This window comes from Macaca nemestrina, chromosome 7 (genome assembly GCF_043159975.1).
Source record: "Macaca nemestrina isolate mMacNem1 chromosome 7, mMacNem.hap1, whole genome shotgun sequence".
In the NCBI taxonomy this organism is placed as follows: Eukaryota; Metazoa; Chordata; class Mammalia; order Primates; family Cercopithecidae; genus Macaca; species Macaca nemestrina.
In genome coordinates, this window is record NC_092131.1 from 69,835,021 (window position 1) to 69,907,109 (window position 72,089).

The 72,089-nt window shown below is 37.1% G+C and overlaps 1 protein-coding gene and 1 long non-coding RNA gene across 5 annotated transcripts; one reads left to right on the forward strand and one right to left on the reverse strand.

Annotated features, from left to right (window-relative positions):
* Nucleotides 1-10,515: 10,515 nt before the first annotated feature.
* Nucleotides 10,516-45,093, reverse strand: LOC139364309 (uncharacterized). Of its 4 annotated transcripts, none has more exons than XR_011625922.1 (6): nucleotides 44,949-45,093; nucleotides 38,543-38,732; nucleotides 30,962-31,066; nucleotides 29,981-30,142; nucleotides 23,951-24,047; nucleotides 10,516-10,746 (listed from the first exon to the last, which is right to left on the reverse strand). It is a non-coding gene; the product is annotated as an uncharacterized lncRNA (long non-coding RNA). The 4 variants fall into 4 exon arrangements; XR_011625921.1 differs by having other exon boundaries at nucleotides 10,517-10,746; nucleotides 29,981-30,145; XR_011625924.1 differs by lacking the exons at nucleotides 30,962-31,066; nucleotides 38,543-38,732 and having other exon boundaries at nucleotides 10,529-10,746.
* A 16,217-nt stretch (nucleotides 45,094-61,310) lies between these two features.
* LOC105478012 (C-type lectin domain containing 14A) lies at nucleotides 61,311-67,732 on the forward strand. The gene has a single exon (XM_071100274.1). The coding sequence runs from the start codon at nucleotides 61,393-61,395 to the stop codon at nucleotides 62,866-62,868; it is 1,476 nt and encodes a 491-aa protein (XP_070956375.1). The 5' UTR covers nucleotides 61,311-61,392; the 3' UTR covers nucleotides 62,869-67,732.
* Nucleotides 67,733-72,089: the final 4,357 nt, after the last annotated feature.

The window sequence follows — 72,089 nt, forward strand, 5'->3', positions numbered from 1 at the left end:
AACTGTGCAAAACTACAGAAGTGGAACTGCCCAAGGCCTTGGGAGCTCACCCCTGACACCAGGGTGCCCTGGATGTGAGACATGGAATCAAGGAAAATTATTTTGGAGCTTCAAGATTTAATGACTTCCCTGCTGGGTTTCAGACTTGCATGGGGCCTGTAGCCCCTTCCTTTTGGCCAAAATTTCTTTCTTTTGGAATGGGAGTATTTACCCAATGCTTATGCTCCATTGTATCTTGGAAGTAACTCACTTGTTTTTGATTTTATAGGCTCATAGACAGGAAGGGACTAGCCTTGTCTTAGATGACACTTTGGACTTTGAACCTTTGAGTTAATGCTGGAATGAATTAAGATTTTGGTGGGGGGGTATTGGGAAGTCATGATTGTATTTTGCAATGTGTGAAGGACATGAGATTTGGAGGGGCCAGGGCTGGAATGATATAGTTTGGATATGTGTCCCCAACCAAATCTCATGTTGAATTGTAATCCCAATATTGGGGGTGGGGACTAATGGAAGCTGATTGAATCATGGAGGTGGATTTCCCCCTTGGTGCTGTTTTCATGATAGTGAATCTGATGAGATCTGGTTGTTTAAAAGTATGTGGCACTTTCCCCTACCTTCCTCCTGCTCTGGCCATGTGAAGTGCTGGCTCCTCCTTTGCCTTCTGTTATGATTGGAAAGTTTCTAGGACCTTCCCAAAAGCAGAATCTACTATGTTTCCTGTGAAGCCTGAGGAGCCATGAGCCAATTAAACCTCTTTTCTTTATAAATTATCTAGCCTTGGGTATTCTTTATAGCACTGTGAGCGCAGACGAATACAAACTGTTTACCATAGGTGGGGGTACAGGGAGAGAAAAAAAATGGCATAAAATAGGAGGTACATAGGATGAACAAGTTTAGAGATCTATTGTACAACATGAGGACTAAAGTTAATACAATTTTTTTGTAATAGGGATTTTTAAAATAAGACTTTAGCTGCTTTTGCACACAAAAAGTAACTGAGATAATAAATTCGTTAATTTGCTTCACTTTAATAATATTTTACTACTATATGTATCCCATGACATCATGTTATAAACCTCAAATATACACACAAGTTTTATTTTTTAGAAAAGAAATAACTCATTCTTTATTCTGAAGTCTTCTATTAGTCACTGCGACTTCTGAGCATACTCTTTGGACTATGTAGAGCTAAATATATAGTCTAGTTTCTAGTATGTAATATTGTACTTTTATGTCTAATTATTTGATGCCCAACCTATAGGATTACACAGCAACATATGTGGTCATGTGATACACTGACATCTGGTTGAGTCATGTAACTATTTGCACAATGGACTGTAAGCAGAAACGCAACACACTGTGTCAAGGCAGAACCATAAGAGCCATAGTAGGCTTCAGCCACTTCTCCCTTCCTCTGCCATGAAAATGGCTTGTCACTTGGGTCCCAGAATGAGAAGAGAGAGCAGAACAGGAGCTATCTACAGGCTACTTATAACATGGACAAGACATACATCTTATTGTTGCAAGCCAGTGAGATTTTGGAAGTGTTCCTTAAAGCAAACAATCTAGCAAAAGTTGCTACTATACAATTGTTGCCACACTGTCACAGATTGAAAACAAAGATCATTTTAGTGCTAATACATAGAAGCAGTTATTCAGCTAGAAATTTACATAAAAGCTTGATCTTTACATTTGGACATTGCCATTGGATTTTCAATCTCAATTACAGTATTGTCCAGGTACTTGAATAAAAGATGTGTGTCCCTTTTCAGAAAAAAAAAAAAAAAAGGTTAAGCTTCAATTTAGTACTCAACTGTAAAAAAGGCAGATCAAGTTCAGTAGACTGTTGGCACTTATGGATTTAAAGTTGACCACTTACAAGTGATTGTTAAATCTGTGATGTGGTGGTTTGTAAGTTTGCTGAGGCATTGATTTAAATAGTATTCACAGTGAACCTGTGGTAAAAGTATGCCTCTGTACATGACACTGGGCTTTGGGAAGTCCTAGTCCAATGCTTCTCAAAGGGTAGCCCATGAGCTGGTAGCATCAGTATCACTTGGGAACTTGTTACAAATGCAGACTCTTGGGGGTCACTCCAAACTGGCTTAATCAGAAACTACTGTGTTGGGGCCCCACTGTCTGCATTGTAACCAGCCCTTTTGGTGATTCTGGTGCTTGCTAGAATTTGTGAACCACTGACTTTGTCATTTTCCATGAAGCCATTTGTTGTTGTTCTCTATACATGTGGTAGACAAAATATGGAAATCCGCTCTTTAAAAAGCTTTCTTGTTATTCCTAATGCAGGCAGTTCATTTTCACTGGTTTACATTTTAAAAGATTATTCAATAGTGTTATTCAGGATGTAACTTTCACAACATAAAAGTAGACATTCAGAAAGAGCTTGGTATACAGCATTGTCAAGGGTCTCCTATACATATAATTTAAGGTGATAAATGAATGTTCATACACTTATGCTCGTAATACATATTGGATTTTATAAAAGAGCAAAACTACAAATGTGGTCCCACAGACTCTCCTGGCATTCACAGCAAGGAACAAGTCCACAGTAAAGAACGCAAAGCATGAATTTCCAGTCCCTGTTTTTTACAATTGAACATTTTACCTGCCTACTCATCCTATGTTCTGGTGTCCTTGAGACAAAGGAACTAGGAAGTCAGGAGACTGGGAACCAGAAATTTAGAAAACAGCTTTCCAGGGGCATATGCTTCAAATTAAAACATTAAGATGAAAGTCAAGGTCAAGTCAGGAAGAACAGATCCGAATAGAGTGTGGGTTGGGAGAAAGAGGAATCTGCTTCTGAGCCTAAAATAGATAATAATAAGAGAAAAAGAGGACTATCATAAATGACATGAATCAATTTTTAAAAAGACAAAAAATAACAAATGCTGGCAAAAATCTCGAGAAAGGGAACACATACACAGTTGGTGGGAATGTAAATTAGTACAGCCATTATGGACAACAGTATTGAGGTTCCTCAAAAAATAAAAAATAGAACTGCCATATGATCCAGCAATCCCACTACTTGGTATAGAGCCAAAGGAAATGAAATAAGCATGGCAAAGAGATGTCTGCATTCCCATGTTTATTACAGCACTATTGACAATAGTCAAAATACAGAATCAACCTAGGTGTACATCAATGGATGAATGGATTAAAAATATGGGGTGTGTGTGTGTATATATATATATACACACACACACACACACACACAATGAAATACTATTTAGTCATAGAAAAGAATGAAATCCTGCCATTTGCAGCAACATGAATTGAGCTGGAGGTCACTATGTTAAGTGAAATAAACTAAGCACAGAAGGACAAATATTGCATAATGCCACTCATATGTGCACTTTATAACAGTTGATCTCAGAAGCAGAGAGTACAGTGGCAGTGACCAGATGCTGAGGAGAGTAAGAGTGTGGGATACGGAGTGGTTCGCCAATTGGTACAAAGTTATGGTTAGATGGAGGAATAAGTCCTGATGTTCTATTGTACAGTAGGATGACTATAGTTAGCAATAATTTATTGTACATTTCCAAATAGCTAGGAGGGGATTTTGCATGCTATCACCACAAAGAAATGGTAAATGTTTGAGGTAGTGGATATGCTAACTCCCCTGATTTGATCATTATAGAATGTGTTTGTATATGGAAACATCACACTGTACCCCATAAATATGTACCATTATTATATGTTTATTAAATAAATAAAACATAAAAAGAAGGAAGAAAGGAAGAAAATGAGTTGTCAATCAGTTTGTTTTAATGTCTAACTTCCCATATTTGTGCCAGTGTTATGCTCATATTAAATCAGCATCATGGACCGTGACCCAACGCTAGTCTTAATGCAGTAGAATTATTTCTTATGGTTAGAACTCAAGTGCCATGGGAACAGGAGCCTTGCCAGACTTGTTACCACTCTACTCCAAACACCTGATCAACCAGTGAAGCACAGTGGCAGCTTTACTGTGAAGCTAAGCCTAAGCTCCTTCCTTGCATGGACTAGTTTCAATATGCATAATTACTTCATAATTTGGTATTATTTTTCTGAAATAGGATTCCTCAAATGTTATCAGCTTCAAGTTTCATTAAACATGGATCTATCTATGGTAAGAGGCAATAAACTGAGGTGCAATATGCTTGGATGAAGGTACTACAAGGAGAATGAAAGGAAATGATTAAATAAACATGTTTAGAAGAAAATCAGCTGTACTTAGTGATTGAATTGTGGAAGGAGGGGGATAAAGAAATAAAAAGTGAACAATTATTTTTCTTCAATGGCATTATTAATTTCAAAGATAAGTCATGTGTAACAGCAGGATATCTGGATATCAACTGGCATATGAAAAGCATACCAATGATACATTGCTTGCCAAAGTGGAGGAATAGCTAAATGCTACTCTAATTAACTGGATTATGAATTGGGTAAATGACTGTACAAATGACACTGATTGAAGAGTTAACATGAATCTGTAAGTTTCTATGGGTGTCTTTATACCTCTTTTTTTAAACATGTTTGCTAATGATTTGGACCAAATTATAAGCATGTGCTCAATACATTTACATAGGTGATGTGATTTTGAGAAATCCAGAGGATAAATTAAAAACTTATTAATAAAAGGAGGCCGAAGTAGATTCTAAAGTAGTTTATTGAGATACATGACTTCGCAGCAGCATTGTTAAAACTGATTTCAGGTTACAGTTGCCCCTGAGTTCACTTTGTGTCAACCCTGTGATGTTCATCCACAAAAGCTAATGTCATCCTAAGCCTACATTAATAGAAATAGTTTCTAGATTCTGCAATGAAAGGAGTGTGATAGCCTCCTTTGGCTCCACAATGCTCATTGCTCTCTTCAATGTGCTGTTGACATGCTCTGTGTGATGAGAATGGTTCAATTTAACCCGCCAAGGATAAAGCTAGGATGAATATCAATAGATTTAATTTTATTAAAATGACTTTTTAATAGAAATATAAAAGAGAAGTGTAGCAGTGAGTTGCTTGCTGTACGTGTTCAATCATAGGCTGGACAGCCAACTTAGCTGGTATTTTGTTATAAAAATTAAAGCATTAGGCAATTGGTTATTTCAGGGACTTTAAGTTACCTTTTTAAACTCAGAGTTGTCAAGATCCTATTACTCTATGACTCCTTGATAATTTCTGTTTCAGTTTCAGGTGTTGGTCCAGCTTCTTCTGAGTAGTTCTTTCAACTCCCAGTTGAACTGGCAGCAATTCATAGAATGTTCTTTTCTGTGCTTCCGGTCTCGTTTCACAAATACAAAAGATAAATTCTTACTGAAAACTCATATGCTGTTTATTCTTTTGTTCAAGGAGAATTCCGTTTATTTATCTACAGTAAAGCTTTTAAAAAGTGTAGTTTCTGGGTTTGGGCGTGGTGGCTCACACCTGTAATCACAGGACTTTGGGAGGCTGAGGTGAGCGGATCCCGTGAGCTCAGGAGTTCGACACCATCCTGGGCAACACAGTGAAACCCTGTCTCCACTAAAAATACAAAAAATTAGCTGGGTGTGGTGGCGTATGCCTGTAACCCCAGCTACTCAGGAGACTGAGGCAGGAGAATCTCTTGAACATAGGAGGTGGAGGTTGCAGTGAGCCAAGATTGTGCCACTGCGTTCCAGCCTGGGAGACAGCGATACTCCAGCTCAAAAAAAAAAAAAAAAAGGTGTAGTTTCTGGCATAATTAAAAGGGCTTAAAGAGATTTTCTTCAAAAAATAAGGACAATGTGAAGACATCCACAGTGAAAGGCTCATTCAGCTTATAAGCAGGAATCTGATGATTCTAGATTTTTCTGCTCCAGTTTTCTTGACAAAGATTGTACATTCATGCTCACTAAGGTTCTCAGCCAGTTAACTATTAAATTGGCATTAATAAATTATAACATCAGCTACCTTTGCCCAAAGAGTTATGTTAGAAAATATTCTCCTAAGGATTGCTTTTCTATCTGATATATAAGCCAAATTTTCACAGTAAAAAGAAAAAAAAAAGTTCTTATATTACTGGCACTAGTAGGATCTAGTTAATTTTCTTAAAGAGCAATAAATAGAAGGGATATTTATTAACAAAAAAGATAGTAGAATTAACTTTAATGAGCAGTATTATCCAAACATTCCTTTATAAAATAACAAAGAATAGATAATCAAATTTAGGTTTAATATTACTGTTTCTATTAAAGGGACAACTTAATTCTTCAAAGTAATCACCATAATTAAAGGGAAAAACTTTTACTGATTAAAATGTTACAGACAGTCATGTAAAAAGGTAAAGCAAAAAGTCAATATGAGGAATCAATCATCATGCTCAGAAAATAAAGTCAAGGTAATAAATAATCAAGTAAATGTAACTTGAATACCATCATTATGAGAGGTAAAAGATAAAAATATTGTCACCATGTTTGCAATATATTTATCTTTTTTCCTCTCACCTCTTTGTAAACTAAGATTTTCCCCATTACCTCACTGAAGCTTCAGAGGAAATTCATAAATATGAGAACAGTTGACATCTAGATTACTCCCAGAAGTTTATTCCTTGCAGCCAAAACTGTCATTACCCTATACAGGAACACCTGTAATCTAAATGCTACTTTCAAAGGAATCAGTAGAGAAAGATAAATTTATTAAAAAGCAATAAGGTTGTACTAAAATGACTCAACTTTAACATTTTCTACTACATCTATCACAGGCAATGAGCAATGGTCTACTTTGTTTTGTAATAACCAACATGTTACAAACTCTGAGGAAATCAATATTTACTTTTATAGAAACAATAACAAGAAAATATGTAGAGCTTTAGGGCCTATTAAAATAACTAAAACAAGAACAAATTGTACACATAGATTTTAAAACTTTATTTTAAGGGTGACTTTTATTATATATCACTGTCATAATCATCATATACTTTTATATTAATAATTATTATGGAACCTAATGTTGCTTTCTCAATTCACCTGTAGTGCTGCAAACCTGATAGGGTCTCAGTAATAGAAAGTCTTTTTGGTAAGCAGTCTGATAGACTCATAAAGATAGAGGGTTTATGTTCACTGTTCAGTTGAAACTACAGAGTACAGGGGCCATTAGCAGGACTCAAGAACATCAGCTAACAAATGAGAACTGTAGGATTTAGTGAGTCATTCCAGAAGGAGCCACTGATCAATTGAAGTATAAACTGGCATCACTGTGCAAATGCCACCTTCTTCAAAAAGCCAAATAGATAACCTACAGAACGACACAAATATTCAAAAAACTAGGCATCTGATAAAAGTATAATATCCAGAATCTATAAGTAACTTAAATCAACAAGCACAAAACAACCCTATTTAAAAATGGGGGCTAAGGACATGAATAGATATATCAAAAGAAGACATACGAGCAGCCAAAAAAAAAAACCATGAAAAAATACTCATCATCACTAATCATCAGAGAATGCAAGTCAAAGCTACAATGAGATAACCATCTTATATAAGTCAGAAAATAACAGATGCTGGCGAAGTTGTGGAGAAAAAGGAATACTTCATTGTTCTTGTGATAGTTTGCTAAGAATGATGGTTTCCAGCTGCATCCATGTCCCTACAAAGGACACAAACTCATCCTTTTTTATGGCTGCATAGTATTCCATGGTGTATATGTGCCACATTTGCTTAATCCAGTCTGTCACTGATGGACATTTGGGTTGATTCCAAGTCTTTGCTATTGTGAATAGTGCCGCAATAAGCATACGTGTGCATGTGTCTTTATAGCAGCATGATTTATAATCCTTTGGGTATATACCCAGTAATGGGATGGCTGGGTCATATGGTACATCTAGTTCTAGATCCTTGAGGAATCGCCATACTGTTTTCCATAATGGTTGAACTAGTTTACAATCCCACCAACAGTGTAAAAGTGTTCCTATTTCTCCACATCCTCTCCAGCACCTGTTGTTTCCTGACTTTTTAATGATCGCCATTCTAACTGGTGTGAGATGGTATCTCATTGTGGTTTTGATTTGCATTTCTCTGATGGCCAGTGATGATGAGCATTTTTTCACGTGTCTGTTGGCTGTATGAATGTCTTCTTTTGAGAAATGTCTGTTCATATCCTTTGCCCACTTTTTGATGGGGTTGTTTGTTTTTTTCTTGTAAATTTGTTTGAGTTCTTTGTAGGTTCTGGATATTAGCCCTTTGTCAGATGAGTAGATTGCAAAAATTTTCTCCCATTCTGTAGGTTGCCTGTTCACTCTGATGGTAGTTTCTTTTGCTGTGCAGAAGCTCTTTAGTTTAATGAGATCCCATTTGTCAATTTTGGCTTTTGCTGCCGTTGCTTTTGGTGTTTTAGACATGAAGTCTTTGCCCATGTCTATGTCCTGAATGGTACTACCTAGGTTTTCCTCTAGGATTTTTATTGTATTAGGTCTAACATTTAAGTCTCTAATCCATCTTGAATTAATTTTCGTATAAGGAGTAAGGAAAGGATCCAGTTTCAGCTTTCTACTTATGGCTAGCCAATTTTCCCAGCACCATTTATTAAATAGGGAATCCTTTCCCCATTTCTTGTTTCTCTCAGGTTTGTCAAAGATCAGATGGCTGTAGATGTGTGGTATTATTTCTGAGATCACTTGGACTCAGGAAGGGGAACATCACACACTGGGGCGTATCATGGGGAGGGGGGCGGGGGGAGGGATTGCATTGGGAGTTATACCTGATGTAAATGACGAGTTGATGGGTGCTGACGAGTTGATGGCTGCAGCACACCAACATGGCACAAGTATACATATGTAACAAACCTGCACGTTATGCACATGTACCCTAGAACTCAAAGTATAATTAAAAAAAAAGAAGAAAGAAAGAAATACCTTCTCAACCTTAAAAAAAAAATACTGATTGTATATATATAATAAGTATTAAAATCAATGCCATTTCTAAAATAAAAAAAAAGGAATACTTATACACTGTTGGTGGAAATGTAATTTAGTTCAGCCACTGTGGAAAGCAGTTTGGAGATTTCTCAAAAAACGAGCTACCATTCGACCCAGCAATCCATTACTGGGTATATAGACAAAGGAAAATAAATCATTCTACCAAAAAGACACATGTTAATTGCTGTACTATTCACTGTAACAAAGACATGGAATCAGACGTGGAATTAAGTGGTGAATTGGATGAAAAAATGTGGTATATATATAACATGATATACTATACAACCATAAAAAAGAATGAAATCATGTCTTTTGCAGCAACATGGATGGAGCTAGAGGTCATAATCCTTATTAATTATAAGTGGCAAGGCAGGCAGATCGCTTGTCAGGAGTCAAGACCAGTCTGGCCAACATGGTAAAACCCTGTCTCTACTTAAAAAAAAATACAAAAATTATCCAGGCATGGTGATGGGTGCCTATAATCCTAGCTACTTGGGAGGCTGAGGCATGAGAACGGCTGGAACCCGAGAGGTGGAGGTTGCAGTGAGCCAAGATCGTGCCACTGCACTCCACCCTGGGCGACATAGTGAGACTCTGCCTCAAATTAAAAATATATATATATATATTAAGTGGGAGCTAAACATTGAGCACCCATCAGTACAAAGATGGGAAGAATAGACACTGGAGACTGCTAGAGTGGGGAGAAAGGGAGGCGGTCCTGGATTGAAGACTACCTTTTGAGGATTATGCTCCCTACCTGAGTACAATATGCCCATGTAACAAACCTATACATATGCTCCCTGTATTTAGAAAAAAAAAAAAAGCCTTTTTTCACCACCCCATCTAAAATAGCCCTTTTGTAGTCATTATCTAGCTCCTTATCCTATTTTGTTTTTTTTCACAGCATTCATCATTGCTGATACTGCGTAGCATATTAGTTGTTTATCATCTATCTCTCCTTCTAGAATGTAAGCTCCCTGAGGATTGGAATATTGTTTAATTTGCTCACGGTCCCACAAGCTGAAACAATAACCGAAAAATTGGTAACTTTCAATAAGTATTTGTTAAATGGTTGAAATCCAAGGGAGGTAGACTGTCTGCCAATGGATGAAAAAATGAAATCCTCAGTATAAAATGAAATCAAAAGCCTTTCCTCGAAGACATTTGTGATACTGAATACCATTTACTCACATATTGCTAAACGCATGTGAAAAATAATAAAATTTCCCTGAACTCCATTTTCTCTATGTGAAGTAGGTACAAAAAAACCTATAAAGCTTTCTTATGAAACACAATTGTACTTCAAATTATGTACATACAGAGTCCAGATTTTTTTTTGTCTCCTTCTTCTGAACTGATTATAAAAAGACCGCAATCATCAAGGTTGAAAGAACTAAAAACACACAATCAGAGATATATAAGCAGAATATTCTGAGCAATTAAAATGTAGTTATAGTCCATTGCTCCAAAAAGTGAATTAAAAAACAAATTCAGAAATATTCTGGGGATAATTAGCATCAGGGAAATTGAGCTGAATGTAGAAATAAAACATTTATAATGCATGAGATTATTTTAATATGTTCATGAAATTTTCTGCATTTATGATTGTGTTAGTGTTATTTATTTTGGCAAAAGAAAGAATTTGCATACTGAAGCAGTAAAATCAGGAAGCCACAGGAAGCTGTTTACTCCATTACTTAAGTTTTCAGTGGGTTTACACAGTGCTTGGGAGACGAGCAAGCTTCAGAGGTTTATTTCATGGGGTCTGGAATTGCTGAGAGAACCCACTAAGGAGAACAGTTGACTCTCACATCCTGTGTGGGAGGGAAAAAAGGCATTTACTGAAAGTAGGCATTGCACCAAATGCTGAAAGATTATCTGATAGCAACTGAGGCAAACAAAAGAAGGTATTCTTGCATTGAAGCAGTTATGGTTTTGAGAGCAATTTGAATTAAAAAAAATGTCTATGTTTTCTTTCTGCGAAGTACCACTAGTGATTTTTTTTTTTTTTTTTTGAGACGGAGTCTCACTCTGTGCCCAGGCTGGAGTGCAGTGGCCGGATCTCAGCTCACTGCAAGCTCCGCCTCCCGGGTCCACGCCATTCTCCTGCCTCAGCCTCCCGAGTAGCTGGGACTACAGGCGCCCGCCACCTCGCCCGGCTAGTTTTTTGTATTTTTTAGTAGAGACGGGGTTTCACTGTGTTAGCCGGGATGGTCTCGATCTCCTGACCTCGTGATCCGCCCGTCTCGGTCTCCCAAAGTGCTGGGATTACAGGCTTGAGCCACCGCGCCCGGCCTTGTTTTTCTTTCCTATTAGTTGAGCAGTCCTAAAGCACTAGTTGTTAGGGAGAACTTCGTAATAATTCTATTCCCTCAATTTTTATTTAAAATGGCAAATCATTTGTAATATATCATTTTAAAAACAACTATGATACACCTTTTAAAGTATAAGATGACCTCAGTTCCTGAGAAAAGGAATGTTTTCTCATCAGTATTCAAATATCCGTAATGGCATAAATTGCAGGCTCTGACATGATGACCCATTTTTAAATTGAATATAAATGACAAGCTAGTGTAAGGAATGTAAATTCCCATCGAATCAGCATTACTCTGTTCTGTTTACTTATGCCTTTTAGCTTTATGCTTTTAAAACACTGATATCTTCATCTTTTCTTAGTTCCCTTTAATTTATTCAGCAATGTGCCCTTTTGTTATGTGTAAGAAATCCTCATTTATTCTTATCCTATTTGCTTTGCTGTCTTATTCAGTGTTCATGAAACAGCCTTGTTTGTAAAGGAGGTAACCCAAATTGATGTTTGACATGCAGTAGGCAGTTTCTGAGTTCAAATGTTCAACACTTGCTTCTGACATTTTTTCCTTAATAATATCCCCAATTGTATACCAAAATGAGCCTTATATTTAATGTCTAATGGAAATGGGAAAGCCATACTGTGGTATAGCAATATTATGACAATACATTATTATTAAAAGGCGTTATTCTTAGAGTTTTACTAGAGAGCACTAAGATCTGCCCATTTTCATACCCAGTGCTCGAGAAGCACTTTGCATTCTTAAAGAACAAAGCAATGAAACTCTTGCTTTGATTTTGCTCCATGTCTAATGTTTCAGCCCATTCTAGCTGATTTTAGCATATTTTGTTTTGTATTTCAGAAGAGTTATTGTTAGTTCTATCTTCCATTTGACTTCATACATCATTCTTTTCTTCTCTTTTCATTTCCCTGATTTGAAACTTGATATATTCAAAGCAGGAAATGAAGAAGAATGGTCTTCCAGGTTATTTCCTGAAGATAAAATTCAACTTCAATTCAAGGAAAGTAAAACTGAGTTTTAATACCCAGTTCAGGATTTTGAACAACACAGCAACTTGAGAACTTGCTTTTATCAAGCCGTTTTACAATGCCTTATTATTCTTCAAGACTTATATCTGGCTACTTGCTAATGCTCTGTGGTCTTTGGATCACTGAATGACTTTTGCGTTTTATCATCTGAAGGCTTTGAGAATTATGATTTTTCTACATCACTAACACTTCACATTAAGAGAAACAGCACTATTTTATTTATTTATTTTTTTTTTGCCGCTAGGTTTCAAAAAGTATATTTCTTGCATTTTAACCAGGCTAGACACACTTCAAGATGCTAGGCAGCTAAGCCCAGGATAGCAGGGCACTGCTCATTTTCTTTCTTTCCCCTGCTCCTCAGCTCTCCCTCATTCCCCACCCTGCCTCTCATTTCCTCAGCCACCTCCTCCGCATACTCACAAAGCAGAGATTAGATAAATAGGACTGCGGTATTGCTGTGATATTGGTTAGAGATCATAACTTCTTGCTGTTGACAACCACATTGTTTAACCCGCCCACACGATGACACTGGCTTCCTAACCTCTTGACTCTGTGGGGTGGGAGAGAGTGTAGGTTTTTTTTTTGTTTGTTTGGTTTGTTTTGTCATCCAGGCTGGTGTGAAGGGTTTCGCTCTGTCATCCAGGGTTTCTCTCTGTCATCCAGGCTGACGTGAAGTGGAATACAACCTTGGCTTCCTGGGCTCAAGCGATCCTCCCACCTTTGCCTTCTGAGTAGCTGGGACCACAGGCAGACCCCACCAGGCCTGGCTTACTTTTTTTCTTGTTAGAGATGGGTTCTCACTATGTTGCCTAGGCTGGTCTCAAACTTCTGGGCTCAAGCAGTCTACTGGCCTCGGTCCCCCAAAGTGCTGTGATTACAGGCGTGAGCCACTGCACCCAAGAAGGGTAGGTTCTTAAGGAAAAATATTTCCTCCACGTAGGGCAGAAAGTATTCTAGTAAGAGAAGCAGCAGGGAGGGCTATGAGGCAACAGATGAAACACAAAATTAAATGCGTGGAAGGATGGAGGAGATGCAGAATGCGGAAAGAAACATGCTGGGGAGCTCATCGATCTTACGTGGTTCAGAAACATATTTGTCTCCTATCCTTCCCCCAAATCGACAACTCTTGGTCAAAAGAGGGTCAATGAAGATAAGTTTTTAAAATAAAATTTCCTTTTCTCACCTTGGGAACTATTTTCAACATGATTTCAGGGTCAAAATATTAAAATTATTGAAGATTTTAAGCAAATGGTTTATTTTTGTTTTATTATAAAAATATTGGGCTAAAGCAAGTTAGAAATGTTTGAACATTACTAAAGCATGAAATTATACTTCAATATGTCTTAGACATTTTGAAATTGGTGCTTTTGAAGTTTAATCTAGAGACTGAGCTCCCATTAGGCAAAATAAAAGTCTTGCAAGTGTAAAATTGTTGCACAATTGAAAAAGGATTGGGCTATATTTCCTCTTCTTACTAAAAAGACACAAGTCAAATTACTATATCAGATCCTGAAAAATAGAATTTGTGTTTTATTTTCCTCTCTTGCTAGGGGCTGGAAAAAATAATTCCTTGCCCCAGTTATTGCTGTTCGATAATGTTTACTGAGTGAATGACAAAATATGTAAATGATTAATTTAACACCTGAAACATTCTGCCCCTTGCCTCATAGAAAATAATCTTCTTAATAATTTTTTAATTTATTAATTTTTAGTTTATTAATATTTTAATTTATTAATAAATTTAAAAGAATTCGATTTTATAAAAATTGGCTAGCTGATTCTAAAATATATAATACAAATGAAGTAGAATAACTATAATAGTCTTAAGGAGTAACAATATTGGATACTTATAGTACCAGATATTGCACAAGGTGCCATAAAGCTATAGTAAGCAGGACAGAATGTAGGTGTAACAGTAGACAGATGGGTCCATGGAACAGAATAGAGAGTCCAGAAACAGATCCAAACATATAGAACCTTTCGATTTACGACAAAGACAACAGCAAAATTCACTGGAGGAAATAATAGTCTTTTCAGTAAATATACTGAATAAATTAGAACATCTGTATAGAGAAAACTAACCTTGAACCCTACCTTAGCATACTAAATTGCTTTGAAATGTATCATATACTTAGATATAAAAGGTAACATAACACAGCCTCTCTTTTTCTTAGTTTGGTTAGAGGCTTATTAATTTTATTTATCTTTCCCAAAGTCAGCTTTTAGTTTTGTTGATTTGGTCTATTGATTTACTGTTTTCAATTTCATTGATTTCTGCTCTATGTTTTAATCACATGTTTTCTTCTGTTTACATTTGTGTAATTTGTTTTTCATTTCTAGCTTCCTAAGGCAGAAGCTTATATTATTATCATTAGCTTCTTCTCCTTTTGTAATATCTGCACTCAATGCTATAAATTTTCCTCTATGCAATACTTTTACTACATTCCACAAATTTTGATAAATTGTATTTTCATTTCAATTTAGTTAAAAGTATTTTTAAATGTCTATTCTTCTTTGGTCTATGTGTTATTTAGGAGTGTTTTGTTTAACTTCCAAATACTTTGCAATTTTCCCTATCTTTCTGTTATTGATTTCTAGTACATATTTTACTATAGTCTGAGATAATACATTACATAATTTCTATTCTTTTAAATGTCTTAAGGTATTGTTTCATGACCCAGAATATGAACTATCTTGGTGGATGTTCCTTGTAAGCTTGAGAAGAATATGTACTCTGCTGTTGATGTATGAAGGAGTTTATAGATGTCCAGCAGATTCATGGTGCTGTTGATTTCAACTATGTCCTTAGGAATGTTCTGCCTGCTGGATCTGTCCATTTCTGATAGAGGAGTGTTAGAATTTCTAACTATAGGAGTGCATTCATCTCTTTTTTCCTGCAATTCTATCAGTTTTTGCCGCTCATATTTTGACAGTCTGTTGTTAGGTACATACACTTTAAGAAGTGTTGTCTTCTTGGAAAACTGACCACTTATTATTATGTAATGCCCTTTTTTATCTCTGATAATTTCCTTGCTCATAAGTCATCTCTTCTGAACATAATACAACTATCCTGTTTTCTTTTTTTTGGTTAGTGTTAGTATGATATATCTTTATTCATTTACTTTTAATCCATATATGTCTTTATATTTAAAGTGGATTTCTTGTAAACAACATAAAGTTGAGTCTTGTTTTTTGATCCACCCTGACAATCTTGCCTTTTTTAAATAAATTTTATTTTGAGTTCAGGGGTACATGTGCAGGTTTGTTATATAGGTAAATTGCATTTTGCAGTGGTTTCATGTGTATATTGTTTCATCATCAAGGTAATAAGCATAGTACCCAATTCATAGTTTTTCAATCCTTACCCTCCTCACTCACTTCACCCTGAAGTAGGCCCCAATGTCTATTGTTCCCTTCTTTGTGTCCATGTATACACAATGTTTAGCTCCCACTTATAAGTGAGAACAGGCACTATTTCATTTTCTGTTCCTGTGTTAGTATGCTTAGGATAACAGCCTCCAGCTTCATTCATGTTGCTGCAAAGGACATGATCTCATTTTTTAAATGACTGCATAGCATTCCATGGTGTATGTGTACCATGTTTTCTTTATCCAGTCTACAATTTGGTGGGAATTTAGGTTGATTCCATATCTTTGCTATTGTGAATAGTGCTGCAATAAACATATGTGTGCATGTGTCTTTATGGGAGAATGATTTATATTCCTTTGGGTATACACCCAGTAATGGGATTGCTGGATTGAATGGTAGTTGTAAGTTCTTTGAGAAATCTCCAAACTGCTTTCCACAGTGGATGAACTAATTTACATTCCCACCAGGAGTGTGTAAGTGTTCCCTTTTCTCTTCAACCTTGCCAGCATCTGTTTTCTTTTGACTTGTAATAATAACCATTCTGACTGGTGTGAGATGCTCATTGTGGTTTTGATTTTCATTTCTCTAACGATTAGTGATGTTGAGCATTTTTTCGTAAGCTTGTGGACCATATATATGTCTTCTTTTGAGAAGTGTCTGTTCATGTCCTTTGTCTACTTTTTAATGTGGTTGTTTTTTCTTTGATTATTAATTTGTTTAAGTTTCTTATAAATCTGGATATTAAACCTTTGTCAGATGCATAGTTTGCAAATATTTCCTCCCTTTCTGTGGGTTGTCTGTTTACTCTGTTGATATTTTCTTTTGCTATGCAGAAGCTCTTTAGCTTAGCTAGATCCCATTTGTAAATTTTTGTTTTTGTTTCAATGCTTTTGGCGTCTTTGTCATGAAACCTTAGCCAGTGCCTATATCCAGAATAGTGTTCCTTAGGTTTTCTTCAAGGGTTTCTATAGTTGTAGGTGTTACATTTTTAGTCTTTAATCCATCTTTAGTTGATTTTTTTAGTATGGTAAAAGGAAGGAGTCCAGTTGTAATCTTCCATATGTCACTATGTTCCAGTTATTCCAGCACCATTTACTAAATAGGGAGTCCTTTCCCCATTGCTTGCTTTGTCAACTTTGTTGAAGATCAGATGGTTCTAGGTGTGGGTCTTTATTTCTGGGCTCTCTGTTCTATTCCATTGGTGTATATGTCTGTTTATCATACCTGTGCCATGCTGTTTTGGTTACAGTAGCCTTGTAGTATAGTTTGAAGCTGGGTAATGTGGTGCCTTAAGCTTTGTTATTTTTGCTTAGCATCGATTTAGCTATTCAGGATCTTTTTTGGTTCCATGTGAATTTTATAATACTTTTTTTCTATTTCTGTGAAGGATGTCATTAGAAGTTTGATAGGAATAGCATTGAATCTATAAATTGCTTTGGGCAGTATGGCCATTTTAACAACATCTTGCTTCCTGTCCATGAGTGTGGAATGTTTTTCCATTTGTTTGTATCATGTCTGATTTCATTCAGCAGTGTTTTGTAATTCTCATTGTAAAGATCGTTCTACTCCCTGGTTAGATATATTCTAAGGTATTTACTTTTATGGCTATTGTGAATGGAATTGCATTCTTGATCTGACACTCAGCTTGGATGTTCTTGGTCTACAGAAATGCTACTGAGGTTTGTACATTGATTTTGTATGCTGAAACTTTACTGAAGTTGTGTATCAGCTCTGGAAGCTTTTGAGCAGAGCGTATAGGGTTTTCTAGATAAAAAATCATACAGTCTGCAAACCGAGAGAGTTAAGACTTCCTCTCTTCCTATTTGGATGCCTTTTATTTCTTTCTCTTGGCTGATTGTTCTGGCTAGAACTTCCGGTGTTATGTTAAATAGGAGTGGTGAGAGTGGGCATCCTTGTCTTGTTCTGGTTATCAAGGGAAATGCTTTGAGCTTTTTCCCATTCAGTATGATGTTGGCTGTAGATTTGTTATAGATGGCTCTTATTTTGAGCTATATTCTTTCAGTTCTAGCATGTTGAGGGTTTTTAACATGAAGAGATGTTAAATTTTATTAAAAGACTTTTCTTCATCAATTGAGATGATCATATGGTTTTTGCTTTTAGTTCTGTTTATGTGATGAATCACAGTTATTGATTTTCATATTGAGGATTTTTGCATCTATGTTTATTAGCGATATTGGCTTGAAGATTTCTTTCTTTGTTGTCTCTCTGCCACTAATTGGGTGTCAGAATGATGCTGGCCTCATAGGATGAGTTGAGAAGGAGGCTCTCTTCCTCAATTTTTGGAAATAGTTTCAGCAGGAACTGTGGCAGCTCTTCTTTATATGTCTGTTAGAGTTTGGCTGAAAACTGTCAGATCCTGGGCTTTTTCTGGTTGGTAGGATTTTTATTACTGATTCAATCTTGGAACTCACTATTGTGTTCAGGTTTCAATTTCTTCTTGGTTCAATCTTGGAAGATTGTATATTTCTAGGAATTTATCAATTTCTTGTAGGTTTTCTAGTTTCTGTGTATAGAGGTGTTTGTAACGGCTTCTGAAGTTTCTTGTATTTTTGTGGGATCAGTGGTAATGTCACCTTTTTCAATTCTGATTGCATTTATTTGGGTATTCTCTCTTTTTTCTTTTTAGTCTAGCTAGCAGTCTGTAAATGTAATTTTTTCTTTCAATAACCAACTTATGGTTTCATTGATCTTTTGTATGGTTTTTCACATCTCAATTTCATTTAGTTAAGTTCTGATTTTGGTTCTTTTTTGTCTTATGCTAGCTTTGGGGTTAGTTTACTCTTGTTTTTCTTGATTTCTTCAATGATCTATGTACTTAAGTGTGTTTTTGTGGTTGCTAGTGATGGTTTTTTGTATCATATTTAGCACTCCCTTAAAGAACTCTTGTAAGGCAGATCCTCAAGGTGTGATGTTAGGCTGTTAATTTGAGATCTTTCTACTTTTTTAATGTGGGCATTTAATGCTATAAACTTTCCTCTTAACACTACTTTAGCTGTGTCCCACAGATGCTGGTATGTTGTATCTTTGTTCTCATTAGTTTCAAAGAATTTCTTGATTTCTGCCTTAATTTCGTTATTTACCCAGAAGTCATTCAGGAACAGGTTGTTTAACTTCCATGTTATTGTATGGTTTTGAGTGATATTCTTAGTATTGGTTTCTATTTTTATTACACTGTGGTCTAAGAGTGTTTTTGGTATAATTTCTTTTTTTTTTGAATTTGCTGAAAATAGTTTTATGGCCAAATGTGTGGTTGATTTTACAGTATGTGCCATGTGCAGATGAGAATGATATATATTCTGTTGGTTTTGGTTGGAGAATTCTGTAGATGTCTGTTAGGTCCATTTGGTCAAGTGTCAAGTTTAGGTCCCAAATGTCTTCGTTGTTTCTCTGCCTCGATGATCTAATACTGCCACTGGGGTGTTGAAGTCTCACAGTATTACTGTGTAGTTATCTAAGGCTCTTTTAGATCTCTAAGAACTTGTTTTATAAATCTGGATGCTCCTGTGTTGGGTGTATATATATTTAGGATAGTTAGACTTCCTGTTGAGTTGAACCCTTTGCCATTCTGTAATGCTCTTCTTTACCTTTTTGATCATTGTTGGTTTAAAGTCTTGTTTTGGCTGAAATTAGAATAGCAACCCCTGATTTTTCATGTTGTCTGTTTGCTCGGTAGATTTTTTTCTCCATTTATTTACTTTAACCCTATGAGTGTCATTGAATGTGAGATTAATCTCTTGAAGACAGCATACAGTTGGGTCTTGCTTCTTTATCGAAATTGTCACTCTGTGCCTTTTAATTAGGACACTTAGCCCATTTACATTGAAGGCTAATATTGATACATGTGGATTTGATCCTGTCATTGTGTTGTCAGCTGGTTATGATGCAGACTTAATTGTGTAGTTGCTTTATATTGTCAATGATCTATGTATTTAAGTGTGTTTTTGTGGTTGCTAGTGACGGTTTTTTGTTTCCATATTTAGCACTCCCTTAATGATCTCTTGTAAGGCAGATCTTGTGGTAACACATTATTCTAGCAGTTGCTTGCCTGAAAAGGATCTTATTTCTCCTTTGCTTGTGAAGCTTAATTTTGCCAGATATGAAATTCTTCATTGGAGTTTGTTTTCTTTAAGAGTGCTGAATATGGGCCACTAATCTCTTCTCACTTGTAAGTTTTCTGCTGGAAGGTCTGCTGTTAGCCTGATGGAGTTCCCTGTGTAGGTGACTTGCCCTTTCTCTCTAGTTGTCTTTAATATTTATTCTTTCATATGAACATTGGAGAATCTGATGGCTTTGTTTCTTGGGGATGGTCACCTTGTAAGTATCTTGCAGAGGTTCTCTGCATTTGCTGAATTTGAACGTTGGCTGCTCTCATGAGGTTGGGGAAATTTTGTGGACAGTATCTTCAACTATTGTTTTATTGTATTCCTTAGATTTCTTGGATTCAGTTTCAACTTTCTCCTGAATCTTGATGGTCTTTGTTTCTATCCATATTCTAAATTCCATGTCTATCATTTTAGAACAGTTAAGAACTATTGCTGGGGATCTAGTGAAATCATTTGGAATTAAGAAAACACCCTAGCTTTTTGAGTTACCAGAGTTCTTGTGCTGGCCTTTCTGATCTGTGTGGGCTGATGGTCCTTTTATCTTTGAAGGTGCTGTCCTTTGGATTTTTAAAAAACTTTTATTTTCTTTAGTGCCCTTGAGAGTCTGATTGTGCTATCAGGTGGGTTCAGTAGACTCTCTTCAATTCTGGAAGATTTCAGGGGACCACGGCTCGACTCAGCACTCTTCAGCTGTGTGCTCTAACTCTGGGGCACTGGCAGGGGGTAGAGTGTCAGTTGGGCAGGGTACCAGCAGGGGTGAGTTTCCTGCCGCCCCTGTGCAAGCACTTCCTCCAGCAGCAGCAGTGGCAGCAGTGCAGTGGGTTGCCCACACCTCAGTAGGGGTGGACCACCAGCAAGAGTGGGTGGGGTGGCAGGATAAACTTGCTCTGACAGTTGGTGAAGTGGTGAGGTGTGCACACATATGCATACCATTGGGGGTGTGGTGGTGAGGTTTGGGTTAGGTTACGTGAATGCACTTGCAAAGCAGTGGGAGAGGACCATGGGTGAGTGCATGTGGCAAAGACTCAAGGGGAGGCTGTAGTGGGGGCAGGATGTGTATGAGTCAGAGAAGCTGGAGCTCTCCAGTGGTCAGGGATGGTACCAGCAAAGGAGCTATGATGAGGGCCCCTGAGAATCACCCTGGTTGTGCATCCAAGGCTGTGCTGCAATTGGGGGTGGGTAGGCTGGTTCTCCAGCAGAGGCTAGGAGACAGGGAACCCCATTTCATAGACAAGATGTTTTTGCTCTGTCCAGGTTCAACAGTTGCTCAAAGGCTAAGACCACGTAGAGGAGCTTAGAGAGCCTTGGGGGATGAGCATGCCTGCCCATGCTCCATTGCAGACCTTCCTGCACCAAACCCTATAGGTTCCCACACAGGCTGGAGTCCTGCCCTTGCCATCTCTCTAAACAGCTCTCCCTGCCAGCTCCAGTGTCCATGCGGGTGGTGGGCTTTCCTGCAGCTAGGATTCCAGAGGTCTGTGGTGAGAGTGAGCCATTCCTCACCTGTTCAACTCACTCCTTCCCCAGGAGTCACTGGAGGCCAGCAGTGGTTCCCAGTGCTTGGCAGCCCCAGGGTTCCCAGCTTCCTCTCCCATCAGTCTAGTGTCTGTATCCTCCCTCGGTCCACTCTCAGTGTTTTCCCTCTGAAGATCTGCTCAAAGTGTGCCAGTCATCCTGATGTCCTGGTCTTTTGGTGAGAGTTGTTCCTTCTAACTGTGTCTAGTCAGCCATCTTGGCTCTCTCTCCTGTCTTGATTAGTGTATTTAGACTACTTTTATTGATATAGCTGGATTAATATCTACCATATTTGTTATCATTTTCTAGTTATTGTCTTTGTCCTTTCCCCCCATTTTTTTTTTGTGTTCCACTCTTCTGCCTTTTGTGGTTTAAACTGAACATTTTATATGATTCCATTTTCTCTTTCTTAGTACATCAATAATATTTCTTTTGTTATACTTTTTAGTGGTTGTCCTAGAGTTTGCCACAGAACTTTACAACTAACAAATGCTTTCAAATAACACTATACCACTTCACAGGCAGTGCAAGTTATTAAAATAAAATATCCCTAATTCCTCCTCCTGTCTTTTACATCATTGATGTCATTCATTTCACTTATATGTACAATATAATTATCAAAGGCATTATTGCTATTATTTAGAACAAACTGTTATCCATTACATCAATTAAGAATGAGAAAAGTAAAAGTTTTACTTTTGCCTCTACTTATTCATTGTCTGATATTTTTCCTTTCTTTATACAGATCTAAGTTTTTGAACAATATCAGTTTCCTCCTTTTAGAAAAACTTATTTTAAGATTTCTTGCAAGACAGCTTTACTGGCAACAAATTCCTTCTGTCTGAGGTGGTCTTTTTTCTTTACTTTTGAAGAATAATTTTGCGAACTCCAGAATTCTAGGTTGGAGCTTCTTTTCTCTCAAAATCTTAAATAGTTTACTCTACTTTCTTCCTATTTGCATGGTTTTTAAGGAGAAGTCAGATATAATTCTCATCTTTGCTCTTGTATCATTAAGGTTTTATTTTCTTCTAACTTTTCTCAGGATTTTTTCACTATTTTTTCTAGTTTGAATATAATATTCCTATGTGTAGTATTTTGGGCATTTATCCTGCCTGATGTTCTCTGAGCTTCCTAAATCTGTAGTTTGGTGTCAGCTGGGTGGGGGGACAATTCTCAGTCATTATGCTTCAAATATTGCTGCTGTTTCCTTTTATTTCTTTTCCTTCTGGTTTTCCCATTACATAGATATTACATCTTTTATAGTTGTCCTGCAGTTCTCGGATATATGTTCTACTTTTTTTCAATATTTTTTCTTTTTGATTTTCGGTTTTAGAAGTTTCTATCATCATATCCTCAAGCTCAGAGATTCTTTTCTTAGCCAATCTACTAATAAGCCCATCAAAGGACTCTTTATTTCAGTTACAGCATTTTTGATCTCTAGCATTTATTTTTACTTCTATCTAAGAAGTTCTATTTTTCTATTTATATTATTCATCTGTTCTTGCATGTTGTCTACTTTTCTCATTAGAGCCCTTAGCTTATTAATCATAATTATTTTTAAAATTTATGCTTTGATGATTCCAACATCCCTGCTGCATCTGGGTCTCGTTCTGATGCTTGCAGTGACTGTTCTAATTGTGCTTTTTGCCTTTTAGTGTACCTTGCAGTCTTTTTGTTGCTGTTGAAAGGTGGACAAGATGTACTGTGTAAAAGGAACTCTGGTAAACAGACTTTTAGTAATGTGGTGGTGAGATGTAGAAGGAGGAGAAGTGTTGTATGGTTATATGATTAGGTTTCAGTTATTTACAGAGCTTGTGCTACTGAACTGTGAGCTTCACAAGCACTTCTCAGGGTTGTTTTTTTTTTTTTTCTTCAGCCCCTTAGGTGGTTCAGGATAGGATTTGGCTATATTTCTTCCCCCAAGTCAGTTATGATGTAAAAAAACAAAAACAAAAACAAAAAACAAAAAAAAACCCATCATCTTGAGGTCAGGTCTTGTTAAGAACAGAATGTTCTGGTATATTTGAAAATGGTCACTTTCCCCACATTCCCTATCTATCCTCTCCTGGAAGCAGGAGGGAATTTTTCTCTGATATGCATTTTTAGAACCTGGTATAGCCCCTGGAGATAAAGTTCACAAAAGTATGAGTCTCCTCCACCTCAAGCTGGGTTCCCCTGGAGTTTTCATCTCTTGTCTTGTCCACACTGAACATACAGCCATCAGCAAGTCATCAATTACCATTTGGGTTTGCCTCCGCTGGCACTAGTTCCCACAGAGGATTTTGCTTGTGGATTTCTGCTCCCATAAGTTGTGAGTCTCAGTATTCACCTGTCTGTCTCTTCAATTTTGCGTTGCAGTGGTTTGCCCTGTGACCTCACTTCTCTGATGAATCTAAGAAGAGTTGCTGATTTTTCAGTTTGCTCAGCTTTTTACTTACTGTTAGGATGTAGTGAAGACTTTTAAGTTTCTTACATGAGGGATCAGGCACCAAAAAATCTCTTCACTTTTTCGTTTTATTTCTAGGACTCTGCACTAGAAACTCCTTAGATTTCTCTTACCTCAGCCTCCAAAACTTCCCTAAAGTTGTAATTTTAGCTTTTGTCTCGCACAAACCACTTCCCCATCCCCCAGCAGAAATCTCTTTTACTCACATCAAGTCAGATGATGCTGCCATATGAATGCAACCTCAATTTTTCTTTCTAGCCTAAGTCTCAGACTCACATTCTTCCAGTGTTGCATTCTAACTACCTGTGAGGGAATAAACAATGAATAAATACAAAAGTACAAAAATAATATGGCTGCTCAAAACCTCACCTTGATGTCTTCTTAGGGTTATGTTTGATATGCCTCCAAACAAATTCTTGTTCTTCTACCAAAACTAAATATTCTGTAATGTTCTTCTACTATGTCATTTGAATTGCTACCCCAGTGTCTCAGTTCAGAAAATCTCAGCTATAACTCTGTTGTCATCCTCTTCCTCATTATTCCATGTTTCATCAGATAATATTTTTGTTTCTTTTTTCCAGTTGTCTCACTGACATCTTGTCTTTTCCTTTCTTGTTGCTAACAACAACCTCACTTAAATCCTAAACACTTAAAATCTTTGCCTTAGTTGTTGACGTCCTGATAAGTATTTTGGAAAAGGAAAATTGTCTGATTGCTTTGACTCCCCTTATCCTTTTATGTAAGGGTTGTGCTAGTTCAAGTCATAACCTGCTTTTCTTTTTAATTTGCATGCTCCTTCTGGGGAAATCTCACTCCCTCCTAAAGCAGCATCTAATACCAGTTCTCCAAGTTCTCTTTCTTCAGCCCAGATTCGCTCCAATTCCAACATTTTTAAACATTTCCACTTAACTGTCTCACATACAAACCCAAATGGTTGGCTGCCTAGAAATCTCCCTGGGTGAAATTTGGTGAATGTATCATGATGTGGGACCAGGCCTCAGCTTTTTACACTCATGAACCTGATCTTGTCTAGTGCTCCAAAGTCAAGTATATACAGGGAAACCTAATGACCCTAATATGTTTACAAGAGACATTAATTAAATTGCCAGTTTTCTATTTTACAAAAAATATACAAAATTTTTACACAGATCAATATGTCTGCAAACACAATTGTCTCTGTGTCTCTGCACCCACCCCTGAAGCAATCGATAAGAGAAGCTATATGATAAGCAGGGGTAGAACAAAGTGGTAGCTATTCAAGCAGGGCTCTGACCTTACAGAAATATTATACCCAGACCAAGGAGAAACCATAAACATCTTCCCCCATTTGAGGGGCTTCTTCCTTATTAACATACTAATTGCTGTTGACATATTTTATCTCTTTTATCAATGAAAAGTACTGAATGCATGCTACAACCTCTACTTTCTGACAAGTTATCATCTAATTTTGTCATGTTTCAGATAGAAACAATGAGATACTAGACTATCCCATAGCAGTTTTATATATACACACTAATATAGCCTGACTTTATACTTCTTGCCTTTGGTTCAGAATATAGTCATGCACCCCATAAGGATGTTTCAGTCAACGACGGACCACATATATGGCAGTAGTCCCATAAGATTATAATATAATATTTTTACTGTACCTTTTCTAGGTTTAGAAATGTTTAGATGCACAAATACTTCTCATTGTGTTATAGTCACCTACAGTGTTCATTATAGTAACATGCTGTACAGGCTTGTAGCCTAGGAACAATAGGCTATAGCACATAGCCTAGGTGTGAAACAAGCTATACCATCTAGGTTTGTGTAAGTTTGCACAGCCATGAAATGACCTGACACATTCCTCAGACCATATTCTCATGGTTAAGCAAAGATGATTATATATTACATTTAACATATATCTAACTGGTCTTATCTGTAAAGCATGATTTTACACACTGACTCTTGGGATCTGGAGAATCTTGTCTACACTACCATCTTCTCTATCTTGTTTAATGAAATCACTATGTACTTCACTCAGAATCTCAGAGTTATGTTTTTGACTTCCTTTGCTCCCTTTGCTATCACATCAAATTAAACACCTTGCAATAGTCTCGTCTTCCTTGCTTCAGTCTTTCCAATCCAATCTCTGTGGTACTGAGTATGTCAAATGCAGTCTGTCATTCTTCCTATTCAAAGCTTTCAATGGCCTCCCTACATTTTTTAACTCCTTACTATAAAACACAAGGTATTCTCTATCTGAGCTCTCTAGACTTCATCAGCCTCATCTCTACCACCTACCCAGGTGTGCATCCCAAGCTCTAGCCAGTCTAAATCATTAGCAGTTCCCCAAACATACCACACTCTTTCACCCAGCCATGCCTTTGTACCTGTTCACCCTGCCTCATGTTTTCTTTTCAATGAAAAACAACAAATAATTTTTCCTTTATCTTTTTCCCACAGTTTTCCTTTGTTACTCATATATATAAGATGTTTTGTACATTGTGTAATTTCTTTTTCTTTGTATTTTCCTGTATTTCAGATACGCACAGTTAATTGTATTCTCCAAACTATAGCAGAGTAGAGTGACATACCTGTTGCAGGGCCCTTCTTTTATTTATTTCTGCTATTTTATTTGCTTATTTTTTAGCCAGTGGCACATCATTTTATTTCTGTAATTATGTAGCAATTTTACCTTCCTCTTTGCTCATTAATTAAAAATGTTTTGTTAGTTATTCATTATTTATTTATTCAAGACAGAGTCTCACTCTGTTGCCCAGGCTGGAGTGCAGTGGGCGATCTCGGCTCACTGCAACCTCTGCCAGCCGGGTTCAAGCGATTCTCCTGCCTCAGCCTCCAGAATAGCTGAGATTACAGGCACCTGCCACCGCACCCAGCTAATTTTTGTAGTTTTTCAGTAGAGATGAGGTTTCACCATTTTGGCCAGGCTGATCTTTAACTCCTGACCTCGTGATCCACCCGCCTAGGCCTCCCAAAGTGCTGGGATTACAGGCGTGAGTCACCGCGCCCAGCCCAATGTTTATTTTTATAAATATATTTTATGACTTTTCAGGATTCTCCAACAATCCTTATGAAATGTTAATTAAAATTACATTGAAATTATAGACTTATCTTTAAAATAAGTTATCTTATTCATAAGCATAATTTACCTCTCCACTAATTCACATTTTGTTTTGTATATTCTTTAATAAAGTTTTAAAATGTTCTCCATAAAATGTTCTCCATATGTATTCTTTATGTTACTCTCTAAAATCTTTATAGTGTTTGTTGCTCCTGTGAATATTATTTTTATTTTCTATTTTAATTTGCAGTTGGTTATTATTGATAGAAATATGGTAGATTTTAAAAAGACAATGTTTTGTTAGTAAACTTGCTAAACTCTTATTAACTCTATATATTGATTTTGTTGGATTTCTATGTGGATAATTAAGTATTTGCAAATGATCATGGTTTTGTCATTTTCTTTCAAATTTTTATGCCTTCTTTCTTTGTTTTCATACTGAATTAACCTGGATGTCCTGACTATACCATGTTGAAGCTTTGTGAAGGCAGCAGACACGCTTGTGTTCTTCTCTAACTTGGAAGAAATGTGTCTATTTTTTATTGTTAGTTGTAAAATTTGTTGTAGGCTTGGTGTAGAGGTTTTATTGAGTTAAGGAAGTTTAACTCAATTCCTTGATTTTGAATTTTTGTCTCAGTGAAATATTAAACTACATCAAATGCCTTTTCTGCATTGATTGAGATATATTTGATAAGTGACATTGAAAATTTTTCTTAATTTTGAATCATCCTTGCATTCCTGAAATAATCTCTAAAAATTACATTGTGTATTTTAAAAATTCTGTTACATTCAGTTAACTAATTATTTAGAATTTTTCATATGTGTTATTTAGGCTTCTGGATTTATTTTGTTTTTTGTACTATGCTCATCTAGTTTGAAAGTCAAAGTTATACTGGCCTCATAAAATGCTTTAATAGCTTTTTAAAAAATAATTGAAGCCACTTGTAAAATACAGGGATTATCTGTTCCTGGAATGTTTGATGGAAATCACCTGTAAAAGTTTCTTGGTTTAAAAAAAAAGAGGTGAAAGATCTCTGCAAGGAAAACTGCAGAACACTTTTGAAAGAAATCACAGATGACACAAACAAATGAAAACACATCTTATGTTCTTGAAAAGGAAGAATCAATATTGTAAAAATGACGATACCGCCCAAAGCAATTTACAGATTCAATGAAATTCCCATCAAAATACTATCATCATCCTTCACAAAACTAGAAAAAAAAAATCCTAAAATTCATATGAAACCAAAACACAGCCCACATAGTCAGAGCAATACTAAGCGAAAAGAACAAAGCTGGAAGTATCACATTACCTGACTTCAAATTGTACTACAAGGCTATAGTTGCCAAAAGAGCATTGTACTGTTATTAAAAAAAGAGGCATGTAGACCAATGGAACAGGATAGAGAACCCAGAAATAAAGCCAAATACTTACAGCCAACTGATCTTCAACAAAGCATACAAAAACATAAATTGGAGAAAATTCAATAACTTGTGGTGGGAAAACTGGCAGGCCACATGTAGAAGAATAAAATTGTATCCCCGTCTCTCCCTTTATACAAAAATCAACTCAAGATGGAGCAAAGACTTAAATCTAAGACATGAAACCATAAAAATTGGAGAAAATAACATCAGAAAAACTGTTTTGGACATTGGCTTAGGCAAAGAATTTATTACTAAGACCCTAAAACAAACACAACAAAAACAAAAATAAGTAGATGGGACCTAATTCAACTAAAAAGCTTCTACACAACAAAAGAAATAATCAGCAAAGTAAACAGACAAGCCACAGAGTTGAAGAAAATATTCACAAACTATACATCCAACAAAGGACTAGTGTCCAAAATCTACAAGGAACTCAAATAAACCTCAAGAAAAAAAAATACAAATAATCCCATAAAAAAGTAGGCAAAGGACATGAATAGACATTTCTCAAAAGAAGATATACAAACAGCCAACAAGCATATGAAAAAATGCTCAGCATCACTAATCATCAAGAAAATGCAAATTAAAACCACAGTGAGATACCACCTTATTCTTCCAAGGGTGGCCATAATTAAAAAGTAAAAAAACAATAGACGTCAGCATGGATGTGGTAAAAAAGGAACACTTTTACACTGCTGGTGGGAATGTAAATTAGAACAACCACTATGGAAAATAGTATGGAAATTCCTTAAAGAACCAACGGTAGAACTACCGTTCAATCCAGCAATCCCATTACTGAGTATCTTCCCAAAGGAAAATAAGTTATTATATGAAAAAGATACATGCACATGCATTTATAGCAGCACAATTTGCAATTGCAAAGATATGGAACCAACCTATGTGCCCATCAACCAATGAGTGGATAAAGAATGTGTGATACATATACACCATAGAATACTACTCAGCCATAAAAAGGAATGATATAATGTCTTTTGCAGCAACTTGGATGGAGGTGGAGGCCATTATTTTAAAGGAAGTAACTCAGAATGAAAAACCAAATATCATGTGTTCTCACTTATAAGTAAGAGCTAAGCTATGTAGATGCAAAGGCATAAGAATGATATAATGGACTTTTGGGACTCAATGAGGGAGACAGGAGGAGGGTGGTGAGAGATAACAGATTACATATTGGGTACAGTATATACTGCTCAGGTGACAGGTGTACCAAAATCTCAGATATCACCACTAAAGAACTTATCCATGTAACCGAAAACCACCTGTACTCCAAAAACTATTGAAATAGAAATAATTTTTTAACTTGCTTGGTTAAGCATATCTTTTCATTTATTATATTTTAGGTTTTGGCAAAATCTTTAAGTATTATTTAAATGTTTTTGATTAGTACTATTCAGCTTTCATATTTTATTCTCATGCTCATTTTGGCACATTATAGTATTGCAGACATTTATTCATTTATGATTCTTGTGAATATTCGTATTTACTGAGGAATAGTATTGGATCCTTATCTTCTCTTATTCCATTTAATTCCACCTTTAAAACGCTGTTATATTTATATCCCACGTTACTTAAAATTGCAACAGAAACAACCCTTATCATTAAGTACTTTTTAAGCAGGTTTCCTCAGTTTCTTATATTCTAACATTTCGATGTGCCGTGGTCTAGTAATGATTCAGGTGACAGATTATATTTTCCAAAGATAGCCATAATGCATTTCCCATCTCACCTGTTCTTTTAAGAGGTGTCTGCATTCTTTTCCTTTGAAAATGGCAAGTTTTGACTCATCAGTATCCAACAGAATGCAGCAGACTGATGTTTCATGACTTCCTCCGCTAGGTAAGAGTATGCAGCACAGCTTCAGCCTTTTTTGGGGAAGACATTGACAGAGCTACTAGAAGGAAAAATAATACAAGCAGTTACTCCAGTTGCTACTGCTGCGCAACAAATTACTTCAATTTTAGTGGCTTAAACAGTGATGATTTTTTTTTTCCCCCCAGAAATCCTTGTCTCTCTTCTACAATGTCTGAGGCCTCAGTTAGGAAGATTCAGTGATTAGGGTGACTTGGTGTGGCTAGAATCGTCTGAATGTTTCTTCAAAGAATTTCCTTTAACAAAAGATACCTCCAAATTTGGCAGCTACATGCTTTATATCTGGGGCTCCACCCCATAGCCAGTCTCTATGGCAATTTAACATTTCACTTCACCACCACTTAAAAATAGACAAGAAAAATCCCATTTATCAAAATACTTCAGTGGCCATTTGCAGAAGGTATCACAGAGTAGATTCCAAGATAATGGACTCAAAGTTACTCACATCAGTGTTATCTGTAAGGGCACAGACAGGCCTGATTTCTCCCCCAAAATCAGTTATCTGACATGATTTCCAAGAGACCTTTCACCTAACATTTGACATAAAAGCTATCTTTAATGTCCCCACCCCCACTTTTTTGTTTCTCATCAGCAGAAAAATACCAAAGTGCAGATTTGCACTTCAAAAATTGTGAAGGGAAGCACAGCTTCATTTGGGAGTTTTCTGATGTTAGATTCCTATACCAAAAAGCATAATATCTTTTGTAGGGTGCATTTAGAAAGGTTCTTATCTGAGGCAAGAAAAAAGGTCTTGAAATAAAAAATTAGAAGATATGGACTCTTTGGAAGCACTTTAAAAATTGCCCTTCTAGGAAGTTGCTTCTATTTTAATCCCTACCTGTAAGTTTAATTTTCCCAGGAACAAGTGTTTAGAGCATAGCATAATTATTCTAAGATGAGACATACTTCCACTTTCTTCAAAAGAACAATAACATTAAAAATCCTGCAAAGAAAAATCTCCAATTCAGAAACTGGAAGCTACTTTCTTTCATCTCATTGTTAACACATTGTTTTGATATAAAGAATCTAAAAAAACAATCTAGATACTGCCTGACTTAATGCTAATGTCAATTACGATCTTGTGTCATAAATAAATATTTACTGAAATAATTTTGAATATATTATTTAAACATGATATGATAGCCTAGGAGAATATCCCAGAATAACAAATAATAATTGTCTAGTAAGACTTGCAGTTATGCAATCACATCGGCACAGGCTTAGATTAATGACTTAGCACACTCGTTCCCATGAAGTGAAAAGTTTTACTTCTCAATTAAATTCTTAATGCTTTTCAAACTATTCTTGTCCTAGTATTTGTATTTTCCTTAGTATCATATCAGAATCTTTCCCATCATCATTAGCCAATGTGTTTATTCAGTCATTGTGTGAATAGCTTTGATGTGAGAGTACCAAGATAAGCTTCCTGAAGTCCAGTAAACACTCAGAGTTGTTTTGGAACATGAGCCAACTGCTTTCCTCTCTCACGAACTCTCTGCTTTAATGACTCATAACACTGAAATAAACTGGAATTTAAACAGTAAGGAAAGATTTATGGACTTAGAATTACCCAGTTCGGGGTCTTAGGCAAACCTAAAATTATTAAACACTATGCATATGTTCTAATTTTTACCCTGATCTCCCTTCAAATGAGAGGAAATGGCTATGAAGATATGAATTTTTTCCCTTTCTAATATATCTGCTGTAATTGGATTAATAATAACAGGGTTACATTTGTTAAAATGGTGGGTTGAACATATGCATTAGCTTCCATTCCTCATTTAAACCCCAGTAACACAACAATAAAAGGATTTTTTTAGATAGCATAGCAAGGACAAAGAGATAATAGGAGAGAACACAATCATGATAAATTTTTGGAAACTGGAAAGCAGATGGACTAGAAAGTTAAATTCTAAATTAGCAGCGAACATCTGAAAAGCAACTTAATTTTATACCAAAGAACTCAAAAAGGATCTGCATTAATGATACCAGTAACCCCTGCAGATGCGAGCAGGAAAGATACAGGCTAAAAATTAAATTGTAGCCGAAAGTCTTTTTTAAAAAAGAGTTTGGTTTTCAGATTCTCTCCACTTTCTTGTGCAGCTAGACAACAGTTTCTTCCTTGCCCTGGGAGTTTTAATATCTCCAGAATATAAACTACACTGTCTTTATACTGAAAGACTATACAGTAACATAGTGGGTGAGCAGCCAGGCTTTTGTCCCCCAGGTAGCAGATTAGAGGCACATTTGCTGAGGACTCTAACTAGTCTAACTAGTCAAGAGAAAGGAGCAAAAATTACTGACTGACTGTAGAGATTCTATCATACAGGTCACTCTGCAGAAAAGCCCTTAGACAATAAGCCACATGCTTGCACACACAGAGCTTTCAATCAACTGTTTAGTTCATTGCTTTTAATTTTCTAAAGTTTGCTGACAAACTTCCTATAGCATTCAAAGAATACAGTAGAGGTATTGGAAATTAAAAATAAGATAAGAATTTGTGAAAGACTCCATAAATAGTTGGAAGATAAAGTTGGACACAGAGAAAATTCTAAAAGTATCAAGGAAGAAAAAGTAGGTTTTGTAAGAAGAATTAAGAATGGCTTGGATATCACAAGGACAACAAATGAATGTTAGAATCAATTGAGTCATGCTTCAAAATACCAAGGACAATTTTGTTTTTTTTTTCCAGAAATTTTATACTGAAACAAATATCAACTAAATATGAGAGTAGAATAAAGTCATTTTAAGACATGCAAGGTCTTTGTAGAGGATATGCTCCATGAAAATGAGGGAATAAACAAAGAGAGAAACAGAGAGTGTGTATGTGTGTGTGTCCAGGAAGCAAGAGAACACAAATATGAATGAAGATTCCAAGACTACAGAGCTCTAGTAGGCTCAGAGATTAATTCATCTACATTGGAGCAGATTATGAGGCTTTAAGAGGCCTCTCTGAGAAGGAAAGAACACCAGTATACATAATGAGTTAAGGGGAGGTTTAACATACGGAAAACTGGGTGCAAGGTACATATGACTTCTCTGTACCGTCCTTGCAAGTTTTCTGAAAATCTGAAGTGATTCTAAAATCAAAAGTAGAACTCTAATGGGACACAAGAGTCAGGGAGGTGGTGCGTGTATGTAGTAGGTAGTAACTGAAAAAGAGCCTTCATTTTTCTAAAGTCTAAAATTGGAAAATCAGGAGATTAAAATATAAACATGTTACTTAAAGATGTAGAAGTCAACATGAAAATAAAAAGATGTAACTGAGAGCAGTGGTTGGGGAGTACTGGTTTAATAACAAGTGTAATTACAGTTTTTGACTTTAAGTCTGTACATGTAAAACCTGATGAAATAGAAAATAAATTTAAAGAGAAAAGATGTGGTTCTCATATATCATCCAGATGTTCAGTTATTTGAAATTTTAATACCAAATAACATTTCCCACTGCCCTACCCACTTACTCCATATTACCTTATCAAACCATATCAATGATGCTTTCAGAAATTATTTGGTTTGGTCAATTCAGTGACTCTAGAAAACAGTATACTATCAATAACAGGTCTATGTGATTTACATATTTATACTTTGAATATAAATGACACTACCAAAATTGTATCCAAAAATATTTATTATTCTTTATTATTAGGTTAAAAATTATTTTTGTTTCACACCAAATGTTTACTCTCTTTTTTCACAAGGGCATGTTGCACTGCCTCCCATTCTGTAAAAGCAAGGCAAAGTGCAAATTAAAGGAGTTTTAATGTATATTTAACCAGATATTCCAGGATACAGGATATAACCTGTGTTTATACTTTTTAAAATACTTTCAAATACAATTATTAGAAAAATACTTCTAATTTTTCTAATTAGTGTGGTTCTTGACTAATTTAATTTGTTATTTGACAAATAATAATTATACATATTCATGGGTACATAGTGACATTTTAATGCATATAATGTATAGTGCTCAGATCCAGGTTATTAGCACATCCATAATCTCAAACATTTATCATTTCTTGTGTTGGAAACATTCAATATCCTCCATCTGCTATTTGAAACTATATATATTGTTAATTAAAATCATCCTACATTGGTAGAGAACACTATAATTTATTCCTCCTATCAAGCTGTAATTTTGCATTCTTTAACAAATATCTCCCTCACCCTCCCTTCCCCCTGCCCTGCCCAGCCTCTAATACCCTCTGTTCTGCTTTTTACTTCTATGAGATCAACTTTTTTGGCTTCCACATATGAGTGATAACATGTGGTGTTTAATTTTGTGTTCCTGGCTTATTTCATTTAACACAATGTCCTTCAGTTCTATCTATGTGGGCGCAAATGAGAGGAATTCATTCTTTTTAATGGTTGAATAGTATTTCATTGTGCACATATACCAAATTTTCTTTGACTATCATTAAACTTTTGCATACTGGTGAAAATGGGGGTCTGTTTTTCCCATTTTCCCTAGTTAATAGCAGAACATATCATGAGAAAGATCTTACTCGTCGTCAAATTTATTTATTTATTTATTTATTTATTTATTTATTTATTTATTCATTCATTTTATTTATATTTTTTTGAGATGGAATCTTGCTCTGTCACCCAGGCTGGAGTGCAGTGGCGCAGTCTCGGCTTACTGCAGACTCTGCCTGCTGGGCTCCAGTGATTCTCCTGCCTCAGCCTCCCGAGTAGACTAGCTGGGATTACAGGCATGTGCCACCATGTCCGGCTAATTTTTGTATTTTTAGTAGAGATAGGGTTTCACCCTGTTGGCCAGGCTGGTCTCAAACCCCTGACTTCAGGTGATCCTTGGCCTCCCAAAGTGCTGGGATTATAGGTGTGAGCCACCGTGCACAGCCCAAATTTTCTTACCTATCATGTGTCTAGAAACAATCAAGTTCTCATCTATATAAATTGCACATTTTCTCTGATTGGCACACCTTGGTGAATCTTTGTCCCTTTTCTACCAGAAAACAAGATGTTCTTGTTGAAGTGGCATTTCTCTACTTGAGTAGGTTCCTTGAGCTATTCAATGGGTCCAATAATAATATGCTATTTTTTTTTACATTGATTCAAATGTGTTTCAATAACTCTGTCCTCGTATTGTTTTTGCATTATCTCAAACATCACTTTAATTCATACCACACTGCCACTGCCTTGCTATCCTGCTGTTACCCCTCCTCCTCTCACAACTAAACCAGCAAGACTGAATTGTAATGGATGGAAAGAAACACGGTAGAAGGGAATGGAAATACATTTTAAGTCAAGGTTAAATTTTATTTTGCATTTCCAAAGGAATCAATGGATTTGTGGCCTTAAACATTTTTTAAGCACAAATGAATGGTCTATGATTTTAACCTTGTGTATAATTTTGTAACAGATTTTTATTACAGTAACAGTTAATAAGAGGATTTCATGAATTAGTTTATGTTTTAAATTTTTTCTCCTTATGAAGAAATTTCGCAATACCTGAAAAGGACTGCATCTAAACTCATTCCTAGACCTCTCAGTAATAAAATTATGCCCAAATGATCGTGCCTCTCCCTACTGGCACTGACCCAAAACTAGAGTTATTGGGATTTTATTTAGTCATCTTTTTCCAGGCATACACATTAATGAAATTATGTAAGAACTGGGAGATAGGTAGGATGAGCCCACCCTGAGATCTAGCTTTGGATAATCAGACTATCAACTCTCTGGCCACTGCCTTTCCCCACATGAAGCCTAGATCTTTCCCTCTGTATTTGTATCTTACACTCTATTAACCTCTTTGCTGTGGCCTGTGAAATAAATCCTCTTCTTCTTTAGTTATGAATGAATTTTCTATATTCTTAACATTTTTTTACTAATATCCCTTAAAATAGAAATAAAAATAATAGCTATAATATATTAGGTTCTTTCTTTTATGTGCTTTATAACAGCCCTACAAATACTATTATTATGTTATTACAATTAAGGAAGTTGAGTCTTTTTAGATGTTAAATTGTCCAAAGTCAAACTGCCAGCTAGGACTTTATCCAATAGATGTCAACACCTGTACATTTGACCTCCGCGTTATACATCATCCCAAGTCCATACTCCTCACTTAGACCATTCATTGCCTATTGCCATTGTTCTCTGACAGCCAGGATATGGTCAAATCTTCCACAGAGATTCTATCTTTTGGGAAAGGCTTCTCCTGTACCAGCATCTTCAGGGACTCTCTTGGTTTGATTCCCTAATCTCACAGTTTCAGCATATCCTAAATTTAAATATCTTCCCTTGGTTTTCATGATCCTTAAAAAACAAAAACAAAACTTGACTCTCCTACTTCTCTGACCTACATTCCCTCCCTTCCTTTCCCTTCCCTTCCTTTTCTTTTCTTTTTTCTTCTCTCTTCTCTCCTCTCCTCTCCTCTCCTCTCCTCTCCTCTCCTCTCCTCTCCTCTCCTCTCCTCTCCTCTCCTCTCCTCTCCTCTCCTCTCCTCTCCTCTCCTCTCCTCTCCTCTCCTCTCCTCTCCTCTCCTCTCCTCTCCTCTCCTCTCCTCTCCTCTCCTCTCCTCTCCTCTCTTCTCTTCTCTTCTCTTCTCTTCTCTTCTCTTCTCTTCTCTTCTTTCTTTCTTTCTTTCTTTCTTTCTTTCTTTCTTTCTTTCTTTCTTTCTTTCTTTCTTTCTTTCTTTCTTTCTCTTTCTGTCTTTCCTCTCTCCTCTCTTTCTCCTCTCTCTCTCTCCGTTCCTTCCTTTTGAATTAACAAATAATAATTGTGTATATTTATGGGGTACAATGTGATCTTTTGATCTATGTATACATTTGGATGCATCTATGTATCGAGATAATTAACATATCATCACTTCACCAAGTTATCTTTTTTCATAAGAATGTTAAAAATCTATTCTTTTAGTAATTTTGAAATATGCATCATTATTAACTGGTGTCACCATGCAGTGCAATAGATCACTAAAACTTATTCCTTCAGTCTAACTGAAACTTTGTACTGTTTGATGAAAATCTTCCCTGTTCCCATCTCTCTGCCTCCTTACTACCCTGTCCCTCATCCCCCTCTGGTAACCAACTTATACTCTCTGTTCTATGAGATCAACTTTTCTTATATTTCACACACCAATGAGATCATATAGCATTTGTCATTTGGTGCCTGCCTAACTTCACTTAACATAATGCCCTCCAGTTCCATTCACATTGTCTTGAATGACAGAATTCCCTTCTTTTCGGAGGGCTGCATAGTATTGCATTGTGTATATATACCACATTTTTGTTATTCATTCTTAGATTGGACACTTAGCTCATTTTCATATTTCGACTATTGTAAAAATGCTGAAATGAACATAGGAGTGCAGATATCTCTTCAACATACCAATTTTAATTCCTTTGGATATATACCCAGAAGTGGCATTGCTGATGATAATTCTACTTTAAGTTTTCTGAGGAACCCCTATACTGTTTTCCAAAATGATTATGCTAACTTACATCCCCACCAATAGTGTACAAGATTCTCCTATTCTCCACATCCTGATCAATACTTCTCATTTGTCTTTTTGATCATAGCCATTCTAACAGGTGTGAGATGATAACTCATTGTGGTTTAGATTTGTAATTCCCTAATGATTACAGATGTTGAGCAATTTTTCATTTATCTGTTGGCCCTTCTTAACTCTTATTTTGAGAAATGTCTGTTCAGATCCTTTGCCCATTTTAAAATCAGATTATTTCTTTCTTGCTATTAAGTTGTTTCAGTTCCTATTTTTTATATGAGCTGCTTATCAGATGTACAGTTTACAAATATATTCCTCTAATCCATGGAATGTCTTTTTACTCTGTTAATTTTTATTTCTTTGCATAAAAGTTTTATTTTGATATAATCTCATTTGTGTATTTTTGCTTTTGTAGCCTGTGCTTTTGGAGTCCTATCCAAGAAATCATTGCCCATACCAATGTTGTCTCTCCTGTTCTCCTCTTTTCTTCCAGCAGCTTTACACTCTCAGGTCTTCCATGTTAAGTCTGTCATTCATTTTGAGTTGGTTTTTGTAAATGGTGTGTGGTAAGGGTCCAATGTCATTCTTCTGCATGTGAATATCCAGTTTTCCCAGCACCATGTACTAAAGAGACTGTCCTTTTCCCATTGTGTGTTCTTGGCACCTTTATTGAAAATAAATTTACCGTAAAGACTTGGGTTTATTTCTAGGCTTTCTATCTTGTTCCATTGGTTTCTGTTATTGGTTGGTATCTGTTATTATGCCAGCACCATGCTGTTTTGATTACAATCACTTGAAAATATATTTTGAAATAAGGAATGTGATGCTTGCAGATTTGTTCTTTTTGCTCAAGATTGCTTTGTCAGTTTGGGATCTTTTCCAGTTCTATACAAATTTGAGAATTGTTTTTCATATATCTGCAAAGAAAGTGACACTGGAATTTTGGCTCACCTTCCTTCCCCTTTTGCTGTATGTGGACATTCCCGTAAGTTCTATCCTTAGCTTCCTTCTCTTCAGTCTTTATATTGTGTGGCGTCCCAGGTAAACTTTACAGAAGCACTGAAGACAGACCATGTCACATCAAACCTTCTAATATAAGTTTGCTGTATTATTTGAGAATATTCAATTCTGTGATAAAAGACTATAAAACAAACAAGATGGTGAAATGCAAAAGAAGTGTTAAGTATAGATAGTAAGTTGATAGCCTATGACCTTGACTTTATTCTACAGTAGCAAAATACCATAAATTGGGTATTGCTCACAGTTCTGTGGGCTAGAAGGTCTAAGAGCAATGAGATGGCAGATTTGGTATCTGGTGAAGGCTCATTTCCTGCTTCATAAATGGTACCTTATTGCTGTGTCCTCAGATGGTGGAAGGATCAAGGCAGCGCTCTGGGCCTCTTTATAAGGTCACTCTGCCCTCCTGACTTAATCATATCCCAAAGTCCCCACCTTCTAATACCATCACATTGGTAATTGGATTTCAGCACATGAATTTGGGAGCAGGGGTGAGGGGCATAAACATTCAGACCACATCAGAAATGCAAGTAAAAGTCATGGTGTATGCTACTTAAGTATAATGAGTGAAAAAGTGGCTTATGGGACATAGGCAGAATCCATAAGACAGTAAGTTAGTAACCTGTAACACATGTTAACAATAAAGTTAATGGAGTATATAATGGAACAAATAAGAATGTTACTTATAGACAAAAGGGAGAAAAACAAGCCATGCTCATGTCTCACTCCCAATCCCACCAGAAGTGCTTATATCCCTTTGAAGGCTTTTAGCATTTTACGTCAACTTCTTGTTTGCTACATTTTCCTACCATGTACACATCCTATTTCCACATCTGGACTGAAAGCTCCCAGAAAACAAACATAATGACAACTGTATCCTTTCCTCCCAGGAATATTTGGTATTCAGATCTGCTGCATAAATACATTAAATGGATGATGGCATAACCTAGGCTTCTTAGCCAGGATTTTACTACCCTTTTCTTATGACACTTTCACAAAACTGTCCATCTGTGAAATAACTAACATTTTTTAAAATTACACATTTTATTGAGTTAATGTTCTCCTGTTGTCTTAGTAGTTAAACATATGCATTGTTGGCCGGGCGCAGTGGCTCAAGCCTGTAATCCCAGCACTTTGGGAGGCCGAGACAGGCGGATCACGAGGTCAGGAGTTCGAGACCATCCTGGCTAACACAGTGAAACCCCGTCTCTACTAAAAAATACAAAAAACTAGCCGGGCGAGGTGGCGGGCGCCTGTAGTCCCGGCTACTTGGGAGGCTGAGGCAGGAGAATGGCATAAAAACCCGGGAGGCAGAGCTTGCAGTGAGCTGAGATCCGGCCACTGCACTCCAGCCTGGGCGACACAGCGAGACTCCGTCTCAAAAAAAAAAAAAAAAAAAAAAACATATGCATTGCCCAAATAGTTCAGAAGAGTTTTTTTTTAACTAAAAATAAACAAAAATTTACACACACACACACAGGCTGATGCATTACATTTACACCAATTTTTATGAAATAATAATACACAATAAACGGCAATAAAGTATAGCAGTTACAAGCATTGACTCTGGAGTCAAGCGCCAGGTTTTGAGACCTGGTTTTGAAATTTGTAGCTCCATGACCTTGGGTAAGTTTATATCTATCTTCTCTAGGTCCTCATCTATAAATGTTGGGAAAATAGAAATGGTACCTAGTACTTAGAATTATTGTAGAGAATATATGAATTAAAGCAGGCAAAATTGCTAAGAACAGTGCCTTGCATGTGGTAAGCCATCAATACATGTTAGCTCTTACCATGGTCCTATGAATTCATTTTAAATAGATTTCCTTCTCTATACTCTGAACAATCTTCCCGAAAGAATGGTTTGCCATTTAAAACCTGATTCCAGTCTCGCATCTTCCCTAAATAAGCAAATACATACACACTTATTATCAAAGCCTGAAAATCTGAAAGTGATGCTGATGGTCATTAGCTCTAATACTACTCTCTTTGTGTTTGCTCTGTTCTGTTGAATTTATGAATCATTTTCACATTCATTGCATCATTGGATTTTCATAACACCTCTGCCACAAATCCAGCCAGACATTTTTTTCTTTTCTTTTCTTTTCTTTTTTTTTTTTTGCAGATAGTTCAGTGATTTTACTTTATTTTATTTTCTTATTTTTTTATTTCCATAGGTTTCTGGGGAACAGGTAGTATTTGCTTACATGAATAAGTTCTTTAGTAGTGATTTGTGAGGTTTTGGTGCACCCGTCACCCAAGCAGTATACACTGAACAAAATTTGTAGTCTTTTGCCCCTCACCCCCACTGACTATTTCCCCTGAGTCCCCAAAGTCCATTGTATCATTCTTATGTCTTTGCACACTCATAGCTTAGCTTCCACTTATGAATGAGAACATACAATATTTGGTTTTCCATTCCTGAGCTACTTTGCTTAGAATAATAGTCTCCAGTTCCATCTAGGTTGCTGAGAATGCCATTAATTTGTTTCTTTTTATGGCTGAGTAGTATTCCATCATATATATATATATATATATATATATATATATATATATATATATGTCACAATTTTTTATCCACTAGTTGATTGATGGGCATTTGGGCTGGTTCCATGTTTTTGCAATTCTGCTATAAACTTGCATGTGCAAGAATCTTTTTCGTGTAGTGACTTCTTTTCCTCTGGGTAGAAACCCAGTAGTGGGATTGCTGGATCAAATAGTAGTTCTACTTTTAGTTCTTTAAGGAATCTCCACACTGTTTTCCATAGTGGTTGTACTAGCAAAAGGAACAGTCAGCAGGGTAAACAGATAACCCCTAGAGTGGGAGAAAATATTCACAATTTATACATCTGACAAAGGACTAATATCCAGAATCTACAAAGAACTCAAATTACCAAGAACAAAACAAACAATCCCATTGAAAAGGGCATGAATAGACAATTCTTAAAAGAAGATATACAAATGGCCAACAAACATATGAAAAAAGGCTCAACATCACTAATGATTGGGAAAATGCAAATCAAAGCTACAGTGTGATACTACCTTACTCCTGTAAGAATGGCCATAATCAAAAAATAATAGATGTTGGCGTGGATGTGGTGAAAAGGGAACACTTCTACACTACTGGTGGGAATGTAAACTATTATTTTTCATGTTTGAAGGAGAAGGGTTAAAATGGCTTGCCTTTGGTCTCCTAGAGGAGAATCATGAACTCATGGCATTACATTCATGGCCATAGACCTTCTACCCAACACTTATAGAGCAGGTTCTACTGACAGTACTTAAGAGCTAGGATAGCTTCAATCCGATAGTGCCCAACTTGTCCTTCCCACACACTATTTCTTTTAACAATTCCCAACAGGGAGAAAGCCTCTATGGTTTATTTCACTCAAGGATTTACTGCTAGGATCCCCTCTTCATTTAAGGTAATTAATAACTTCTGAGGAAATAAAAAGTAGAACCTCCTCTCAAAAACTGATGTATTTTCATCATTCACATCATGCTGTTTTATCACACTGCATGGCAGCAAAACATAAGAGCTAGGGCAGACTGACTCAGAGATCATTGTCTGGGTTCCATTTCTATTGGTCACTTAACAACTGAATGACCTTAAGATAGTTAATGAACTTTCCTGTGCCTCAGTTTCATTATCTATAAAATGTCATTAACAATATTACTTTGGAGTTCCTTGTGAAGATTACAATAAATAATATGTGTAAGGTACTCAGAAGAGCACTTGATGAAACAGGTATGAGCTCCTGATGTTATTATTACCTATGAGAAAATAGTCTTAATTATTTCTCCCTTTGGCTAGTGCTGCAGCTAGCAAATGCAATACTTACCACTGTATGAAAAAAAAATGATCAGTCCCCATAATGATAAAATGCTTAAGCCGAAGCACACCCAGCACCTCTCACCTAAGACCTTTAACTCTTCCAGAGCTGCTCTCCCACACATACCTTAAACAAAAATATTCATGATCTCACATTGCCTAAAAATATATGTTCACAAGTCAGCTTTCTGACTTTTACCCTCGTCACCATGATTACCCTCCAGTTTCGCCTAAGGAATAGGTTGCTATGGCAACATTCACCACCCACAGTCAACAGACAAATTTCATTTCTCAGCTACAACTATTAGAAAATAAATGGTCCATGTAACATTCTTTTGTTTGTTTCCCTATTCATTTGCAAAATTCCCTACCTGACTGAGACATTCATAATGGTAATAAAATGCTGTTTTAAACATTTAAACAATAATTTGTTAATTCAGACACACACACTATTCAAATTCTCAATGTTTCCAAAATAGCTTTCTGTCAATAAAAGGTAAAAAAAAAAAAAAAAAAAAAAGCCCAATCATAAACTACTTCAGTTCCAAATTTTGTTTAGTCAAATTGCTTCTTGTTTTATAATAGAAACATGAAATGAATTGTAACATATTATTTGCTAAAAAGAATTTTCCATCTTTTATTTTTATTCCCCAGGCAAAAATGACATATTAAACTGTTTCAGAACAAGAAGAGGGAAGGAGAATTTACTTCTCTTTAATAGCCTCCCCACCAAACCTATCATTATTCTTTCAATCTAAGACAAAGTAACAACACATGCTGTGCATACACCACACATTTCCAGGTTACTTTTCCAGGTGGATGATGAAGGAAAACCTACTTCATGCCCAGCACTAAGATATCACATGTCGACAGCAGCCATGTTCTTCCTTTACATGGCTAACTTCCCAGCCTTCTCCCGGTGATTCCTTAATAAGCCATGTTTGCAGCTGAGTCTCCCCAGTTGTGAAGAAATGGGAATGGCCATAAGGAGGAAGCCTGACCCTATGACTCCTTCTCTATCTTGTAGGGAAATAAACATGAACAAGCAGACCTGCCCGTCATTACTCCCACTCTTTCCACCTCTCAGCTTCCTAGTACCCTCCTTCTCCACCTATGGATACCCTTTACCATACTTGTGACTATTAGTCATAATCAAAACATCATTTAACCACAACTTACATGGATATAATAGCACTCTAAGTTTAATAAGAGTGTAGCTAAGAATGATTTAGACTAAGCTCTTATAAGAATTTTTCAGAATATAACTCTTAGACATTTTGATTAAGTGCCATTAAAAATCAGGCTATAGAGGTGTAATAGGCAGTTTTCATTTTTCCAAACCAATAGACCTCCTTTTGTATTGTAACCTTACTAGGATCTCAATTGACTCATTTCAGGCAATAAAGACACACTTGTATATGTGGACAAAGGAGACAAATACAATTTGTGGGAGCACAGCAACTAGAAGTCATTTTTTAAAAATCTGGCCTTATGAAAGCATAAATATGATATGTAAGAATATACGTACTGTTTTAGGCACTCTGTGTTGAGTAACAGATGCATTCTTAAATTTCAAAGTTATGTTTTTTTTTTTAATTCAGAGAAAATAACTTAGGGATTCTTATAAAAATTATAAATATCAAACAAGTCCTTCCTACCATCCTGACATTTTCTATTAAAAGTGAGTAAATATTACAGCCAAAAATCAATGAAGTAATTCCTTTTGGAGAAATAATGTGAGTAGGTGGAAGAGAGGTGATGGATATATATCAGGAAAATTGATATCGCAATAGGTAGCAAGGGGCTTAACATAGAGCAACTGCATGGGAGGGGACAACTCTCTTTTGTGACAAGTCTAGTTTTCCAGTAGTGAAGATTAGTGGATGGTTGCACTTCAATTGGGAAGGAACCGAAAAATTTATCTTATTAAAATTTGTTCTGAGTGAATTTTTAAAATGCTAGATGACTATAATTTTCAACCTATAATAACATTTTTTCTCATTATTCAATGCATTAGACCCCCAGTAATTATAATTTTATGCAAATTAAATAACAGTTAAGAGAGACAAGATTGAAACATAATGCAAAGAAAAAAATTGACTTCCCTTATATTCAGGATGGGACGAAACTGAAGCAATCTCCTGAGATGAGGTTGTATATCTACAAATCAAAGAGAATTCCCTGATGGTGAAATCCAACCCAAACCAAATTTGTACTAAAGACTATCTTGGTTGTTTTCCTAGTGGGTCTCAAGTGGAGACAGTTGCCAAGTTCAGTAGTTTCTAGTGTTTATTTATTGATTTATTTTGGCTTAAGACTGCAGAATACTTGAAATTAATAAAAGGTATGAGAGCAATATAACCCCTGATAACTATTCAGGATACAACATGAAAATTCTCCAAGAGCTTTGCCGGCACAGAATTAATCCCTTGGAGTATGTTAGTGGAAAGAAGAAAGAAAGAAATTCTCTCTCATCATGTCAATGGAAGGTATATTTTTCAGACTCACCTTGTGTCCAACATAATAAGAGGTGCCTCCATTTGAATTTCTTTGACAGCATACACAGTTTAAACTTGAGATCACGTTTAATGTGTCCCCTTTGTACCTAAAGAACTAAAAGATTTACACCTTGAGGCTATTTTCCATCCGACTGCTTTGAAAGGAGAGCGCATTTGTTTGCTCAACTCTGTGAGCAGTGTCTGATGTAACTGAGTGGATGGGTCATTGTGAGGATAACATTCACCCCCACAAAAATGACCACTAGCATATAGCATGACCAAAGTCTCAAAATGAGAACCGTAGCCACCAAAGGCAACCAATTGATCAAATAAAGCAGATGTTTACTTATTTTAATTATGAAAAGATAAATCATGGTTCTGACTAAACTCTAGCAATAAGATACTCATGAGCTTAATTTAATAGCTATTGATATTAAGCAATGTGCTCATTGCTATTCTAGTTGTTCTGGAGGGTACAGATATAGTCCCATTACAAAGTATTAATGACTTCAAGACATGTAGGTGGGAAGCCAAGCTGAACACACAGAAAACAATAGCAAATGATACAGAGTCGTATGTTCACGCAGCGAAGGCTTCTAGTTCTACTAGAGGTAAATAAGAAACCATGTCATATTTTAACAGGATAGGGGATGGTAGGGAGGGCCACCTAAGTGTATGTGAATTTATAATAACACTGGAGGTGGTGTGGAGGGCAGAGTGCACTGGGGCAGGAGAGGTAGAGAGATGTTGCAGGAGTGGATTTGGAAGCCTCGTTTGGAGGCTATTGTAAGAATCTATGTGACTTAGGAACTGAGGTTTTGAGAACAGAAAGAGCACAGTGGATGCATTTAAGGCATATCTGAGGTGGCACCACAGAACAGAGTGGCTTAATGTTAATGGAAGAAGGGACAAGAAAGATGGGAAGATAGCTGTGGTTTCTCTCTTGAAGCAGGGTCTTAACTCGAAATAGGCAGTCTGTGTCATTTGGGCATGGAACAAAACCTGTCTGAAGCCAAGATGCTTTTAGTGTTAAGAATGGAATTAAGGCCGGGTGCAGTGGTTCACACCTGTAATCTCAGCAACTTTGGGAGGCTGAGGAGGGTAGATCACCTGAGGTCAGGAGTTCGAGACCAGCCTGGCCAATATGGTGAAACCCCATCTCTACTAAAAACACAAAATTAGCTGGGCATGGTGGCACACGCCTGTGGTTCCAGCTACTCAGGAGGCTGAGGCAGGAGACTCCCTTGAACCTAGGAGGTGGAGGTTGTGGTGAGCTGAGATGGCACCATTGCACTCCAGCCTGGGCAACAAGAGAGAGATTCTGTCTCAAAAAAAAAAAAAAAAAAAAAAAAAAAAGGAATTAAGTGCTGTGACTGTAGGTTACCCTTCTGAAGTAACTCAGGGCTCAATTGATTGCAGGTAATGCAGGTATACAAGTGGAAAGCAGGTGTGGCCCTGAGTGTTCTCACCACCAGCACCCCTGAAAAGGCAGCTCTAACATTCACTTGGGGATTCACAGATGTGATGGTAAGCTACCGTTCGCATTTACTCCTCCAGTAGGATTTGACCCTGTTTCCACACTTAGAAAAGCTGCTCTTCCTGGGACTTCTGCTTCAGTGATGCAGTCTGGTCCTTCCAGGACCAAGGAGTCTAACTGGATTTTCTCTGTAATCCTCTGTGGTAGCTCCCTGTTGCTTTCCTTCATAGACTTATACTACATAATTATTCATTTATTAATTTATTTATTGCCTTTCATTAGACTATAAGTTCCTTTAAAGCAAGGAGACATTTTCTTTTTATTTGTCACTGCATTCTCAGTATATGGCTCAGTACCAAGGACATGGTAGGTGTTCAATGATATATGTTAAATAAATGGACAAATTCTCTGTTTCAATTCCTTTGCTTTTGATGCTTTGGATACCATGCATACACTGTCTTCCTGAGTAAGAATTTGATAATCAATCTTATGTGATTGGAGAAGAAGTAAAAGATAAAAGAAAAAAATTGACAAGACAATCTAACTGAATTTAATAGTTAAATAGATATGGGATATGAAGGAGGGAGATATTAGTGACATAGAACTGGGTGACTATAAACTTTCTTTCTCCAACCTCTGCGCCTGGGGACTGCTGCACCACAGGCCACAGAGTTATGCTCTATCTCAGCAGTTAAGTTAGAGATGTACTCAGATTCAAATGTTCAGTCATATGGTAATTTTATTTTTAATTTTTGAGGAACTACTATACAGTTTTCCATAGCAGTTGCACCATTTTACATTGCTACTAACAGTGCACAACATGTGAATATACTTAACACTACTGAGCTGTACACTTAAAAATGGTTAAGATGGTAAATTTTTGTTATGTGTTTTTCTTAACCACAATTAAAAAAATTGTAAGGTACTGATTGGGTGCCTAATGGGTGCTGCTAAGCATACCAGAAGCATCCCGGCTGACAAAGTTTTTGGATGATCCTGGCATCTCCAAAGCCAAATGTTTCAGTGAGGAGTTAGTGGGAAGAAAAGGAGGGTTGAGTAATAAATCCTTTCTAACTTTATCACTGCCCTGAATTTTCATGCAGATGGATTAAAATATTTCTATTACTCCAAGCTAGAACAGATTTGGAGACAAAACACTGGTGGAAAGTCCTTCTGAGGCTGAGAAATAACATAGGTAGAGGTTGTTTATTCAAGCAGCCAGCAAATTGAGCTCTTATTCCTATTCTTTATAATCTCAAAAGACAGAGTTTATCTGCAACATGAAAGAGTCAGGGGAGGTTCAGGGAAGTTGCCCCTCACCACTGGGTTGTGATTACTAGATGCAGCAAAATCAATGTCTCTGTCCTTTAGCAAACGGGACCCAGCAAAACATTTTCTGAATTCTCTCCACTCTCCTACTATGCCTCAAAGAGGCTCTGGGAATGAGTGAACAGGGATTTACACAGCCCTTTCCTTGGTGTTGATGCCAAAGGGTAGAAGACTTAAAGCACATAAGAAGCCACTGTATCTCCCTCACCTCATTCTGAATGCACATTTACATATCATTCTTCAAACACTGCAGTCATTCAAGGCACCAAATTGTAAAGAACAATGCATTTCTAAACTCTCTCTTTGTTCTCCACCTTCATCTCCTGTGACTCTTTTTAAATAGAAGAGTGACCCTTTTAAATAGAGAACAGGAAAACTAAAATGCTCCAGAGGATTCCCAGTCAAATTTCCAATTACCATCTATCCAATCATATAAAGAGTATTCTCAGAAGGGTTATTAAACAATGACATATTCATAAATGTGTATAAGATGATTAATTCCTATCCTAAATATGAGTTTTTGAAAGAAAGTTGGTCCAAATTATTCCAATCTTAATAAACTCCAAAGCCAAACCCACAGTAAGAACATTCAAAAAAGGTGTAATTTAGCAAAAATATAATAATAATAAACTTTAGTTTTTCATAGATAGATGTGGGTATGCTGCAACTAGTGTATATTTAGAAAGCAGCCCTTTTTCATCTCTTCCTACTGTGGTAAATCACATCATAGTATGTGTCATCCATACAAAACAAAGGGATAATATACCAAAAAGTTAGATGGCATCCAATTTTATTGAATAGATTTACCTAAATCACTGCTGTTTTAAAACAGAAACATTTGATGCTAAATCTAAAGGTCAAACAAAAATCATCTGAATGTACCAGATTTGAAATGCTTTATAATTGTAAGAATAAATCACATATCTGGAATAGACAAGCCAAAATTGAATCTGTTGTGCAAGGGTATGTGGATTTGTCAGATACATAGGCCTTAAAATGAACCAGATATTAAGCCTAGGTAATAATAATTGCAAAGTTCTACTGCCTCTACAAGGTAAATGCTAAATAACTGCTGATTATCCCTAGTACTTACAAAGTGATCACAGATAAGCCTAATAGGATTTGAATTTAAGTAGCTGTGATTTTTTTCCCTCCCTCTTCCAGCTCTGTGAATTGGAAATTCTGCAAGTACCAACAGAAAAGGCACACTTTCAGACTTAAGGCATGCCCTGATGGGCAAGCACACTTACCGTGCAAATCCTCCCAGACTAGATCGTAGCGTGGAGCTACAGCTGGATTGGACATCATGAGCTGTCCAAAAATCTAAATAAAATACTGCTCACTTTGTTATAATAAGAGTTTCTTAACAAGAGGTCCCAAAGCAGTACATCAGATCAATTTATCAGGAGGCACCCTAGCCAATGGGCCTAGAACACCGCTGGTCTCATGGAGCAGTAATCTATTAATAAAAAGTTACAAAATTCTCTGTGTTCAATGACTAACATACGATATTTTTCTAAATCACTGGCACTTTATCATATTGTGTGTACTTGTACTATGTATGTGTGTGGGAGCACACATGCACTCTGTGTGTGTGTGTGTGTGTGTGTGTGTGTGTGTGTGTGTTTGATCAACTGTTATTTTCTGGGTGCTAACTATATAACAGCCACATTATTGGGAACCTAGGATAAATGCTGAAGAAGGCAGACACAACTGCCACCCTCAAGAAAGTATAGCTTAGTGAAGCAGTGTTTCTCAAATGTTTAATGTGTGTACAGAAAACAAGAAGAGTCTGTTAATATCCAAATTCTGGATCAGTGTGTCTGGAGTAGGTCTGAGTCTGCATTTCTAATATACTCCCTTTACTGTTAATGTTGCTGGCATTTGAGTAGCAAGGTATTAGACAACACAGATGTTAAATCACACAAATAACTATATGCTTACATTTGTGATCATACTATAAATAAAACAGTACAGGGGACCATGAGATAAAATAAAGTGGGGGACACAATCTACAGTACTTCAGGGCTGGGAGACCAAAAGCTGAAGGATGGTGGGCATATGGCAGGCTAAGTTATTGGAACCAACTACAGTTACTGCTACACATACCATTGGTGTCTCTCTGACTACAGTTCTCCATACACCAGAGTGTGCTTGGCCTGTGCTCAGGAGGTGCTGGAAGTGCATAAGACCAACTTACCTGGAGCTAATTGGTTGAAGGACAGAAATTTGTAAATAAATATCTCAGCTTCATCACCCCTTAGTGGGACATGCTGAGTTGGGTTTCCTAGGCTCTCAGAGGGCTCACAGCAGGATTGGGCTCTAGTTGCCCATAGCTGTAATACTTATATTAACTTCAGTACTCCTCTTTTCCCTGTCTCACATCCCTTTTCCTTGCCAATGACTTCTGGGCTCATCTCCAAATAAATTACTTGCTCCCAAATCCTTGTCTCAGGGTTTGCTTTTGAGGGAATTCAACTTAAGAAATCAACCCTCTCAGAGAGCAGACAAACAATGCCAAAATATACACTCTATATGTGCATATGTGTGCCTAAGGGTATATGTAGATATGTGTATAAGTGTATGTATATATACACATGCACACACACACAAAACCAGGTGGAAATATAAGGGGGAGAAAGAACACAGGGACCTAAAGTGAACAATGAGATTGCCTTTGTTCTTGGGCATTTGCCAACCCTGATGATCTTAAACTTCTGTTTTAATGACTTCTCAGTAAGAAGGGAACAAGTGTCTAAACCCAGTCCCACCAAAGGTGATCCTCCTACCAATCAACTGAACTGCATCCTTAATGTCAAGATAAAACAGAAACTGTACCTTCTAATCCTAGTAAACTTTAAGGGAAATTGTGTTGGCATTGAGCGGAGCAGGGAGGAAATATCCCAAAGAAGTTGTAACTATAAGCTATCTCTATTCTATTTCCTGACTTGGATGGTGGGTGCATGGTTGTTTGGCAAAGTGTGCATAAGTGTTTTAGGCACTTTTTTGTATGCACATTATATTTTATAATTTTAAAAATGTAATTTAAAACATATAACAAACACTAGAGTATTTTAAGTAAAGAGAAATAAGTAAGAAGCTAGGTGTTTTGGAGGAACAGAGAAGAGGTCATTCTGGGTGGAGTAAAATGAACAACAGAGAATGGTGGAAGATTCATTCCTACATTCATTCACTCATTTGTGACAAGTACTACCTTTTTTATGGGGCTTACATTGAGTGGGAGACAGACAAAAAACAATCAAACAAATAAATTAACAAGATAATTTCAGAGATTAATAACTGTTATGCAGAAAAAAATAAGTTGATGTCACAGAGACTGGGATAAATATTTGGTTGGTGGGTAATTGAGACTGGATTACTTGGAAAGATCTTGTCAAGGTGTTGGCAATTGAACTGAGACCAGAAGGAAAAGAAGATACAGCTGGGCAGGGGCATAGGAACAGGGCTTTGTAGGTTCCTCACTAAGAATTTTGAGCTTCATTTTTGGAGATGGAAAGCCATTAAAGTGTTTACACAGAAGAGAGACATAACCAATCTAAGGTTTTTTAAGATCATGCTGATGCTCTTGAAGAATGGATTTGATGGGTCCCAAAATGGTGGAGGCAGACCAGTGAGAAGACATGTGATCGCCAGTATGTTCGAAGTTGATACGCAAAACTGGATCTATTCAAACTATATGGTAGGCTCAGAATTAAACACTCCTTACAAATACTTGTGGAACAAACTGTGTCCCCTAAGCTTGACTAATCCTTTATTTTTGGCTACAGCGATTGTACCAATGATTGACAAACGATCTAAGCTGGGTCAGTCAGAATCCTTTTTTGGGGTTTTCCTCATGGAGCTACAGCAGAAGATTCCTTCTTCTGTAGAATGTTTTAAGGCTGTGACTTGAGAACTGCCAATCTGGTATGAGGGTGTTGTTTGGAGAAGGCCCACAAGAAGCAGGAGTGAAGGCAGCCATGCAGAGAGAAGAGAAATGAAGAGAAATTGAGACAAATCCCAAGCGTTAGAGTCTCCTGGTTGCTGTAGTTTTGGCAATATTCCATTTGACTACCAGAACTACCCCAGAGTTTCACCCAGTTATAGGAATCATACAATTCTCTTTTCTATTTAGCTAGTTTGAGTTTGTTTTCTGCCAATTACAAGTGAAAAAATCTGACCAGTATAAGAGGTGAGGGAGGTGGAGTGAACTTCTTGTGGGATAGAAGTCCCATTTACTAAAATAATGAAAAAGATGAGAAGCCATTTGAACAGGGAAGAACCAAAGTTGTTTGGCAAATAAGAGTTTAAAATGCCAATGAGATATCCAAGTGGAAACATTAAGTAGATGATGGATATATCAATTTAGAGCTCAGTCAAGAAGAGTTGACTGGGGATATAAGTTTGGGCATCATTGGCATAGACATGATACCCAAAAACACAGGATGGCATGAGATGAGTTTAGCTGGGGGAGAGACTATTCAGTGGAAGCAGAAGGGGACCCAGGACTAAGCCTTGAAGAACTCCATGAACTATGGACCTGATATCATTTTTAAAACACTAAACTTCAACCAAGAAGAACATCTGCAACCCATTTACTTGCCAAAACCCATACAACAGTAGTCTGTTCTGTTCTTTGCTGAATGATATTAACCCCACAAATTTCACCTTCATTATCATCTGTCAAAAAAACAAAAACAAATGCTAGGTGAGAGGTGTGTGTGTCTAATTGTGTGTAAGTGTATGACTTTAAATAAGACTACATTTTTTTTAGCTTGAAAGAGAAGTTTATTATTTTTTTAATTTGACATTTTATTTTAGACAGAGGGTACATGTGGAGATTTGTTACATGGCTATATTGCAGGATGCTGAAGTTTGGGGTATGGACCCCACCTAGGTAGTGAGCATATTACCCAATAGGTAGTTTTTCAACCCTCACTTCTCTCCCTCCCTCCCCAGTCTAGTAGTCCCCAGTGTCTATTGTTCCCATATGTATGTCCTTGTGTGCTCAATGTTTAGCTCCCACTTTAAGTGAGAACATGCAGTATTTAGTTTTCTGTTCCTGCATTAATTTGCTTAGGATTATGGCTTCCAGCTCAATCCATGTTGCTGCAAAGGACATGATTTCATTATTTTTTATGGCTATGTAGTATTCCGTGGTGTATATGTACATTTTTCTTTGTCCAATCCACCACTTGTTTAGAATAGCCACCAAGAAAGTTAAATACCTAGGAATACAGCTCACCAAGGAAGTGAAAGATCTCTTCAAGGAGATCCATTATAAAACGTTGCCAAAAGAAATCAGCAATGACACAAACAAATGGAAAAACATGGAACAAACTATACTACAGGCTGATACTTCAAACTATACTACAAGGCTACAGTAATCTAAACAGCATGGTACTGGTACCAAAACAGAGATATAGACCAGTGGAACAGAACAGAGCCCTCAGAAATAATGCCACACATCTAAAACCATCTGATATTCGACAAACCTGACCAAAACAAGCAATGGGGAAAGGATTTCCTATTTAATAAATAGTGTTGGGAGAACTGGCTAGCCATAAGCAGAAAACTGAAACTGGACCCCTTCCTTATACCTTATGCAAAAATTAACTCAAGATGGATTAAAATGTAAGACCTAAAACCATAAAAACCCTTGAAGAAAACCTAGGCAATACCATTCAGGACATAGGCATGGGCAAAGACTTCATCACTAAAACACCTAAAGCAATTGCAACAAAAGTCAAAAATTGACAAATGGGATCTAATCAAACTAAAGAGCTTCTGCACAGCAAAAGAAACTATCATCAGAGTGAAAAGGCAACCTACAGACTGGCAGAAAACTTTTGCAATCTATACATCTGATAAAGGGGTAATAGCCAGAATCTACAAGGAACTTAAACAAATTTACAAAAAAAAAAATCAAAAAGTGGGCAAAGAATATGAACAGACACTTCCAAAAGAAGACATTAATGCAACCAACAAACATACGAAAAAAAGCTCATCACTGGTCATTAGAGAAATGCAAATCAAAACCACAATGAGATACCATTTCTTGCCAGTTAAAATGACGATCATTAAAAAGTCAGGAAACAACCGATGCTGCAGAGGATGTGGAGAAATAGGAACGCTTTTACACTTTTGGTGGGGGTGTAAATTAGTTCAACTATTGTGGAAGACAGTGCAGTGAATCCTCAAGATTCTAGAACTAGAAATACCATTTGATCCAGCAATCTCATTACTGGGTATATACCCAAAGGATTATAAATCATTCTACTATAAAGACATATGTGGGCCTGGTGCAGTGGCTCACGCCTGTAATCCCAGCACTTTGGGAGGCCGAGGTGGGTGGATCATAAGGTCGGGAGATGGAGACCATCCTGGTCAACATGGTGAAACCCTGTCTCTACTAAAAATACAAAAATTGGCCGGGGGTGGTGGCACTTAGCTGTATTCCTAGGTATTTCACTTCCTTTTTGGCTATTCTACACGGGATTGTGTTCTTGATTGACTCTCAGTCTGAACATCATTGGTGTATAGAAATGCTTTTTCTGCATTTATTGAAAATATCATATGGTTTTTGCTTTTAATTCTGTTCATGTGGTGGTATATTAATTTTTGATGTGCTGCTGGATTCTGTTTGCTAGTTTTTTGTTCAATATTTTTGTGTCTATGTTTATTAGATTGGTCTGAAGTTTGCCTTTTACATTGTGATTGCCATATTTTGGTATCAGGTTGACACTGATTTCAGAGAATGTGTTAGGGAGGAGCTCCTCTGCCTCAATTTTTTGGAATACGTTCAGTAGGATTGGCCCCAGCTCTTCTTTGTATATCCGGTAGAGTTTGGCTGTGACTCCATCTGGTCCAGGGCTTTTTTAGGTTGCTCAGTTTTTTATTTCTGTTTCAATTTCAGAGCTCAATATTGGTCTATTCAATCTTCCTGATTCAATCTTTGGAGATTATATGTTTCCAGGAATTTATTCATCTTCACTAGATTTTCTAATTTGTGAGTATAGAGTTGTTCATAGTAGCCTTAAAGGATCTTTTGTATTTCTGTGTGATCACTTGTAATGTCATATTTGTCATTTTTGATTGTACCTATTTGGATATTTTCTTTTAATCTTGTTAATCTAGCTAGTGGTCTGTAAATCTTGTTTATTATTTTGAATGACAAACTCTTGGTTTCATTGATCTTTTTATGAATTTTATATCTCAATCTTGTTCAGTTCACTGATTTTAGTTATTTCTTTTTTCTGCTACCTTTAGAGTTGTTTTTTTTCTTTTTCCTAGGTGCAAAGTTAATTTATGATATCTTTAACTTCTTGATGAAGGCATTTAGTGCTATAAACTTTCCTCTTAACACTGCCTTAGCTTCATTCCAGAGATTTTAGTAAGTTGTGTCCCTATTTAATTTCAAAGTTTTTTTTAATTCCTGCCTTAATTTCAATGTTCACCCAGGAGCTATTCAGGAGCAAGTTGTTTAATTTCCATATATTTGTATAGTTTTGAGAGATCTTCTTAGTATTGCTTTCTATTTTTATTGCACTGTGGTCTGAGAGTGTGCTGGGTATGAAATCAATTTTTTTGAGTTTATTAACAGTTTATGAGTGAGCGTGTGGTTGATCTTAGAATATATTCTGTATACAGATCAGAAGAGTGTTCTCATCTTCTGATCTCATCTTCTGATCTCATCTTATCTTCTGATCTCATAGTCTGTGATTGTTAGGTGGGGTGTTCTCTAGATGTCTAGTAGTCCAGTTGATCAAGTGTTGAGTTTAAGTCCAGAGTTTCTTTGTGAGTTTTCTGCCTCAATAATCTGTTTAGTCCTGTCAGTGGGGTGTTGTAATCTCTCACTATTATTGTGTGGCTAAGTCTTTTCATATATTAAGAGGAACTTGTTTTATGAATCTGGGTGCTCTAATGTTGAATGTGTGTATATATTTAGGATAGTTAAGTCTTCTTGTTGGATCACAGCCTTTATCATTATGTAATGCCCTTCTTTGTCCCTCTTGTTATTGATTTAAAGTCTGTTTTATCTGATATAAGAATAGCAACTCCTGCTCTTTTTTGTTTTCTGTTTGCATGGTAGATCTTTCTTTACTCCTTTACTTTGAGCCTATGGGTGCCATCACGTGTGAGATGGGTCTCTTGAAGACAGCAGAGAGTTAGGGTCATGTCTTTATCCTTCTTGGCATTATATATCTCTTTGAAGTGAGGCTTTTAGCCCATTTTGATTCATGATTAGTATCAGTATTTGAGATTTTGATCTTGTCACCACATTGTTAGCTGGGTATTATGTAGACTTGTGTATTTGCTTTATAGTGTCTGTGGGCTATGTGCTTAAGTGTGTTTTGTGGTAGCAGGTGCTGTTATTTCAATTCCATGTTTAGTACTCCCTTAAAGACCTCTTTTAAGGCTGGTCAAGTTGAAATGCATTCCATCAGCATTTGCTTGTCTAAGAACAATTTTATTTCTCCTTCACTTATGAAGCTTAGTTTAGTGGTATATGAAATTCTTTGTTGAAATTTCTTTGGGATGCTAAAAATTGGCCCCCAATCTCTTCTTGCTTACAAGGTTTCTCCTGAGAGGGTACACTGCTAGCTTTACAAGGTTCCCCCATATGTGACCTGACCCTCCTTTCTAGCTGCCTTTAAGAATGTTTTTCAGTGACCATGGTGAATCTGATGACCATGTGCCTTGGGGATGGTCATCTTGTATAGTTTCCAGATGGAGTTCTCTGTATTTTGTGAGTTAGTATGTAAATCTCTCTAGTGAGATTAAGGAATTGTTCATATATTTTTCAAGTTGCTTATTCTCTTTCCTTCTCTTTCAGAGATGCCAATGTGTCATAGATTTTTGTCTCTTTACATAATCCCATATTTCTCAGAGGTTTTCTTAATTTTTTCCAGTTTTTCTTTATTTTTTGTCTGATTCAAAAAACCAATCTTCAAACTCTGAGATTCTTTCCTCAACTTGTTCTATTCTGCTAATAATTCCAATTGTATTATGAAATCCTTATAGTGAATTTTTTAGTTATACAAGTTCAGTTTGTTTCTTTCCTAAAATGGCTATTTTGTCTTTCCAGTCTTGGATTGTTTTACTGGATTGCTTGGATTCCTTGGATTGGGTTTCAACTTTTTTCTGAATCCCAGTGAGCTTTTTGCCACCCAGATTCTGAATTCTATGTCTGTCATTTCAGTCATTTCAGACTGGTTAAAAACCATTGCTGGATAGCCAGTGGATTTCTTTGGAGGTAAGGGGACACTGTTGCTTTTTGAATTGCTGAAGTTCTTGTGCTGATTCTTTCTTGTCTGGGAAGGTTGAATGTTACTTTAGCTATGATGTAAGTTGAGTATAGTCATTTCTGTATGTTTCCAGAGGGCTAAGGCTCTGTTCAGGGTCTTTATTTGTGGCTGAATTCTTGCCCTTGGTTTCAGCAGGTGGTATATTAGCAAAATATTTTTGGTATTGTAGTTTGGACTGTGATTCAGGAGATAGTGCTTAAGAGTAATGGTTGGTAGATAGGCACTTGAGTGTGCAGCTCTTTTGTATGTCCTCACATTTGTAGCAGTGCTCTGCAGTATGGGGTGTGCTGGGAGAGAGGTGACTCCACTACCAGGAGTTTTCCTGGGCCTTAGGGGAGCTCCCTCTGATCACTGACACCATGCCCACATTTCTTTTGTTAGGTGTTCTGAACCACAGGGATTCATCCAGCAGAGGCCATGGCAGAGAGATAAGCCACACCTTTTTTCAGACTGTCACTGCAAAGGGAGGTATGTCCTGCTCCTTTGCCAGCCCAAGAACCCACACATCTTACCCTTCTTAGTGCTCTGAGAATGTGGGCTTCTCCACTACTTGAGTGCGGGCCAATGATCTTGGTTCAGCACAGCTGAACTATGTGCTGTAGTCCTGGGGAGCCAGGACTGGCTCATGGCTCCATCCTGTGGACCCTTGGGCTTGGGTTCTGGGTGCACTAGGGTATCTGAAATGTTTTCAGGCCACAAGCAATGCACTCAGGTGGAGCAAAATACCCAGGTTTGGTAAAGAAAATGTGACACATATCCAGCATGGAATACTTGCAGTCATAAAAAAGGATGAGTTCATGTCCTTTGCAGGGACATGATGCAGTTGGAAACCATCATTCCCAGCAAACTAATACAAGAACAGAAAACCAAATACTGCATGTTCTCACTCATAAGTGGGAGTTGAACAATGAGAACACATGGACACAGGGAGAGGAGCATCATACACTGGGGCCTGTCAGGGGGTGGGGGGCTAGGGGAGGGATAGCATTAGGAGAAATGTAGATGACAGGTTGATAGGTGCAACAAATCACCATGGCACGTGTATACCTATGTAACAAACCTGCATGTTCTGCATATGTACTCCAGAACTTAAAGTATTATAATAATAAAAAAAAGAAAACATACTGAAGATATATTTTAAATGTAACTGACATTTTGATTTTATTTTTACTTTTCATTTCGAAACTCAGCCACTCAGAATTAAGTTAATTTTAATTCCTGCTTCATGTCCATTCACTCATTATTTATTCAGATATAGCCATTTTATTTGTTCATTACTAATTATTTATTTTAATAATGGAATAAATATTCCATTATTTGGGTAGTGACACAAAGCCACTGCACAAAACAAAAGCTAGGACTCTATCAACAGCCCATATCAAGACTTCTATTTCCTCCAACATTCCATCCTTCTCTTTCCTCTCACCAAAAGGTGCATCCCTAAGAATCTTATGTTTATTGTTCCTCTTATCTCATTTTATTGTAATTATTTTTCTAAAGAATATACAAACATATATCTAGTACTGTTCTTTTAATTGTATAAAACTGTCAGGCTCTGTATAATTTTTGGAACTTCTGTCCTTTAACATTGTATTGCTAAAATTAATTTATATTGTTACTTGAAACTATATTGCACTAATTTTGACTCCTATATAATATTAAATTAGTGAATATATTACAGTTTATTTTTATACTGTTTTTGGATATTTGGATTGGTTCAAGGTTTTGTTAATATGAATAGTGTCACTATAAACATTTTTTACATATCTTCTGTTGTACATGTGTAAAAATTTCTCTTAGTTTTATATCTTACCATGGAAGTGCTAGAGTTTACAAATATTCAATTTTAGTGAAAAAAATGTCAATTTTTCCAAAGTGGTTGCTCTAATCTGAAACATGTAAAAGAGCCAATAGATTCACATTTAGTATTATAAGATTTTTAGGCATTTGGAATCCAGTGGGGGTAAAATGGTTCTGTATTATTATCTTAATAAATATTATTTTAAAATAGAAACTTTCCTCCATTTCTAATTTGGTCAGATAAACTGTATATTTAAAACTAATTGCAAAACTATTTATGTCCTACTTTGAGCTACTTTTTTCTAACTCTTGTGTCATTCCATGATATGGTCATAGTCATGGTCAGTACTCTGATATACAGTCCTTATGGCCAATGTATAATCCCACTTCCCTAGACAGAATGTCAGGGAGTGAGATCATGTATTTACTGTAAGCTTTCCAGCCATTCATTCTTTCTTACTATAGACATCTCATCTCATCCCAAATAATTTTTAAAGATATCTAAGAAATTTCCATTGACTACTTAAGTTTGAAAAAGATTTTATTAAAAGTACTGTGCTACATGGACACATTTACAAACACAGTCATAAGAGTGCAATGGTCTGTAGAGAGCTGGCCCAAGTGACTAAGTATTTTTTAAAATCCATTCAATTCGATTTCTGGATTTTCATGTTTCTTTCTTATAAGACATTAAGTTACCTAATTTAAATGCAAAGCCACATTTAAGGTGATTCTCAGACATCTGAAGAGAAGAACTGATGAATGTTCTTTAAATCAGGAAATAGAAAAGGCAGGAGAGAAATCCTAGTGCAAATGTCTACCTCAGCAAAAGCAAGGTAAGTGTGATGATGACTCATGGGTTTACTGTTGTTTGTTAAGATACAAGGAATTTCCCGGAGGAAAGAAAAATGAGAATTATGGTAAACATAAGATGGAAGCATACAGATGTGATCCTGAAACCTTCCCTCCCACCCCTCATTAACCTGAATGCAGTACAACAAAGTGAGTTTATATGCCTTCTTCATGGAATGACAACTTTCATTCTGATTAAAGATATTTAAAAGCATCAGATATCTCTAAGAGACCTTAGCTGAAACTCTTTATGTATTTCTGATTGCAACGTATTTGGCCATTATGAACCAAGATAGATGATATATTTCCTAAACTGATACTGAATTGTCTAAATTGCTAACAAGAAATCCTTTCATAACAGTACAGTTTTTAACCTTTACTTTCCTTATTCATCTTTAATTCCTTGCTGCTTCCCATTGAATTGAAATGTTTATATTAAAACAAAACACCCACCGGAATTCTGAAGAAATTGGCTCACCCATCTTTGAAACTACAAGATATTTTTTGACAGTATACAATATTCATTATAATGGAATAAACATTTTAATATCTTAAGGATGTTGAACTCTAATTTTCCTTAAAGGGGATGTTTACAACTTACTATTATAAATGCTGCCACTCAATCATAGGAGAAAATGATACTAAAATAGTTCAAGGCTAAAATCACACATAGAGCAGTTGTTCTCGAATATTTATAAGGCCACGAACTCACTTATGTATAACCTATAAACTTGAAGAATTTATGAACCAATATAGTGGCAAGGAAAGCTAACAACCTAATAGTAAGATCTATGGCCATTACTTTTCATTTAGTCCTAGAAATATATTTCCTTTCTTTAATGAATCAATATGGTCCATTTCAAAGAGAAACAAGTGGAACTGAAAAACACCAAATTATAATTGACCACTTCTAAAGCAAATGCTGATGGAAGAAGCAAAATTTCCCATTTAAAATACCCAAACAACTCCAAATTCTTTAACTAGCAGTTAGCACGCCTGAAATCTCTAGACATAATAGAGAAGCAGAGACCCAAAGAGAGATATGCGGTTAAATAGCGCTGCCTCTGGTGGCGAAAGGAGATGCTAAGTTGTTTCACAAGGTTATTTTTTCTCCCACAGGCACAGGCCTACCGAACATTGGAGCCGTCTACGAATTATTCTGACGCTAATTCCACAGCTCCGGACAGAAACACAATAGACGGGCGTGGTCTTACAATCATAAGCCAGTTCCTTTCTCCAGTCCTTCCTGCCTATGTTCGCCTACGTGTTATGGGTTCTGCGGTCCTGATGAAACTCCCTGAACCGAGAAAAACCACACACTTCATCCCAGTGGCGAGTTTCTCCTCTTGCTCTAAGCAGGGTGTTTGACCTTCTAGTCGATTGCGTCCTCTGTGCCCCGGCGCCAGCTGTGTTCCTGACCCCAGAATAAATCAGGGCTGCACGGGGCCTGGCAGCGCTCCGCACACATTTCCTGTCTCGGCCTAAGGGAAGCTGTTGGCCGCTGGGCCCGTGGGGGGATTCTTGGCAGCTGGGGGGTCCGTCGGGAGCGAGGGCGGAGGGGAAGGGAGGGGGAATCGGGTTGGGGAAGCCAGCTGTAGAGGGCGGTGACCGCGCTCCAGAGACTGCTCCGCGTCCTCGAGCGGGACAGATCCAAGTTGGGAGCAGCTCTGCGCGCGGGGCCTCAGAGAATGAGGCCAGCGTTCGCCCTGTGCCTCCTCTGGCAGGCGCTCTGGCTCGGGCCGGGCGGTGGCGAACACCCCACTGCTGACCGTGCTGGCTGCTCGGCCTCGGGGGCCTGCTACAGCCTGCACCACGCTACCATGAAGCGGCAGGCGGCCGAGGAGGCCTGCAACCTGCGAGGTGGGGCGCTCAGCACTGTGCGTGGGGGCGCCGAGCTGCGCGCTGTTCTCGCGCTCCTGCGGGCAGGCCCAGGGCCTGGAGGGGGCTCCAAAGACCTGCTGTTCTGGGTCGCACTGGAGCGCGGGCGTTCCCAATGCACCCTGGAGAACGAGCCTTTGCGGGGTTTCTCCTGGCTTTCCTCCGACGCCGGCGGGTTCGAAAGCCACACGCTGCAGTGGGTGGAGGAGCCCCAACGCTCCTGCACCGCGCGGAGATGCGCGGTACTCCAGGCCACCGGTGGGGTCGAACCCGCAGGCTGGAAGGAGATGCGATGTCATCTGCGCGCCAACGGCTACTTGTGCAAGTACCAGTTTGAGGTCTTGTGTCCTGCGCCGCGCCCCGGGGCCGCCTCTAACTTGAGCTATCGCGCGCCCTTCCAGCTGTACAGCGCCGCTCTGGACTTCAGTCCACCTGGGACCAAGGTGAGTGCGCTCTGCGGGGGACAGCTTCCGATCTCAGTTACTTGCATCGCGGACGAAATCGGCGCTCGCTGGGACAAACTATCCTCAGGGGATGTGTTGTGTCCCTGCCCCGGGAGGTACCTCCGTGCTGGCAAGTGCGCAGAGCTCCCTAACTGCCTAGACGACTTGGGAGGTTTTGCATGCGAATGTGCTACCGGCTTCGAGCTGGGGAAGGACGGCCGCTCTTGCGTGACCAGTGGGGGAGGACAGCCGACCCTCGTGGGGACCAGGGTGTCCACTAGGCTCCCGCCGGCCACTGCAACCAGCCCCGTGCAGCAGAGAACGTGGTCAATCAGGGTCGACGAGAAGCCGGGAGAAATACCACTTGTCCCTGAACAAGACAATTCAGTAACATCTATTCCCGAGAGTCCGCGGTGGGGATCACAGAGCACGATGTCTACCCTTCAAATGTCCCTTCAAGCCGAGTCAAAGGCCACCATCACCCCATCAGGGAGCGTGATTTCGAAGTTTAATTCTACGATTTCCTCTGCCACTCCTCAGGTTTTTGACACCTCCTCCGCCGTGGTCTTCATATTTGTGAGCACAGCAGTAGTGGTGTTGGTGATCTTGACCATGACAGTGCTGGGGCTTGTCAAGCTCTGCTTTCGCAAGAGCCCCTCTTCCCAGCCAAGGAAGGAGTCTGTGGGCCCGCCGGGCCTGGAGGGTGATCCTGAGCCCGCTGCTTTGGGCTCCAGTTCTGCACATTGCACAAACAATGGGGTGAAGGTCGGGGACTGTGGTCTGCGGGACAGAGCAGAGGGTACCTTGCTGGCGGAGTCCTCTCTTGGCTCTAGTGACGCATAGGGAAACAGGGGACATGGGAACTCCTGTGAACAGTTTTTCACTTTTGATGAAACAGGGAACCAAGAGGAACTTACTTGTGTAACTGACGATTTCTGAAGAAATCCCCCTTCCTCTAAATTCCCTCTAATCTACCGAGGAGCTAAATCAGAACTCACACTCCTTCCCTGAAGATAGAGGAAGTGGAAGTGCCTTTAGGATGGTGATATTAGGGGACCAGGTATTGCTGGGGAGTGATATTTTCTTATGTTTATTCTGGAGGATTTGGAGAAGTGATTGAGCTTTTCAAGACATTGGAAACAAATAGAACACAATATAATTTACATTAAAAAATAATTTCTACCAAAATGGAAAGGAAATCTTCTGTGTTGTTCAGGCTGGGAGTATATTGGTTTGAAATCCCAGGGGAAAAAAAATAAAAATAAAAAAATAAGGATTGTTGATAACCCAGACTCAAATATCACTGGCGTCCTCCGGGAGTAATTAGGAACAGCTGAGGGCATGCTGGGCGTAAGCAGCAAGAGTGCATTCTGCTTTTAGATTGAGGGAAAGATCCTTACGTTCCTGGAAGGAGACACGGATCTTTAAGAACTTGTAACTTTTCCCTTGGTTCTTTTATCCTTTGTTTTCAAAGTCACCGCTACTTGTGTGCTTTGCTATAAATCCAAAGTGTAGTGTTGCCAGAATTGCTGGCTCTAGAAGCAGATTATAGTTGACTACCAATTCAAGTGTTTACTTTATGTCCTTGCCCAAGGAAACACATGATTTGCGTTTTCCCCTTCCATTGTTTGTGCTTTCCAGTGTAATGACCTCCCCAAGCAAATAGCCCCCTCCTAAACATCAAGGTGCTCATCCTCATCTTCAATTATGGTGATGTTAATTCTCAATTAAAACGTTAATGGTAAGTATTGATTTGCAATCTTCTGGTTGCATCAGAAAAAAAGTAAGCTGGGTTTCCTCCAAAGTTGCTAGGTTCTTGTGCATTTTTAAACCCATGGAAAAACTTGAATACCAAGCCATTTTCTTTTTCTCTTGATAAGAATTTGTGCAATAACAATACTTGTTCATCTTGCAATGATGATAATTTTACAAGTGTTTACATGGGCAAAGGCATGGTAAACAGTTCACCATAAGAAATAATAGTATAAGAAATAAGTGACGAATTTTTAATTTTAAAAACCTATCATCTTGTTATAACTGGGGAGTGTTAGAAAGTAATCTAAATGAAGCACTCCTATGAAAAATAATTAAGACATAATAAAAATCACTGTCTCGTGGAATCAAGGTCCCTAGAAGATATCCCACTTTTATTAGTATGCTGAGACTTTAAAACTAAGAGTATGGGGGTTGGTGCATGCAGAGAGGCAGAGAAACAAGCTTAGTAACAGGAATAAAAACAAAAGAAGCTTACACTTTATTTTCACAGAATTATTTTAATGTTCTTGTATGTACAATGTATACAATGGAAAACAGACTTACAATTAGTAAATGACCAATTATAAAATATTACTAAAAAATTAAAACAGCTCAATCCATAAATTCATTTCCTAAGTATAAATATATATATTTAGTATTATAACATTAAAAGAATAAAACAATAGGTAATTTGCCTCATATACTAAATATGTTTCTAAATAGTTACATTTAAATAAAATTACAGAAAAAATAGAATTAACAACATTCAAGGGAATTTTAGATATTACTTTACAAGTTAAATTAAAAATCAGGTAAGTACAGTAAATGGCTTGCCCATATTCCCCAACCTGACTTGTCACATTATATCTCAGTTCATCTCAATCTTGGTGTTTTATCTTTCCTCTTCACATGATCTCTCAGTAGAGAAGGTAACAATTAGAGTAGAACATATGATGCTTTCTTTTGTAATTTGAAAAATAGCTTTATAACTGAGCTGAACTGTTGTGTGTGTGTGCACATGTGTGTATACATAGTCATGCATTGCTTTACAATAGGGATACATTCTGAAAAATGTGTTTTTAGGCAATTTTGTCATTGTGTCTACATCATAGCACATGCTTACAAAAACCTAGATGGTATAGCATGTTACAGCACTGAATATTGTAGGCAATTTTAACACAAATAATAATTTTCAAATAAGGTCGTATTCACAGGTACCAGGGGCTAATTTACACATGTTTTTGGAGGACACAATGCAATCCACAACAAGCATTCTACAGTATTTTTCTTCTTATATTGTGCTTCTCAAATCCATATCTTTTATCTCAAGCTTCTCAAATCCATATCTTTTATCTTAAGCTATAGACCTATGTTTTTCCTCCTTTGAGAAGCTGCTATGTTAATTAATTGCCACTTAATATTTTGAAGAAATACTCTAGAAATAGGACTTTTCCCACTGAGTGAACTCTGAATCATGTCAAATAATAATTCCTGTGAATGGGGCTTTTCCATGAAGCTCAGTGACAGGTCAAATAGTAATAATTCTGTGTGGATGGGGCTCTATTAAAGTTCCAAACCTGTTCTGCCCCTCCTAGTGGCTGCTCGGATGAGAGTCTTCACAGCTACTATTTGCAATGCTGCTGCTTTTGAAGGCTTCTGCAGAGCTGGGCAATGGAAGATGAAACTAGGCCAAGTTAAAATATCATAAAGCTCACTATTCTTACCAAGATTTAGCTATTTTTCTTGAATAAACACTTTTTGGGCTATTGCAGGTCTTTGGTTAATTTTAAGAGTACCAAAAGATATGATTTGGACAATTTTTTCCAGGTTCCTCACTGCTTTTAAGAAGGAGCAGATTTTTCAGAGAAACTTACTTTGCCATCTGGAAGTACCACCCATGTGTTGCATTTAGATGTCTTTGTAGTCTTCTTCAGTTTGGAAGAGTTCCCCAGTCATTCCTTGACTTCCATGACATCAGCAGTTTTTAAGATTATTGGACAGATTTACTTTGTAGCATGTTCTTCATTAGGGTTTGTTTTTCATCCAGGTGGCCCATCTTTGGATGGAATATTATAGAAGTGATGCTTTGTTTCCCTTGCTTTTGCTTCTTAGCAGTTGGCATGTGATTTCAAATTGTCATGTTATTTGTGATGTCAACTTTGATCATTCAATTAAGGTGGTGTTTGCCAGACTTCTCAACTCTAAATTCTTCCTTCTTAATTAATAAGTGTTTTGTGGGGAGGTAATTTGAGACTGTGTAAATACACGGTTCCTTATGAAACTTTCAATATCTTACTTGTATCAGTATATATTTATGAACTTCTATTTTATTCAAAAAGTTACCATCATTATTTACTTTGATATTTAAATTATCTCAGATTTAGGCAGTGTGATCCCCTTCAGGTTGTCTCCTGTGTCCTTCTGACAGGCTCCCAACCTTCTTGGATAGTTCTTTGCTTTCTGGCACAAGAAAATAGCCCAGACTCATTTTGTACTTCTGCTCAAGTCCAAGAAGCTACAGTTAATTTTAGGGAAAAATGGTCATCAGAAAACATGATCTGTACCCTAGATATACTCATTGCTTTTAAGTTATTGTTGTTACTAGGTGTCTTCTCAACAGAGTTAGGAAATGTATGTTTGTGTTTATGTGTTTATGTGTGTATGTGTATGCATAAATATACATAAACCTACAATATACACACACATATACATGTGTGTTTATACCTACATTTTTCCTAAATCTGTCTTATCTATTCATACTTCCATTTGTATTGAAGACCATAACTCACACCAATATCTCTAATTCCAATCCAACACCATAGGATTTAGTCTTCTCATCCCACTTGGTCTCTGTTACTCTGCTCTTGGCTGCCATCCATTGAAAATGTCCTCTTCAAATCACTTGGATTCTAATCCCAAACAGCTGCCTGTTACTAGCAGCCCCGCCTTTGTGAAAGTTCTCTTCTTCCTGCTTAGGCTCAGACACTAAACTGGGCCACCATCTGGGCCACTCTCTACACACCACTCAGACTCTATGACATTTTGCTCTTGGGCATGATGCCTCCCCATTCTACTGGCATGGACACTGACCCTCCTTGGTCCCACTTAATGATGTTTTGGCTAAATTGTTTCAAATGGGAAAGGAAGGGAAGATGAAGAGATATTGAATTCTTATCACAAGTTATGCTTACCCATCTATACATATCCATGTACTTTTAAAAAACTGTCTTTAAAAAAATAACTTTCTAGAACAACCTGTTCCCTTCACTTCATCTGGAAAACCCCCATTATTTTTCAGGTATAAGATTGAATATTATTTTACCTGAAAGGTGTTTCCAAAGTCTTAACTCCAGGATAGGATCTAATGGTCACATATCCTATCATCTCAGTGTATGGCACATAGGAGGTTTTATGTATATGTGTGTGTATGTTTTAATCACCCTGTTTAACCTATATCTTAAATTTCTAGTGATTATTTAGAAGGATCGAATGCAGGTTCTTATGCCACCTTAAATGCAATAGAAAGAATGTGTCTTACTATAGGTTAACTATTTAGAGGTTTCTAAAAATTAATTGATTCCAGTATCTCTTTATTGCCAAAAAGGAAAAAATCATCAAGTTAAAAATAAAGCCTTGTTTTGGCGGATATTTGCAAAAATATAACTGATTTGATGAAATATCTTCACTTATAGGTCAAGTTCTTTTAGTTACCTAGAGATATATTTAGTAGCTCATTTACATTGGAGGACACCTTGTGAGGTTATGCTGCTTAGTGTTAAATATTTTACAGGAAATTATTGGCATGTCTCCTCAGCCAAACTGAGTGATTATTAATTCATGAGTAGAAAATTATCAGAGTTGTATATACTTTAAGGGTATATGTAATATTTTGATACATGTATGCTATGAGTAACTATTAAATCAGGGTGACTGGGATATTCATCACCTCAAACGTTTATCTTGTATTTGTGTTCATCCCACTCTTCCCCTTTCCCTTCTTAGCCTCTGGTAACCACCATTCTACCCTCTACCTTCATGAGATATACTTTTTTTAGCTCTCACATGTGAGTGAGAACGTGTGATATTTATGTTTCTGCACCTGGCTTATTTCACTTAACGTAATGACCTCCAGTCTCAGCCATGGTGCTGCAAATGACAGCATTGCATTCTTTTGATGCCTGAATTCTATTCCATTGTGAATTTGTGCAACATTTTCTTTATCCATTCATCCATTGATGGACACTTATCATCATCTTGAGATTATGCTAAGTGAAATAAGCCAGTCACAAACGAACAATTGCTGTATAATTCCACTTATATGAAGTATAAGTGATTTCATATCTTGGCTGTTATGAATAGTGCAGCAATAAACATGAAAATGCAGATATCTCTTCAATGTATTAATTTTCTTTCTTTTGGATGCATAGCCAGCAGTGGGATTGCTGGATTACATGGTAGTTCTATTTTTAGTTTTTAAAAGAAACTCTATACTGTTTTCCATAATGGCTATATACCAATTTCCATGCCTGTCAACAATGTAAAAATGTTCCCTTTTCTGCCCACCTTTACCAGCATTTGTTATTTTTTGTCATTTTGATAACAGCCATTCTAACTAGGGTGACATGATATCTCATTGTGGTTTTGAATTACCTTTCACTGATTGTTAGTGATGTGGAACATTTTCTTATATACCTGTTGGTCATTTGTATGCCTTCTTTTGAGAAATGTCTACTCTGGTGTTTTGCCCATTTTTTAATTAGATTATTTGTTGTTTTTTCTATTGAACTGTTTGGGCTTCTTATACATTCTGGAACCATATATTAACATATTAATCTCCTGTCAGATGGAAAGTTTGCAGATATTTTCTCCCATTCTGCAAGTTGTCTCTTCACTATATTGTTGCCTTTGCTGTGCAGAAGTTTTTTAGCTTGATATAATCCCATTTGTCAATTTTTGCTTTCGTTGCCTATGCTTTTGAGGTCTTACCCCAAAAAATCTTTGCCCAAATTCGTGTCCTATGGCATTTTCCCAGTGTTTTCTTCTAGTAGTTCATCTATCTGTCAGGGCCAGGGCAAGATGGAAACTTCCTGGAACATAGGTCATTCTTATGGGTAAGTGAAGAACTAAGAGGGAGAAAATCTTACAGTGAATAGTCAACCAGGCAGCACTAAGAAAAATAAGAAGGAGCTGAGTTTACCTTGTGGCGAGGTTAGATTTCTGTCATCAGAAATAGAATGCAAAAACTGAGTTCTCTTACTGAAGAATAAAGACATTTCTATTTGTACATATTTAGGTATTAGTAGTGGTTTGTTTAGAAAATATCACATATATTTTGTCTCTACGAGAGAAGTAATGTTAACTGCCTCATAAGAATATTATGAAAAAAATGAATATAGAGACTTATTACAGCATCCTGGAGTAGTGTAAGCACTTATCAACAATCTTAGTAGCAGATTGAAGATAAAAGCTATGAAACACCCGTATCATATTTATAAATCGCTCAGACCGCACCCACTAGAGATTTTAGGAAATCTTATTAATGTCATTATAAACTAGTGAACACAATTTAAGAGTCCTGAGAATGAGAAAACAAGTCTACGGGTCCATAACTCTGAAAAAGTGAAAAGCCTTTAAATGTATCCAGGGATGGCAGGCAATTTCCTAACCAATACATACTTTTGGTTAGTTAGTTACTAACTAACCAGTTATGTGATATGAGATGTTATGGGAGCTGGCAGTGATTCTCATTATTATTTGGAAAAGAGAGCTCTACTCAATTCCCACATTTACCCCTCTTTCCAATGACAGAACTGGGTCCATATAGTATTGAACTAAAAGGTACTAGATAGATACTTACACGTGGCCAGAAAGCTTCCTTCTTAAAGCCCAGAATATGAGTATGTCCTCTGAATGATCCACCTCAATAGGTAAGTTATTCTGAAATTATTGTGCCATAGAATGCAGTAACAATAGTTTATTCCCTGGACAAGCCCCAGATGGTCTACTCTCCAGTGCTGTAATTGTTTATTTATCAACAATGTTAAGGGTATCATTTTGGCAGGTATCATTATTACCCATACACCCTGCTTGGCTTAAAGTATTTTTTTCCCCATTACTCTCCTCATCAGCATATATAGGAAGCTCCTAAAATGAGAAGCCAGATAAAACGGCTTTAAATTCTTTTTCTAAGATGGTTGAGTAGAAATAATAAAGAACAGAAAAACAATCACAGATTATTCTGATATGTTGCAATAACCACATTGCACTTTTTTATAGGGCTATAATATCTGCATAGCAACTTTTTATAGAGAAAATATTTTACATTTGCTATCTTGCTTTATTTAGCCTCACAAAATCCCTGTGAAACTGGGTGAGGAATAGCTGCAGTATCTACAACAGTTCTCAAGATGGGTCCTACAGAATTATTGAGACTGTTATCATAGGCAGATCAGTAAGGTTCCTCATTTTAACAAGAAGTCCTTCTCCTTGAAAAGGTAAGAAACCAAAGAGTTTTATAGGGAGTAAACTTTCTATGTTCTTGAAGCTGAGTCACATTTGACTGAACTTTTCAGGTTTCTGTGAAAGCCAAGTCAGAATTAAAACTTTTTTTTTAATGCTTTGGTTATATTTGGCAGGTGAATAAGGAGATATGGGCCAATGCTAGGAAATTCTCTATCTCAGACCTTGGCACCTTCATTAGAACCTCTCATGCCACCTTCTAAAAAAAATTAATTGGTTAACTAATTTTATTTTTAATTGACCAAAAATAATTGTATATATTTATGTGATATTTTGACATGTATGTTGCAGAAAGATTAAATCAAGCCAATTAACAACCCATCACCTCACCTACTTATTTTTTTGTGATGAGAATGTTGGAAATGTTTAAATCTACTCTGAGTAATTTTGAAGTATACTTTAATTTTTTTCTTTTTCTTCTATTTCAGGTCTTAGAATAGGTGTGGCAGGGTTGGCTAACGCTTCCATTTGTAGTCTTGACACTTCCCTCCATTGTTTGAGACTGAAGTTTCAACAGTTTTAATTCCTTAAAAATAATTTAGTCTCTTTTTTGCCTTCAGTTTTTCTCTTTGCACTGATCTTTCCTTTGAGTTATACATCCATTAGGTCTGTTGTGCCAAAACACCAGCACAAGGAGAAATCTCATTATCTTGCTTTTTCCATTTGCACTTCATCTGTTCTGGTGATCTACCCCAGCCTGCTATCAGATTTACCTTCCTAATATACCACTCTACCATTCAGCTCTGCTGCTCAAAAGGTTCCCAGACATCCTCATTACACAAAGTTCATGCTCTTTGTGCTGGCTCAGGGCCCTTCAAGACCTTATCAGGTTAGTCCACACTTCTCTCATATTACACCCTGTGCTTTTGCCAAACTAAATTACCCACTCCTTTGCTTTATTGTAGCTTCATGATTTTAATCCACATTCTTTCTACCTGAGATTCCAGTCATTACCAGCTGGAATGCTAAAATGTGTCCATGCTGCATATCCCAGTTTAAATGCTACCTCTTCCAAGGTATCTTCCCCAGTTACCTAAAAGCCAAACCAATCCTCGGAAATCCCTTATCACTTTATTTGAATCTCTCAACCACATGCCATGTTGTTTAAGTCAAGGGCTATGCCTTACACATTTTGTGAAAAGCAAATTGTTTTCATATTGCAAGCTATCAACAGATGTTTCCCTAAATAAGTTATATAGGCAACAAATAGTTTAAATGGCTATTAATTTTTTACTGAAAATCCAAGTTTCAACAATTTCAAATCCTTAAACATAATTAAGTAACTGTATTATACATTATTACTAAAATGTATCATAGCCACATTATATAGTTTTTCACTTTATGGTATATACATATTAACTCAGACAATTATGAAACAAAGTTTTCTGATCTGTATTCCTGAAAGTCTAACTTTCCACTCACCCACATCTACCCTCCTACATGGTTAAGAACTGAGACACTCTTCCTCCCCAGACCATCTCTTTTCTTACAAAGACATCTATAAATAAGACTTGCAGATGGAATCTGTTTCTCCTAATATCTTCTAACACCACCTCTTCCACCCATGCTGCTAAACGTCCTCCCCTCTGAAGACCAGTGTCAGATGTCCTGATGGCTGAAAGCAGCAGGAATTCTGGAATGAAAAGTTGAGTTAGCTGAGGTGCCATTGTTTGGAGGAGTATTGGTGGGGGCAAATCTAAGTCTAGCAGGGAGCTGAAGGACAGATGGCAATGGTCTGTGTCCTCAGGGACAAAACTGCATTCTAGTAGAACCTATCCAACAGCTCTACA

Coding starts and splice junctions, on each gene's coding strand:
- LOC105478012 (XM_071100274.1), top strand. CDS start 61,393: ATGAGGCCAGCGTTCGCCCTGTGCCTCCTCTGGCAGGCGCTCTGGCTC.